Raw genomic sequence first — 72,089 nt, forward strand, 5'->3', positions numbered from 1 at the left:
AGAGGTGCTTTTAGTCAATGACTGAGCTTGGCAGAGGTACTAGAGCTGAGCTATTTCTGCCAAACATGGGACTCCTCTAAGGGCAACTGTTGCTCAGGGATACACCATTGGTTTGGCCAAGGCTTTCTCAGAATGACACTATAATCTGAAATCTTCTGATAATATGTTCTGAAGGCTTTCCCCATTTACCCCTGTTCTCATCCCCCAGGTGTTTTGGTTTGTTTTTCCCATAAATTTCTTATGTGTCTAATCCTGTTTGGGCATTTGATTTTTGGAAGACCTGAACTGACACAAGGAATCTTGAGAGTGGGGTTGTGGAGCAGGAATTCCTACTATCTATGTGCCCTCTCCCCCAAAATCCAAGGTGAGAATTTTTTTTAAAAAGTGCTTCTAGGTTATAGTTTCCATAGATATTTTTTAGAGGAAAACCCAAATCTTTTGAAAGAATCTTACCTTAAATTCAGTCTCAAATAAATTTCATACATAAATTTCATACGTAAAGTGCAATTTCATGCTTGAAAGTCATACCCTTAAATGGGAACAAATGAAGGCAATATTGTCCTATACAAAGATTCATCCCAATCAATAGTTTGACAATATATACGAATGGAAGAGAAGCAAGAATTACAGATAATTTTATCAGAACATAAAGGAAAATTTCTTGGATATTTTAGTTCATAACAACTGAACACAAAGATAAGATCCTTGTACTCTGATTTTGTCAAAAGAAATTACAAGGGATGATAGTGAGAAACAATAAATAATAAAATTAGTAAATTCTTCAATGCCTAGAAATGTTTAGAAAATATACCCCCTGGGAGTACTTACATTCTCCAAATGGTATTTTTAAAATCACTTAATAAAACTTCTCTTCTTTTAAAAATGAGTTATTATTTTATATTTGCAGAAGTTTTGACACTGATGTCTTTAGAAAAATCGAATACCCTTGAGACTAGTGTATCTAATTAATAAAATGTTCTTTACAAACAAAATAAATTCAGAAGAATTCATGCCACAATTATAATATTGAGATAAACATTTGCATCAAAGCAATCTGATTTCAGATGTTGCATCAAATAACAAGCTGAACACTCCACACTGTATTTATAGACCTTCCAAGAGACTACATTATGCATAATTTATTGTAACTTTGAGCTTGCTACTCATTATGTAGTGTTAGCAGCAAATACTGTAGGACACATGTAAGTATCAAAATAAATTATGGAAGGTGGGAGACCATGTCTTTTAAAGCTGAGAACGTCATCAGCTCTTTTTGTATTTCCTACAAAATAAGAATCAAAGCACTGTTCATTAGTTGCCAAATAATGGTAAATAAAAATACTCTCATGATAAATTCCTTCTAGAGTTTCTCACCACAAAGATGTTTGTTTCTCCAGGCAACTTGACAAATATTTTCGTAAGCTTGAAAGCGTGAAGTTCTTCTTAGGCTTCTCTCTTTCATTTTTGGGGGGATCTATCTGCTTTCTCCAGATGACTTCTGTTATGGACTTCAGGTGAAAACAGCAATTCAGGTCTAGGTTGTATTATGAGCACATGGATATTATATATCAGTAGACCCTTTAAGCTGCATCACCAGCAGCAGGTCCAGTTCAGAAAACTGTGGAGCGATTCTTTTCAGCTGGGGCAAATGTGGGGAAAAAAGGGCTTCCTCTGCTAGGAAGATGGAAGGACTGGCCTGAGGAATTTAAGAGGAGAAGGCAGGGGCAGCAGTCTCTTGGCAGCCCTAGGCCATCATATTGTGGGATCTCACTGAAGAGAAGAAACACAGGAGGAAGTACAGGAGATTAGGACTGTGTGAACTGCATGACATAAATATGGTGCTCTTTGCTCATAAGAAAGCACAGAAGCTGTTTCCTAGAGGGAGACCACTGTCAATTCAGACTCGGGTGCTAGGAATGCAGGGACCAAAGAGAGGTAGAAAGAGAAAATTTGAGGTTTTAGATATACAGAATAGATGGTAGGTGGAGAATGGGGTTTCAGAGAAGACTTTATGAGTGGTAGTGTCCAAAATGCAATTTCTAAAATTTGAAAGAAAACAGGAGTGTTTCAAGTACTCTCTGAGAGTGGCAGTGCAGCAGTGTGCACAAATGATAGATTTCCCATTTGCTACCCTTTCCCCTCACGATATGGAATTCTAGGGTCACAGTTAACCTCATTGGCTCTTTCTCCCAAGTGAAATTTAAGTTCACAGATGGGAGACTTGAGACAAGTGACATGGATTGACTGGCATCCTAGTGAAGCTGAAACCAAGAAGCTTTTTTTCTTTTCCTCTCTTCTGTTTTCTTTGTTATAGTTTATGGCTGGTTAAGAATCACATGGTTCTAGATTTCAGTATTTCCTGATTTGACTGCATTGGTTTTGTTTGGGGAATGCTATTTAAAAGTAATTGATTCTTACACTGTAAATTGCTGAAGCAGTGGTCATATTTATTCTGGAAGTGTGTTTTGTAATTTTTTTGTGAGTGTGAGGCTTGCAGTCATATTCTTTATGCACCATGCTGCATCACTGGCATTTACGAAAAGTAAATGAAATGTTTGGGGTCAGAGAAACTCAATTTTATAGGTGCTGAAGGAGCTGCATTAATTCCAGTGGAAGATTGGAGGGGATTTATTTTTAGCATATTTTTAGCTTGCTTAAGTCTGTCATTGTGATAGCTGGGACATGGGACACTGTTCTGCAGTGCATTATTAGTTTTATGGTAAGAGAATTCTTGGTCAAACAAATTTGAGAAAAACTGTCTTTAGCAGACTTACCCAATCTTTCTTTTCCTGTGGGACTTCTCAGTTCTTAATCTGTTAATGTGCATTTTTAAACACCAAGAGGAAAATATACAATTCAGTAATTCCATGATATTTTTGGTCACAGGATACTTTAATATGGCATATGAAGTAATATCTTTTCAACTGTTTCTTAGGAAGAGAGTTTGAGAAACACCAAGCTATGAAAAGGGACTTGGCTACTGGTTCCTGCTTAGTTCATACTCTGAGGCTTTGGACAAAAGTTTTATAGTAATAAGGAAGTCACATTTACCTGGCTTTGGGCTCTGTGTCTATATCCCTTGCAAGGGGGCTAGGGTAGTTTGGATGGAGGGAAGGGGAGGGAAAAGAAAGGTCTTGCTATGAAAGAATGTGATACAGGCATTCAGAAATCTTGCATCCTGGCCAAATACTTCTTTAGTTCCACCTCTGACACATCTTACTGAATCAGAGATCTGGGTTGAAACCAAAGATATACTAGCTATCAACTATGGGAATGATACTTAACCCCTTTAATCTTTAGTTTTCTCACCTGTAAAATTGGAGGAATATTACTAACTCATTAGATTATCCTAAGAATTACTAACAACCTACCTGGCACATAATAAGCACTCAGTAAGTATTCACTGAACAAATGCACCCTAGTGCCTGGCATATTATACTCAACAAAAAGAAATTTTTATGATTACTACTATCATTGTGAGGTCTGAATTCCAAATATAAATGCAGTTGGAATGGACATCAGTGTTGAGGAAGATATACTTACTAAACCTAAATTTTAGACATGCTTATGAATATTTTTTGAAGGGATCACTTATATGAGTCTAAATTATCATAGAGCTAATTCTAGACTTATAACATCTCATAAGGAAGTATTATGTGCCCAGAGTGGTGAGGAACAAAGTACCATGTAACCAGGGCAGCAGATGTCTTAGTATTGCTTGTGCTGGGGGAAAATATGGGTTCAAATATATATAATAAGTTCTCTGACCACATCAAACTATCCTACACACCAATGCCAGAGGATCTTCCCAAAGCTCAATATGTCAGTTTTCTGTTCAAAACCCTTAAAATTTGCCTACTAACTGGTTATATAATTCCTACCATCTCTTTAAAGGCCATTTCAGTTCCATGTATTCCATCATCCCATGATGAAAAGCCTTCTCCAATCAATGGTGACCATCCAAAACCACACCTTCCTCAGAGTTCTTGTACAATAGTATCTGCCTTTATCACTCATTTGATAATCAGTAAGCGCTCTCTTTTATCCATCCCCCCCCCCTTTTATACATATATGTCAGGTCTCCCTGACTAGATTGTAAACAGGGACTATGCTTTACTTATTTTGGCTTAAGGGTGAAATATTGCAGATAGTAATGCCACATCTCTTCAGACGGTAGTAAAGTCTTTCAGAAAACTAACAAAATTTAGCTTAATTTTCCACATAAATACAATGATCTGACACAAGCATAAGTATAAGAACAAAATGACATTTTTAAGAAGCTGAAATGTATTTTAGAATTTGGGAGAAATTGCAATCAGTTACCACTAGATGGAGGAAGTGATTTTCTTAGTCTCTGAGTGAATTTAAAGTTTTTCATTTGAAGAATTACAAATGCTTGCTTAGACCTCAGATGGTTATCGTTGGCAATTCATCAGATTATCAATATCTTTAAGAAGACCAGCTTTCTTCATAATTTTATAAAAAGTATTTTCTATCTTCCTTTCTCAAGCCCCCACCCCTAACAAAGGAAAAACAAAAATAGAGCAAACAGATATAATTACTAGGGTGAAACGAGATTGCCTAAATAAGTGATTTAAAATATACCTTTAGATTCTGGGAGAAATTTCATATGATTTCATTGCACATTAGCATAATTAATGTCTTTTTATAATAAGATAAATGTACTAATGTTTCTAGACCTTTGTAGACCTCAATGTCTTTCAGGGTAACATGCTCCTTGACTGTATTTATTGCTATTGTAGCGTGTTTGTAATATGACTGCATTTTAGACATCAAACACGACAACTTTTGCTTCAATTGACTTCTGTTTTGAAAAGCCTTTTTTCTTCCTTCAAGAGGGTAAACTTGCAACTTAGAAAAAAATGAAATCTATATAACTGTGAAAATCACTTTTCACTAAGGGCAAAATTGATATCATTGCAATTGGTTAGAAGTGAAACCATTCACCTTTCTTTCTTCCTTTTTTTTTTTTTTTGGTAAATGTTGTTACTTTTATATAACTCTAGTAGAAATGTTAGAATTATCATAAATGAGCTTTTACGCATGCTGTTATTTCATCTTCTGTAAAAAATTTCAATCATATTCTTAATGTTTCCGTTTCCAAGCCAACTGTTTAATGCGCAAGGCTTTATTTCAGACTGCAGCTCAGACTATTCATTTATGCTAACAGTAGAGCTTGAACAATACTGTAAATTAACGAAAATGTAATTTGGGGATTTGTCTTATAATTTACCATTTTCAAAAAGCACTCTCTGGAGAAATTAATAGCTTAAATATTACTGGAATAATGAGGATCAAGTTTGAGGAAAATATAGCTTGAAAGTCTATTACTGAAAATGATGGAAATAGGCATTTTTGTATTGCTATCTGAGCAAATATAATACCATACCATTTATCTCTAATTCTCCCTAGGAAAAAGAACAAGAAGCACTGAAAAAACAAAGAGTAAGGATTTAACTGGATCTGTTATTCTCCTGCTTTCCCTTGCCTACTATTTCTCTTATGATAAATATTAACAAAAATCAGCAAATTGAACTACAGAGTAAAAACAGAAGGCTGATATAGTCTTTGGGTCAACAGAGAGTTTCCACTTAGCATATCAAAAAATCTTGGGCCTATTATTCTGGGAAAAATATCCTCACATATAATCCAAATGTTCATTTTCAAATCTATTCATGTTCGATGAAGTGTGTGATTTTTCTATTCAAGTTAGAGAAAGCCAGATTGAGAATTTATCTAAATTCAGCTAATTACATTTGGTCAAGCATTGTCCTTGGCACAATTATTCTCCAGATCTAAATGTTTGTACTTTTAATCAGCTATGGCTACAGGGGTCATTGGCTGCAAAAATAGAAATTTTAATTACCTCAGGATACAGTGCTATCACTAGACCTTTATATTTTGTGTTGCTTTTTCCTGTCCAAATAAATGGTTGGGTTTATGCAACAAATGTGTCCTAAAGAGGTAAAACAGGGACAAACAACATGGAACAGGTCAGTGAGATTAATTTGTCTCTTAATTCCGCTCTGTAAAGTTTAGAACTTCATTTCTGAATGGTAGGTAGCTTTTGACAGCCATTTGAATTGTATCTCTTACGGCACAGTCATCATTTGGGCTGGGTAGTTTCACCACCACCCAATTAATTTTTAAATTATACCACAAGAAATTGACACATTGTCTTGATGCATTTATATCTGTGATCTTGGAGCTTTGATGCCTCACTTACCACCGCCCTCCCTCACTTGTGAGAAAGACTTCTCTCCTTTGTAAAGACAGGGATATGAAACAGAAAAGAAGCTGGCAGAATTTTTACACCTCCTTTTGTCAGTTTGGATGACTCACTAAGCTTGGTAGGCTGTATGCCCTGTATCAATACAATTACATAATCATTACCTGTAAGTTAAATCACTTCACACACCCACTGGCAAAAATATAACAATAAAGCTATTCTTATGATTTTTCCTCTTCAAAGTAATTATATATAGTTGAGGAACTAAACTAAATTCAAACTAATGTAATTTCAAACATTACCTTTCCCCTTATAAAACTTTTTGCTCCTCTTATCCTGCACTGTACTAAATTAAAAAAAAAAAAAACAACAACAAAACTAGTCATAGTGAAGAGATAAAATGAATTTCTCAGCTATTCAGTAGATATATTCAGGAAAAAAAAGGGAAACTGGTAGCATTTTCACACTGCCTAACAGGTAGTAGGTGCTCAAAAAGCACTCACTGAAACAGTGTTAAACATATACATTTCTTTCAAAATGACTTGAAAAATGCCAAGATTTTCAAGAATAAAAATTTGCTTAGGAGATCATTTTTCTACAATAAATGCAAGCACCAGTAAAATTTCCATGAATTAAGGGAAATGAGGATGACTTTGATTTTATAGTTAGTTAGCTTTGAAAATTAGTGTGCCTAAGTTCTGGGCATTTAAAGGATTTAGAGATAGGAGAGGAAGCCACATAACCTCCAAGGGCATGGGTCTGAATCCAACACAGGTTGTCACGGAAAGTTGGTATCATTTGACAACTGCTTTGTGAAATGAGCTGGTCTCAGTCCAGTGGACAGATGTCCATATCACAAAATGCTCTAATTGGCAGTCTGAGCAGAGGAGCCAAAAATTGAACGGGTCTGGAATCTGAACCCTTTTCTCACTCTCTAAAGGGGCAGACAGAGGTTCACTCATAAAGGAAGCTTAGAATTGCTGGTGGCAATCATATAGCTGCTTTATGGATAAACAGAGGACTTTGTGTTTCAAAGCTGTCAGTCTAATTTTTCAACATACTCTAGTACTTTTAATAAGGCCTTCCCAAGTTGATGCAAGTGTTCTTTACTTTTTGCTGCAAATTAATGATTATAATCTTGCATATTGTCAAGGAAAAACCAGAGATGGAGGTACTTAAGGCAGTAGAAACAGATTTTATTCAGGAACAATTGCAATATGGGAAAAGAGACCGCAACATAGAACTGGGCTCAATTCTAAAAACAATATGGGGAAGTAGAGATTTATAACCAAGGAGCAGGGTGGGGGTCAGTAGATGGAAAATTACTTAGAGGAAACATCAACGGTAAGGGAGAATTTTGGCTAAACCGATTTGATAGGATTCTTGCTGAAGGTAGGCCAGGGTGATCGATATCCCCTGGGGGAAGATGGCGGAATAAGGAATTTGATCAGATATTGAGGGTGGAGATTTCTGCAAAACTGACTAAACAGGGTTTTTGCTAAAATTGGGTGATATAAAGATAGACAGGGAGGTCCAAAGGTCTAGACCTACATAAGAAGAGAGTTCGGGGGAGCCTGACTAAAGTTTGGTCAAGGAGAGAGTCTTTGTCAATATACTAGCGCATTTCTCATATAAAATGTGTAATATTGTTGGATTGAATGACTATCACTAGTCAGCTAAAAATATCACACATGCCATGAAAACTGGCAAGTAAAATTCAATAAATGCTTGAACTTAGAATATTTTGCCTGTGGCTCAAAATATGCCCAATCTGCTATAGCTTTTCTGTGTACCACACTGAAGCAGATATTCACAAGGCCTGGGAAATCAGATGGACTGAATTACTGGACATATCCTTTTACAATTACTGACATAGCAATAGCCTTGATCAGGGTCTTTATATTGAATAATGACAAATGACTGCCTACTGATATGATTTTAGGAGCTATAAAATGCCTACTGTCTCCATTCACCTAAAATTCTAGGCTTGAAGTGTCATTCTTTTAGCTCTGGTTTTGATTTCTTTGGGAGAGGTCATTTTCCAAACTACAGAATACTCTTTTAGGTATTTCACTAACTGCCCACCGAACCCCACTAGTAAGTGTGTGTGTGTGTGTGTGTGTGTGTGTGTGTGTGATTCCACAGTCATACACATTTGGGAAAAACTTCGTTAAACAATGTTAAATAAGTTTATCTATGCAAAATTCACTGAGTCTTTAACATACAAATATGTCTTTTGACACTCAAAGAAGAGAGAGCATGCAGCATTTCATATAACACGACTAACAATGCTGGAAACTAGTGTTCCAAGGAACACAGACTAAGAAATGATCTTCTCAGTTACTTAGAGTTTGGTGTGCACTAATTGATAATTGTTACCTGTCCGCAGGATTTTCAAAGGAAAGGGGGGAAATAGGCAAAGTTTGTTAAACTGGAGTTACTGGAGACTGTTTTCCCAAATCTTGCTGACATCAGAACACCACTAAAAACAAAAACTTGTTCCTTTCCCCGCTACCCAGACAGGGGTCCATACGGCATTGTTCTGGATTCCCATCGTAACTTAAATGGAAACGTTCACAATGTTTGGAGCCCTTGATGTCCTGCAAATGAAGAAGGAGGATGTCCTCATATTCCTTGTAGCAGGAACCCACTTAGGTAGCACCAACCTTGACTTCCAACTGGAACAGTACATCTACAAAAGGAAAAGTGATGGCATCTGCATCATAAATCTGAAGAGAACCTGGGAGAAGCTTCTGTTGGCAGCTCATGCCATTGTTGCCATTGAAAACCCAGCTGATGTCAGTGTCACATCCTCCAGGAATACTGGCAAGTGAGCTGTGCTGAAGTTTGCTGCTGCCATTGGAGCCACTTCTATTGCTGGCCGCTTCACTCCTGGAACCTTCACTAACCAGAGCCAGGCAGCCTTCCGGGAGCCAAGACTTCTGGTGGTTACTGATCCCAGGGCTGACCACCAGCCTCTCACAGAGGCCTCTTATGTTAACCTGCCTACCATTGCTCTGTATAACACAGACTCTCCTCTGCGGTATGTGGACATTGCCATCCCGTGCAACAACAAGGGAGCTCACTCAGTGGGCCTGATGTGGTGGATGCTTGCCCGGGAAGTTCTGCGCATGCGTGGGACCATCTCCTGTGAACAACCATGGGAGGTCATGCCTGATCTCTACTTCTACAGAGATCCTGAAGAGATTGAAAAGGAAGAGCAGGTGGCAGCTGAGAAGGCTGTGACCAAGGAGGAATTGCAGGGTGAATGGACCGCTCTAGCTCCTGAGTTCACTGCTGCTCAACCTGAAGTGGCAGACTGGTCTGAAGGTGTGCAGGTGCCCTCTGTGCCTACTTAGCAGTTCCCCCACTGAAGACTGGAGTGCTCAGCCTGCCACTGAAGACTGGTCTGCAGCTCCCACTGCTCAGGCCACTGAATGGGTAGGAACAACCACTGAGTGGTCTTAAGCTGTTCTTCGACAAACTCTTAAAATGGAAATAGGTTGACGGAAAAAAAGCACTTTCTAAAAAATTTTTTAAAAATAAAACCTTCCTCAGAATGAAAATGGTTTGCTTTTTGAGAAGCTTAGTAGATTCTCAGTAGCGTGTTGCTCCTGGTAAACTATTTTCAGTTAATCATCAGGACAGTACAATTTCTTGCTATCAACTTTCTTTGAAATATTAATTAGATGAGTAAGCACTGTTTAGAGTCCTTCCGTGCCCTTTCTCTAAGCCTGCAATGTTTCCCCTCTGCTTGGAATTATCATGGAAGGCTTCCACCAGTAATATGTGGGTAGTGGAGGACAAATACGCTGGAAATGTATCGACTAGAACTGATCTTCGGAAAATTCTTCCAATCATCATATGTGAAAAGTTATAGGATTTGTTTCTCACTCCAATCAGACTCCAATCAAAACGGAGTTTTTCTCTTGTCAGGAATGTATTTGATAATGGAGCAGAGGCAGTTGCAAATGTACTACTCATTTTGTTCTTTATTAATAGGAATTGCATGAGATAGGACTTATTTCATGTTCCTGTTTTAGGGCACAAACTTGTAGCTGGACTATTATTCTTTCTACAGGGAATATTGTAAACTCATTGCCATTTGAAGAAGGAGTCGAAGAATATGAAGCCAAAGGATGGGGGGGTGGGAAATTATCATAGAGGTGTGTCACATAGTTAATTCACAAAAATATTACATTATTTTTCTGGTATTTGAGATGTATATAGCATTTGTAATCTTTAAAAAATTTTCAGTCTGTTTTGATTGCTTTTGTTAAAAGTAATTATTTACTCTTATACTTAATTTTGTACTATTTAGCTTTAGGCACCACAAACCCTGGATGTATCCCTTATATACTACTCATAAAATGACTTAAAGTAGTATTCTTTTGTATATTCTCATTATATAGCATGCTTTAGGTTAAAAAAATCAGAAAACAATTCTCTCCATCCATCTGTCTTTGTCTCTCTCCAGTTTAAAAGGAACGCTTAGTTAATGGTTAATTTTTAAAAAAGTTGTGATAGTTCCTCACAAAAACATGTGTTTGACTAGATGAAGAAAGGGAGCTAAAAATAGGACTAGAAATAAGGAAGATGATGAGAAGATGAAAAGAGAGAGAGTGAAACTTGAAAAGGAGAAGAAAGGTATGGCAAAAGAGAAATAAGAAAGGAACTAACAGAGAACAGAAAAAAGAAAAGCAAGAGAAGAAACGAGGATGGACATAATACCAGCTGGCTTTATAGTTACTGACAGCTGACTTCTATAAATTACAATCACTATAAGTAGGATACATAGGGTAATGATTTATTTTCCAGAGCTTTATTTCTTTCTGAGCTTTATCCTGTGTTTTTATTTATTTTTTAAAACATTATTATTACTTTATTTTTATATCCCTCTTAATACCAAGTGTACAATTTTCTTTTCAATTTTTAAAAAAATTTTATTTATTTTTTTGGCTGCATTGGGTCTTTGTTGCTGCGCGTGGGCTTTCTCTAGTTGCGGTGAGCCGGGGCTACTCTTTGTTGCGGTGCATGAGCTTCTCATTGCAGTGGCTTCTCTTGTTGCAGAACATGGGTTCTAAGTACGCGGGCTTCCGTAGTTGCAGCACATGGGCTCAGTAGCTGCGGCGTGTGGGCTCTAGGGTGTGTGGGCTTCAGCAGTTGTGGCACGCAGGCTCAAAAGCGCAGGCTCAGTAGTTGTGGCACACGGGCTTAGTTGCTCTGCAGCATGTGGGATCTTCCCGGACCAGGGATCGAACCCACGTTCCCTGCATTGGCAGGAGGATGCTTACCCACTGTGCCACCAGGGAAGCCCCTATCCTCTGAGTTTTTACACCACACATATTCTCCTCTCACATGATCTGATACTCATTCATACTAAAGCAATAGAGATCAAGTGTGTTATATAAGAACTTGGGAACTGCCATACTGGGTGAGATTTATGGTCCATCAACTCAGCATTTTGTGTAAACAGGGCCTCCAAGGTGTAGGAGAAAGTGTTTTCACACGTTTTTAGTAGATTTGAAACTGCTAGAAGTATTCTTTATCTCAAACAGTATGAAAAGAAAAAGTTAGGCCAAGAGAGTCTAAAGTTTTCTGTTTATCAAGGGAACCTAAGTAATACAGGACTGGTGAGAGAGTTCATTTACAGCTTAAGTGAGCAGACTTAATTTCCTAGAACAAAATAGTCTACAGATTAAGTGGAAAAAATATAATTTTATATTAAACATGTTTATTACATATTTTGTGATTAAAAATACTTATTGTATTGCAACAATTAAAAAAAACTATAACTCATGACCTGGTGAAATCTTTGCATCACTGAATCTCCTGACCTTTTATTTTTTCCAGTCTTATTGGTGGCAACATGATCTTTCCAATCACTAAAACTATAAACTCTGGAGTCCTCCCCAACTTCTGCCCCCTCAGCCACAACATCCAATTGGTTATCAACTCCTGACATTTCTACCTTCTCAATGTTTCTGGCATCATGTCCTTCTCTACAATTTCATGTCCACTGCTTCAGTTCAAGTTCTCATTATCACTCTTTGGTTTACTGCAATCACTTCCTAACTGATCTTGTTGCTTTGGGACAAATCATCTAATTCAGGGATTGGCAAACTATATAGCTCATGGGCCAAATCCAGTCTGTTACCCATTTTAAAAAAATATATTTTATTGGAACACAGCCATGCTTATTTATTTACCTGTTGTTTACTGTTGTTTTTATGCTACAGCAGCACAGCTGAGTAGTTGTGACAGAGACTGCATGGCCCATAAAGCCCAAAATATTTATGATCTGGCCCTCTATCGATAAAGTTTGCCAACCTCTGATATAATCCTTCTCCTCTCTGCAGCCAGAATGATATTTCAAAAACTCAGATATGATCATTACTCCTGCTTAAAATCTTGCACTGACTTCCCATAATCCACAGAATAAAATTCAGATATAATACTTGTATACCAAGTATAATTCATAAGGGTATTATTATTATTATTTTTTTTGGCCCTGTCTACTCTTCTAGTCTCATTTTCTGCTATTCTGCACTTCCTTACCATGTTCCGTTATGATAAAGTACTTGCAGTGCCCTGGATCTGTGATGTTTTTTCCTTCTTGCTTCTGGCAAGCACAGTCATCTTTCAAACTCATGTACAATTGTTGATCCTTAAGTAGACTTTCTAGATCACTCTAAGCCTAATTAAATCCTTCCTGTGAATTTATAATTTCTTCTTATATTTATCACCAGTAGCACTCATTTTAATTTGTTGCTATTTTAAATTACTTCTCTGTCTTTCCTAATAGACTAGGAGTCTTTGGAGGATCTGGATGGTGTCTTATTTATTCTAGTATCCCTTGTGCCTCACACAGTGCCTTAAATATAATAAACATTTGATGAATAACTGAATGAAGAAACTTTAGCTAAATCTTCCTTGAACAAACTTCAGTATGATCTGTGGAAAGGTGAACTTTTTCCCACAAAAACTGTAAAACACTACTGAATGTTTTTAAGCCAAAATTTGCTGAGGACTGTAAAAGTAAAGCAGAAAAACACAACACTTCTCCATAAATTTATGGAGTAGAAGAACAAAAACCAATTTTTTGAAATCAGAGGAATGAAAAAAAATTTTAATGAGAAAAACAAGGAAATGATTTTGTTACTGATTGTGACTATAAACATACTATTATTTAATGAATTAAATAATTAAATTATATTACTTTGTATGGAAACATTTAAGACCCCAAATAGCCAAAACGATCTTGAGAAAAAAAAAAAAACAGAGCTGGAGGTATCATGCACCCTGACTTCAGACTATACTACAAAGCTAGAGTCATCAAAACAGTATGGTATTGGCACAAAAACAGACACATACATCAGTGGAACAGAATAGAGAGCCCAGTCCAGAAGTAAACTCATGCACTTATGGTTAATTAATCTACAACAAAGGAGGCAAGAACATGCAATGGAGAAAAGACAGTCTCTTCAGCAAGAGGTGCTGGAAAAACTGGATGGCTACATGTAAAATAATGAGATTAGAACATTATCTCACACCTTAGAAAAATAAACTCAAAATGGATTAAAGACCTAAATGTAAGACCTGAAACCATAAAACTCCTAGAAAAAAACATAGGCAGAACACTCTATCACATAAATCTTAGCAATATTATTTTGGGTCTATCTCCTAAGGCAAAGGAAACAGAAACAAAAATAAACAAATGGGACCTAATTAAACTTCAAAGCATTGCACAGCAAAGGAAACCATCAACAAAATGAAAAGACAACCTACCGAATGGGGGAAAACATTTGCAAATGATACAACTCATAAGGGGTTAATATTCAAAAGGCATAAACAGCTCATATAATTCAATATCAAAAAAACAAACAACCTGATTGAAAAATGGAAAGAAGACCTGAATAGACAAACAAGACACACAAATGCCCAACAGGGGACTTCCCTGGTGGTCCAGTGGTTAAGAATCCATCTTCCAATGTAAGGGAAGCAGGTTCAATTCCTGGTCAGACAACTAAGATCCCACATGCCGTGGGGTAACTAAGCCTGCGCGCCACAACTAGAGAGAGGCCTGCATGCTGCAATGAAGAGCCTGCATGCTGCAATGAAAGATCCCGCGTGCCGCAATGAAGATCCCGTGTGCCGCAACTAAGACCTGACACAGCCAAATAAATAATAAAAAATAAATTGATTAATTAGAACAAAACAAAAAAACCCAAATGTCCAACAGGCACATGAAAAGATGCTCAACATTGCTAATCATCAGAGAAATGCAAATCAAACCACAAAGATATCACCTCATACCTGTCAGAATGGTTATCATCAAAAAGACCACAAATAACAAGAGTTGGTGAGGATGTGGAGAAAAGGGAACCCTCATACACTGATGGTGGGAATGTAAATTGGTGCAGCCCCTGCAGAAAACAGTGTGGAGATTCCTCAAAAAAAACAAAAACAGAACTAACATATGACCCAGCAATTCCACTCCTGGGTATATATCTGATGAAAATGAAAACACTAATTTGAAAAGATACATGCACCCCAATGTGCATAGCAGCATTATTTACAATAGCCAAGATATGGAAGCAACCCAAGTGTCCATCAACAGACGAATGGATAAAGAAGGTGTAGTTTATACATACAATGGAATACTACTCAGCTATAAAAAAGAATGAAATTGCACCATTTGCAACAACATGGATGAACTTAGAGGGTATTATGCTTAGTGAAATAAGTCAGACAGAGAAAGATAAAAACTGTAGGTTATCACTTATGTGTGGAATCTAAAAAATAAAACAAAAGAATATATATAACAAAACAGAAACAGACTAATAGATAAGAGAACTAGTGGTTACCATTGGGGAGAGGGAATGGGGGAGGGGCAAGGTAGGGGTAGGGGATTAGCAGATACAAAGTAATATGTATAAAATAAATAAGCAACAAGGATATATTGTACAGCATATGGAATATAGCCAATATTTTATAATAAGTTTAAATGGAGTATAACCTATAAAAATTTTGAATCACAATGTCATACATCTAATATAACATTGTAAATCAAGTATACCTTAATAAATTTTTTTAAATCAAGAAAGTATATTGCTAAAAGTTGAATTCATTGAAAGACTCAATTTGGCTTTATAACATAAAATGAGTGATTTTTTTACCTTCTAATAATGCTTTACCAGGTTTTACAGACTGAGCTGACTTCAGAGAAAAATGTTATGACTTGAGAGGCTTCACATTTCTTACGTGAAGATCACATTAAAGGCTCTGAATTCAAATAACCAACAGATATGATGAATATATCTATCAGAGCATATAAAGCACATCATACAGTAAATAGCCTTGCAAAAAGACAAATTATATATTAACTGAAAAAAACAGAATGTAAGAAAATATATTAGATGTAGGCTTTTAGAAATGGCAGAGTAACTCAGCCAGAATAACCTTCTTGCAGATAACAATTATAATATATACATAATATAATAAAACCCCCTAACTGTTTGAAAGCACTGGGGAACAACAAAGCACTCAGATACTAGAGGACATCTATCCTTGAAAGACAGAACTGCAATCAGTGAGATTTGTGAGTATTCACCTTTTTGCCTGAGAGTACATCCCAATCTGCACCAGGTTCTGGCTAACAGAAAGCTGCAATTTTACTGGCTTGGGATAAAAAAGAACAGAGTTCTAGGCTGGAAAATTCAGGGGGAAAATCCTGGAAGAGAGGGAGCTACAGAGAAAATGAATCTCAGAAACTGTGTATAAATTTCATCCAAATTCTTGTTTGACCACTAAACTGTACCTGCCTCAGAGAGACCCTGGTAAGCCTGGTGAAAAAGCAGCAGCTGGAAGATAAAAGACTTGGGAAGAGATTCTAGTTGCTGCCCATATAAAGGAAATATAGTTTGTATTTTAAGTCTAGCCAAGTTAACTACCTGTCAGAACAAAATTAATACTCTTCAGAGGAATATAACTGAATCCAGAGTCTTTACAACATGGCTGTCATAATGTCCAGTATACAATAAAAAACACAATATACACAAAGATATAGGAAAATGTGATCCGTGGTTGGGAAAAAAAGCGGTTATTAAAATCTAGTCCCAAAATGATTCAGATACTTAAAAAATAAAGATTTAAAAATTGCTATTATAAATAAATACAAATTTAAAGGAAAATATAATGAATTAACAATGGGAAATTTTAGCAGAGAGCTAGAAACCAAAAAACAAAAAAACTAAATTAAAAATTATAGAACTGAAAAATACATTAATCAAAATAAAAAATTCACTGGATAAGATTAACAGCATATTAGAGATAGCAGAAAAAAAACAGTAAGTAAACTTGACGATAGAGCAATAGAAGTTATTAATTTGGAAACAATTAGGGGAAAACAAAATATTAAAGGAAAATGAATAGAGTCTCGGAGAGAGTGGGACAGGATGAAGAGGTCTAGTATACGTGGAATTGAAGTCCCAGAAGGTGAGAATTGAAAATGAATCAGAAAAATCAATAACAAAAAAACACTTTGGAGACATAATGGTTGAAACTTACAAAATTAAAAAAAAAAAAAAACATGAACATGCAGATCCAAGAGACAACAAGCCCCATAAAGAATTATTACAAAGAAAACCATATCAAGGCACATCATAGTTAAACTGATGAACTCCAAAGATAAAGAGAAAATCTTGAAAGTAGCCAGAGAAAAACAATATATTATATTCAGGGAAACAACATGAAGCATTTTTTACCACAATAAGCATTCTTATTTCATTACCTTCTTATCTGTAACAACTGAGGTGAGCTGACAATAGAACAACATCTTAAAAGCACTGAAATAAGAAAAAAAAAAAGCTCAGCCAAGAATTCTAAATCTAGAGAAACTATCCACCAAAAATGAAGGTGAAATAAAGACATTTGAAGATAAACAAAAACAGAGAGAATTTGCTACCATAAGACTGCATTATAAGAACTGCTAAAGGAAGTTCATTAGGTTGAAGGAAAATGACACAATTGTAACTTGTATGTTCAGGAACAGATGAAGAGTATTAGAAATGATAAATATTTGACTATATATAAAAGGCTATATGTATTTTCTTTTTAAAAAAAGACATTAAAAGCAAAAATTATAATATTGCTTTCTGTATTATTGCCTTTTATAACAACTATAGCACAAAGGATAAGAGGGCAAATGGAAATATACTGTTGTAAGATTCCCATATTTTACATGAAATAGTATAATATTGACTCTAAATAGGATGTGGTGAGTTAAAGATGCATATTCCTAGAAATAAAGAGTTATATCTGGAAAACAAATAGCAGAATGATACATCTAAGTTCAAGCATATGAATAACTATACTAAATATTGTTGGATTCGGGTCTAGCATTAAATATCATTATTGGGCTAAATACTCCAATTAAAAAGCTAAGATTGTCAGACTGGTTAAAAAAAGCAACATCTTATTATATACTGTCTATAAGAGATAAGCCTTTAGAAAAAGACAGAAATAAATTGCAAGGAAAGGATGGAAAAAATACATACCAGGCAACCTATAAGCATAAAACATATGTTGGGTAAAAACAGTGATAGAAATAGTATTCAATGGAATACTACACAGCAATGAAAATGAAAAATTTCTATGTACAACAATATGGATATCCCTCACAAAAAATACTGAACGAAAAGCCAGTCACATGAAAAAATGATGTTTGTTGTCAGTATGGTGATTATTTTTGGGAAGAGGGTGGGAATAGGGCTGGATGAGAGCACAAGGGGACTTCTGAAATGCTGAATAAACTTCTCATTTCTTGATCTGGATGCTGTTCATATGGATGTTTACCTTGTGGTAAATCATGGAACTGACACTTGTGATTTGTATACTCTTCTCTATGCATGTTATACTTCAATAATAATATTTATTTATAAAAATGGGCTAGGATCAACCTATATAAACCTAGAGAGGTACTATATAATCAATGAATCATTTCACTAATAAAAGCATATGAGTAAAGAAAGAGTATATTTTAAGGCAAATATGTAAAAGCAATGTTCAACTATAAAAATTAAGTTTTTGAAAATCTCCATAGTGAAACTTAATTATAGGTTATGCCATAGAATCATTTGTAAATGTTTCTGAATTTCATTTTTAAAAATATTTTTAAAAAGACAGTACCATAAATAAGGAAATCAATTTCATTTTACACATCTTGAATTTGTAATAATGTTTTATTACCACCCTTGCTCTTCGAGATCGCCTTCCTTCTATGTTCTTTTACAAAATACGTGTAAATTAGTCCTATGTTGAAGATAATATGCATAATAAGAAGCATTAAATTTTTCTGTGCTTAATGCCTTTGTGGTATTATGACTCAGAACTGTCAACTCCCACTTCTAGGGTCATGTTTTTGGTTGACACCAAAAGAGATCCATAGTTATTTGGATGTTTGAGATGGAAAAATCTTTGGGCAATTATTATTTAATTAACTCAGCTTAGCTGGTTATTTTTTAAACCTCTTCCTCAATATACAAGGTTATCTGATGGTTGGCTTAATGATATCTTGCCAAAGCACATGCCTTCAGCTCTTCCTTCAGCCTCAGTTCCCTTGAGCTAACAGATGCAGGAATACAGTTCTAATTTCTGAGTTTCTTTTCTTCCAGCTTTAGATAGCTAAGAATTCATTGCTAAATCATCTACTAATTCTTAGCCAATTTATTTAATTTTCCTTTTGAGTTCCAAATCCTTCTTTTTCTGATGTTCCCATTAGGAATGACTCCAGTTTGAACATATACTGAAATTTCTATGGTTTCCAGAAAGGTATACTGAAATAAACCCAGATATTCTAGAATTCCACATAAGGGTTACTTGTAGTAGGCACTGGTACCACATACCATACTAATTAGTATCTCTGGCTTTTAGAATTCTAGGCTATTTCCTCCATTTCTTTTTACTATTAATCATTTCCAATTTAGCATGCCAATTATCTTTATTTTTTAAATTTTTAAATTATTTTTTTCATTATCTGAATTGTTTAAATTTCTGAGATTAAATAGCAAGTTTGAACAGTGAGAGATACTGTGTTATACAAATCTGTTTGACTCCTGATTCTCTAATAGTACCAGTAGCAAGAGTTTGGAGAGCAGGCGGTTTACCTGAAAATATATTTGTAGCTATTTGATCCCGAGTTTGAATGACGAATGATGTCTGTATTTGAAAAGAATAGTAAACAAAGGCCTCACTTTTTTCTCTCTGGAAACTTCTGTAAGCAAACAGGCCTTTCCAACAGCTTCTGTTTGCTTTTTTTTTTTTTTTTATCGGAGTATAATTGCTTTACAATGTTGTGTGTCAATTATCTTTATAATCAGACCAAAAAAATCCCTAAAACATACTCAGCAACCAGTTGTGATGTGCTGGAACTGCTTTTCCTGGAGCAGAGGAGCAGATTATGTGCATCTCTTCTCAACTTCCTGTTCAGTGATCTCATGTTGGTAGCTTGAAATCAGCCTTAGTGGGCGTATTTACATCATGAAAATTGGCAACATTAAAAATCAGGGCCTGGGACTTCCCTGGCAGTCCAGTGATTGAGACTCCGCATTTCCACTGCAGGGGACGCGGGTTTGATCCCTGGTCGAGGAACTGAGATCCCAGCATGCCGAGCAGCTTGGCCAAAATATTAAAAAAAAATAAAAAAATAAAAAAATCAGGGCTTTAGCTTTAGAGAGTCTACTTACCAGTACAGGCAACCAGCATCTCCATATGAGCTGAAAGGGTAGTCAGTTGGTTCTGTAAACAACAACTAGAAAGTCCATAGAGACTCAAGAGTTGGGGCAGGGCTGCCTTTATACATCACTCATTTTGGTAAAACTCAATCTCAAGTGACCTTGGTGAATGGCTCACTGGAAATGAAAACATTAAAATGCTGGCTGATTGGGTGGCAAATTCTGGCATGAGAAGAGCAATTGCAGCTCTCAATTCTTTGGCTCACTATAAACAAAGCCACAAAGAGACCTGAGGATTATTTTGTTCCTTACCTAAGAAATCTTACTAGTTTTAGTGAGGGTTAAACCAGGAAAGGTAAGTTTATGTTTTAGCTTTATTTGCAATTTGAGTTACATATTAGTGTTTCGAATCACTAGGATGTGTGATGAAATTAATTACCTATAGCCTCCTTCTTTGACAACTTTTCAGATAATAGAATGCTGGGTTTTTGGTTTTAATTTTACTTTTCCTGAAGGCAGAAGGTAAATTACATGGTATTTTCGTAGTTTCTTTCAGGCTTTTGTGCCTATAAAAACTTTTTTTTGGTGGACATATTTTTGTAAGAATTACATTCACTTAAAAATAGTGAGAGAAATGGTATTTTCTTCTCACTGAGTTACTGGGTCTTACCATGTAGTGCTTTTCTCACCATGGTAGTGTCAGGGAAAGAGAAACTATTGCTGAGGATGCATTATTACTATTCACAGCAATATTTAAAGACACAAAAATAGAAATGTTGATACTCAGCTTTAATGCACTAATCAAAGCGATTGGAAATTGCTTAAGTGGACCAATTTTAATTCTAAATGCAGACTTCTAACTCAATACCAAGCAAGAAATGTGCCAGAACCTAATGATTAGAATGTTGTGCTTGAAAATGATTTTACTTGGAATTTAATTTGGTTAGATTAAACAGACATTTGTGATGTATTTTTTCACGTGGGGGACACTGTTTTGAATTTAGACACATAGTGCTGACTCTCAAGGAGGTCAAAGACCAGCTGAAGGTGCTGTCATGTAAACAAAAAAGCCACCATTGTTAGAGACCTACCCAAATCCCAACAATACTAGATTCATGATATTTTATAAAGTGTGCCTATTTGCCTAAGCTCTCAGAACCCTGAAAAAACAGGTGGCCTGGTTGTCTGCCATTATCATAAAATGATTACTACACTTGAAAATATTTTTATATGCCAAAATCATCAGTCAATTCAGGAAAAACAATCCAGTTATACTGTAAAACAAGAAATATTACAGAAATTGGTTGTTTTGTAAAATTCAAAGAAAACAATGAATTGACTTATTTTAATAAAATGGTTGTTAGAGTTTGTTAGAGTATTTGCATAACTGCTTTTCTGATTCTGCACTGGCTGTTTGAGATAACGAGTAAAGTGAGCCTTCAGGGTACTGAAGATACTGCCATTGTGGTAGAAAAGACAGCAAAATAGACATGTCATCCTGTGCAGGTAAAGGCAAAATGAGTGGCTCATGGACGTGATGAGCACAACCTATTTGAAATTATCTAGACAGGAGGAGTCATGGTTAGACTCTGCTTCCACATCATTTTAGTTCAGAGAAGCTGAGACTATAGTATCTTTTAAAGTGTTTTCTTTAGATAGGGGTTATTATATTCAAAATAGTTTTTCCGAATATACTAAGAGTTTTATATGATCTGTACAGTAATTAACAGCACCTTAGTCTGCTAAGTAAGCAAGAGAGTAAAGAAACCATTTAAAAAAGGAAACAGAGAGCTTCCCCGCTGGCGCAGTGGTTGAGAATCTGCCTGCCAATGCAGGGGACACGGGTTCGAGCCCTGGTCTGGGAAGATCCCACATGCCGCAGAGCAATTAGGCCCGTGAGCCACAATTACTGAGCCTGCGCGTCTGGAGCCTGTGCTCCGCAACAAGAGAGGCCGTGATAGTGAGAGGCCCGCGCACCGCGATGAAGAGTGGCCCCCGCTTGCCACAACTAGAGAAGGCCCTTGCACAGAAACGAAGACCCAACACAGCCATAAATAAATAAATAAATTAATAAAAAAAAAAAGGAAAAAAAAAAAAGAAACGAAGACCCAACACAGCCATAAATAAATAAATAAATAAAATTAAAAAAAAAAAAAGGAAACAGAGACATGAAAGGAGAAATAATTTTCATAAGAAAGCAGAGCATCATCTAAAAAGTAAATTGTGATCTATCTTGGTCAGAACTTTCAATGGCCTGCACACTGTGAGTAATCTCTGATTTCAAAGATCTTTCCCTTCTGATGATTCTCTGATCTTTGCAGAAGCTCCTTAGCATGCTAATTTTTTTTAAAAAGTAAGGTTTTATGCAATAAACCAGTTCTGTTTCTGTTGAAAAATGAGATGTGGATAAACCAAATCAACAGAGACACTCAAATCTCATTTTAGATACTACTTTTATCTTTCACCCTGACACCTTTGAGTAATGTGGACGGAGGAATTCACCCCTTGAAAGTTTCAGGTTTCCTCTTCCACTTCTTCCTGATCTATTCTCGATTGTAAAAAATTAATAGGGAGCAAAGTGAACAAAAACTGTGCCCTAAGGGAGACATCAAGAACCAAAACAATTAAAAAAAAAAAAAAAGAACCAGAGCAATCAACAAATCTGTCAGTCTTACCCTAAAATTTAAAGAGTTGTCTTTAACAATTGAGAGAATAAACAGAAAATCCTAAGTCTATAGAAGCATATTTCTCCCCATGCTAGAATATCAGCAACAGCTAGGTCTAAAGTGAAATTACCTACTCACGACAAGAAAGTATTACTGATACAACACCCAAGAGGGTTCTGGGGGTAGTGTCTCTGTAGCATTTCACATCCAAGAAGGTATCAGTTTCAACATCTATTTCAGAAAATCTTTTGGTGGCTTATTGTGTGGGTGTGCTATAGATGTAAAGATATAAATTAAGTTCTTTCTCAGTTCAATTAATTAGTTTTATAGGGAGAACTCAGTTATTTAAAAGGAAGGGGGTTTTTTTTGGTGTTTATGCAGGTGATATTTATTAACAAATAGACTGTGTGCATAAAGAATATGTTTGTATGCATGCAAAGTGGTATTTTATTGAAGAACGCAAGGTAGGTTGTCATGGAGATTAAAAGCCTTGAAGTGTTATTCACTGGTGCTAGTTATGGTTGCTGGGCACTAGGATATTAGGTTCTGGCACCCTGAATCTTTCATCGTTGTAAAAGTAATTACACTTTTATCTTCACTGTAAGGGCTATTCAAGTAGGATAAATAAATACAGACACACGAACAAGTGTAACTTAAAGGTAAATATAGCAACCCTATAACCCATCCCAGTGTAAAATTATGTAGCTGTAGTTACTATACCATCAAAATGCTTGATTTTCATTGCAGGGTCATTGAAGCTGTGTATAAGATGAAATTACAAAATGCACAAAATCTGCACTTACATTAAAAGGCAAAAGAAGAATGAAAGCTATTGACCGTTAGTATGGTCACTGGTAAACATAAAGCTTTCCTTTAGAAGCAGAGGAAACAAATGAAAAGCTTGTAATATGTTTTGCTAGCATTTTCTTGAAATACTGTATTTATATGAGATTTCCAACCTCACTCTGAGCACTATGTAAAGCACAAAGTGATTTTTCTGGTGTTCTTTTCTCTTCAACGATTAGATGAAATGAGCCTGACAAGTTTACCTCGGTGAGAAACTATGTATTTTCTGTATAAAGAGAACACTTATGCCTGGCAGAATCAGTATGGACATTTTCTTAACCAATAAATCAATAGAGAGAGTTGCAATATAGCAAACTGCACAACATACACAATATAACATTGAAATTTGCAGCAGTAAGTAATGTGGTTTTCAAAACTGCCTTAAGTGATGATTAACTAGAATTATATATATTTATATTTAAACTGACACCACCGAATTCTTTTAAGTCTTGACAGATATGTGGAATATTTAAATGTAGTAATTGCAGTTGCCAAACCTCCTGGGATTAACCTGCTATAGAGATAGTGACATCTTAGGCAGAGAAAAATGATTTATACTGTGGGGGGAAAAACTAAAGATGGAGTAATTCCATGTGTGTTTTATATAACTCTTTGGAAAAAGAAGTTTATTGTAACTAATGAATTGGTAATATTCTGTAATAACCCACCGTATGAACAGTTACATAATTTATATAAATAGGCATATAAGAATTTACATGCTGTAGGCATATAATTTAGTTTTTCAACATTGATTTTTAGGTTTCACAATACAGTACACTTCACAAAATGTAAAACAGAATGAGAAGTAGATCAGCACTGTATTACCGTTAATGGTAGGAATCTTGGATTTTTGTTTAAAGGCGGGCTCCGTATTACTTTATCTCCCATTAATGGGGAATGATGTAACACAGTACTTCTCAGTTCATTTTAGGAAATATCTGTTAAGTGCCTGTATGCTTCAAGCACATGTTTCAGTGAATTTCACTGAAGTCAAGGAGCAGAATCATTAATAAAGGGAGATAATGTTGATATGTTTTCATCAAATTAAACAATTTAAAAATAAGGTCGGGACTTCCCTAGTGGCGCAGTGGTTGGGAGTCCGCCTGCCAATGCAGGGGACATGGGTTTGAGCCCTGGTCCAGGAGGGTCCCACATGCCGCGGAGCAACTGAGCTCCTGCACCACGGCTGCTGAGCCCGCGTGCCACAACTACTGAGCCCTCGAGCCACAACTACTGAAGCCTGCACGCCTGGAGCCCGTGTTCCGCAACAAGAGGGGTCACTGCAATGAGAAGCCCACGTGCTGCGACGAGGGGTGGCCCCCGCCCGCCGCAGCTAGAGAGAGCCCGCGTGCAGCAACAAATACCCAATGCAGCCAAAAATAAATACATTAATTAATTTTACAAAAAGTTGGTGAAAAAAATAAAAGGTCACAGTGTTACCATATTATCTGTAAATAGCAAATGTATTAATCATAAAGACTGTCTGTTGCCCCCTGGGGAAGTTCTTTGAGCTGTATCCATATAACACAACCAAATAGTCTGCAACTCCAATTTCAGAACCAATTTTAATGACCTTGAAAAGATATAAATCTTTTAAAGTAAGACTGGAGGGAGAAGATCTCAGCAGACCTCTATTTGGGTGGATACTTTCAAAGTCTAAGCCTTCTAGGATTCTGCACATCAGATTGTATCTCAAAGCTTTAAAGCACTTTCAAAAGTGGCAAATGTACATCCATAACATACCTGAGATAGTGGGATAATCTGTTTCATATTAGGGTAGATTGAGGTAGATATTTAGTAGAAGTGTATGTTGCAGTTGTATAACAGAGAGAGAAGCTACTGGAATGAGAACCGCAAATTTTAATTACAACTGTCTACAAGCCAACTAAATGCTTTAAAATAACTTGTTCATTGCTTTGGTGGAACAATGCTGGGCCACTGTGAAACAAATTTTTCTAGTGTGGTTGCCATCACTGCCATTGGAGAAAAGGGGCATTTCTCCATTCAACAACTCGAGGTCTGCCTTTCCCGATTACTCTGTTCCCAGAGTCCCTACACTGGTAGAAGTCTAGTGGGTCTTTCCTAAGAGCAATATTTTCTTTATGGAACTTATAGCTGAGTGGGGGAAGACCAGCACTGAACAAGCTACTGCAAGTGTGAGAAGATATACAAAAGTTAAGTCCAGGATGCACTGAGAGTATATATCTGCTCGAAAGAACTGTAGATGGAGTATTTGACACCATTAAAATGACTCCAAAATGGATTTATCTCTAATCTCAGACTCTTTTCAGAGTTAGAGACCTATATTGCTAATTACATGCTTACAGTTTCAACCTAGATGAAATTAGCTCCTCTAACTCAACATGTCTAAATTCACTATCTCCTTATCCAAACAACACCTCTTTCTAATCTTTCTACTTATTTCAGTGGCCCTGTCCTTTCCCCAGCCCACTTATATCTGAGTCATCAGAAGACCTAAGATCCATAGTTCATTCTTCTTTTGTTTTTCATATCCATTCTGTTGCCATGCAGCAAAGATTCTATTTTGAAAATGTCTCTCCTGCTTGATGATTTTTTTCCATTCCTTTACTCACCAGGCACTGGGCTTTCAAGTAAATTACAAATCATCAATTCATTCAATGAATAGTCACTTGTTTATTCAACAAATGTTTAAGAGCCTATTATAGACTATGCTCTGTGCTGGGAATACAATAACAAGCAAAACACCTATAGTCCTACTTTCATGGAGTTTACAGAGTCATAGATGAGGTAGATATTAAATAAATAATCTTACAGTATACATATTAGCTACAAAAGATAAATGCTATAAAGGGAAAGTATGGGGTGCCGTGCAAAAGGATAATAGGTGTACCTGATATACTCTGGTGGGGCAAGTCCTCTCTGAGACTTAAGGGATGAGTAGCAGTTAGCCAAAGGAGGAGTAGGAGGGAAAGCATTCTGAGTAGAGGGAAGAAGTCTTGCAAAGTTTCTGTTTCTAGAGAGAGTGTGGGGTCTTTGAAGCTGAAAAGGAAGGCAGAAACCAGATTGTGCAGGGTATCATCAGGCTTTTTAAGAAGTTTGGATTTTATTCTAAGTGAGATGGGGAGCCACTGAAGTATTTTCAGTAAGGGACTGGAGATAGAGAGAGGTATTTGAGATACATATAGAAAGTAGAAAGAGCAGAATTTGTTGAAAGATTGCATATGAAGAAGTAGATGAGAGGCTAGGTTTCTGACAAGGGTAATGGGGTAGATGGAAGTGTCACTTGGTGAGAGAGGGAACTTGGGTTTGGAAGGCAGAATAATGAGTTCAGTTTTGGACATGTTAAGTTTGAGGAAAACAGGGCTATCTAAGTTACTGTTTAGGAGGTAACTGGATATAGGGACATGTACCTGCACTCATCTGAGAAGTGTTGAAACAGAATAACTACATAGCAAGGTAGATTATAGTTAATGTCACATTAAATTGATGGCTCAGGGAAAATCTCATGGAGAAAGAGAAAAAAACATTTGAGAGGGCCTTGAAAGAGTCATAGAATTTTGACAAACGCTCCTTGGTTGTCCACATGAGAAGGATGCACTCTAATGTTGACAGGATGTTCTAAATTTTGAGGTTGGTGTTTGCTGACTGGAGTAAGATGGTAGGGCGTGCATTGACCCTTTCTTTGAGGGGCCCTTAAGAGACAGTTTCTATAGGGCTGGTCACTTTCTTCCAATTTCTCATCCTGGAGGCTATAAAGTTTGCTGCCAATGTTCTGGGAGTCAAGTGGGGGAGGGGAGTTATGGGTTTTACAATTTTGTGTGTGGACTTTTAGTTAATTTCTCTGATTTAATTATGGTACCTCTGCCCTTAGCAGTTTCTGATGACCCAAGACTGGAGTTCTTTAGCTTTAACTTCCCCAGAGAATAATTTCTGCCAGGGTGGGAGAGAGGAACTCATCTTGCTCCTTGGGGAGGGGATCTGGGAATCTCATTGTTACTTATCCTTCAACAAATTCTCCAGTCCTTAGCCTTATACTGTACCACTTGCAAAGTTCCAGGTGCTTCTAATTCTCAAGCCTATCAGGGGTTCTGAGGGAGAGTCAGAACCAACTTGCTGCTTATGGGCTTCCTCCTCCAAGCTTAAGTTTATGCTGTCTTTGGCCTGCTAAATCAGTATCATCATCCATTTTCTTTCTAGCTTCCGAACTCTTGTCTATCTCTTTTCTTTGTCTTTGCATGCTGTTTTCCTTCACTGTCTGCTATGTTCTCAACATTTGTGTCCCTCTCCCTATTCATATGTTGAAATCCTGATGCACAGTGTGATGGTATTAGGAGGTGGGAACTCTGGGAGATGCTTAGGTCATTAGGGTAGAGCCCTCATGACTGGGATTAGTGCTCTTACAAGAGAGACCTCACAGAGCTCCCTTGCCCCTTCAGTCATGCAAGGAAACAAGAAGTCTGCAACCCAGAATAGGGCCCTCACTTGACCATGCTAGCAACCTGTTCTCAGACTTCCACTCTCCAGAACTGAGAAATAAATTTCTGTTGTTTATAAGCTACCTAGCATGGTATTTTGTTATAGCAGCCCAAATGGACTAAGACTGTCATTTAGGAGGGAGTTGGAATAAGCTTCAGTTTAACTTCTCATGTGTAACAGTTAATGCAGTTTCTAAAATGTGACAAACTATAATGATAGTAAGTACTGGAAGATAACAGCTTAATAAAGTGTATACTTTAATTTCCTCCTGTTACAACACAATTCTGGTTGTAAAGAACTACTCCATAAACTCAAACAGTATTTTGAGCTTCAATTATTTTACAATTGTTTTAGTGTTATTAGTGCTTTAGAAACCTTCAGGCATCCTTTTTCTCTCTTAAGTCCATTTGCATCAGATAATCACTACATTAATGAAAGCATATTTACATAAAACTGTTTTTAGAGAATGGGCTTGCTTTGGTTTAAAAAAAAAACACTAGGGACTTCCCTGGTAGCGCAGTGGTTGAGAATCCGTCTGCCGGTGCAGGGGACACGGGTTCCAACCCTGGTCTGGGAAGATCCCACATGCCGCGGAGCAACTAAGCCCGTGCACCACAACTACTGAGCCTGTGCTCTTAGCCTGTGAGCCGCAACTTCTGAGCCTGTGTGCCACACTACTGAAGCCCGTGCACCTGGAGCCTGTGTTCCGCAACAAAAGAAGCCACCGCAATGAGAAGCCTGCGCTCCGCCACAAAGAGTAGTCCCCGCTCGCTGCAATTAGAGAAAGCCCGTGCACAGCAACAAAGACCCAATGTAGCCAAAAATAAATAAATAAATAAATAAATTTTAAAAGCTAAAGCTTTTAGAAACAAAAGGCACAAGGACAAAACAGCTACATTTAATTAACATTAAAGTTGTGAAGTCAACTGATGAAAAATAATGCAATTGGGAATTTAGGCTGGTACTTAGACTTAAGTCTATACTTAGACTTAAGTGTAACCACCCTGTGCTTGGGAACGGGACTTGGAATGATGACATCAGGTAATGTAGGTGGTGGAATAGTCTAAGAATGACTTCTCAAGATCCCAAGTTAATGGCAGCTTTAGGAAAATAATTGAAGGGGTGCAGCCAAGATGGCAGAGTAGGAAGACCCTGAGCTCACCTCCTCCTATAGGCACACCAAAATTACAACTATTTACAGAGCAACTAATTGATGAGAAAGACTGGAATCTAGCAGAAAAGATCTTCTACAACTAAAGATATAAAGAAGGAACCACAATGAGATGGATAGGAGGGTCAGAGACACAGTACAGTCAAGACCCATATCCTGAGGCAGGTGATCCACAAACGGGAGGATAATTACAATTGCAGATGTTCTTCCCAAGGAACAAGAGGTCCAAACCCCACATCGGGCTCCCCAGCTCAGGGGTCCTGCACTGAAAAGATGATCCTCCAGAACACATGGCGCTTACTTTCAGGAGAGCCAGAGGGCTATGGGAAAGAGAGACTCCACTCTTTATTTTCTTTTTTAAAATATTCATTTGTTTATTTATTTATTTGGCTGCATCGGGTCTTAGTTGAGGCACATGGGATCTTTGCTGCAGCGTGTGGGATCTTTCACTGTGGCGTGCAGGCTCTTTGTTGTGGCACGCAGTCTTCTCTCTTGTTGTGGCACACAGGCTCCAGAGCACATGGGCTCTCTAGTTGTGGCGCATGGGCTCTAGAGCGTGCAGGCTTAGTTGCTCCCTGGCATGTGGGATCTTAGTTCCACGACCAGGGATTGAACCCACATCCCCTGCATTGGAAGGCGGATTCTTAACCACTGGACAACCAAGGAAGTCCCTAGAGTCTCCACTCTTAAAGAGCATACACAAAATCTCACATGCTTCAGGACCCAGGGCAGAAGTAGTAATTTGAAAAGAGCCTGGGTCAGACTCACTTGCTGATCTTGGAGAGCCTCCTGGAGAGGCAGGAGGTAACTGGAACTCACGCTAGGGACACAGATACTGGTGGCAGCTGTTTTGGGGAGTTTGTTCTATCATGAGGACACTGGTGCTGGAAAGCACCATTTTGGAATCATCCCTCTAGCTTATTAGTGCCAACACCCGGCCCTGCTCACCAGCCTGTTGCACCAGTACTAGGATGCCTCAGGCCAATCCAAGCAACTAGCTGGGTGGGGACACAGCCCCACCTACCAGCAGGCTGGCTGCCTTAACACCCCCTGAGCCCACAGCACCCTGGGACACAGTCCTGCCTACTAAAGGGACCATGACCCACCTGTACACACCAGTGTGCTGGCACTAGCCCCGGGACCCCAGGGCCTTGCAGCCAGAGATGGCAGGACCCAGCTCCATCCACCAGTGGGTGGGCAGTAGCCCAGGCACCAGCCTTACCCACCAGTGGGCAGGCACTAGCCCCAGGAACCCTTGGGCCCACCAGCAGGCTGACACCAGCTCTGAGACACTTTGGACCCCTCAGCCAGCCACCCCAAGATCCAGCCCCACTGATAAGTGGGCTGACACCAGCTTTGGGACATCCCAGGTCCCACAGCCAGCCATGTCAGGAACAAGCCCTGCCCATCAGCAGGCTGACACTAGATCCAGGACCCTTGCCCCCACAACCACCCACCCTAGAACTTGGCCCCACTTACTAGTGGGCCAACGCTAGTCCTGGGACCCCTCTGGGCTCTACAGCCAGCCACCCCATGACTTGGACCCACCCATCAGCAGCCATCAGCTGTCTCACAAGGCAAGGCCTGACAAGCAACCAGACCAGGGGCCAGCCATGCATACCAGACCACTCACAGTATTCAGCCTGCCACAACAGAAGGATCCATGCAGCTCACATAGGGGGCATCCCTAGAGCATACAGCTTTGATGATCAGAGGATATTGTGCTGCTGGGACACACAGGAAATCTTCTACAAAAAGCCACTTCTCCAAGGATGGGAAATATAACTAAATTACTAAATACATAGGAATAAAAACAGCAAATTAGGAGACAAAGAAATATGTTTAAAATGAAGGAACAAGATAAAACCTCAGAAGAAGAACTAAGTGAAGTGGAAATAAGCAATCTACACAATAAAGAGTTCAAGGTAATGATCATAAAGATGTTCAAATAACTTGGGAGAATATCGGATGAACAGAGTGAGAAGTTAGAAGATTTTAACAAAGAGTTAGAAAATATAAAGAAGAGCCAAACAGAGATGAAGAATACAATAACTGAAATTAAAAAAATACACTAGAAGGAATCAACAGTAGATTAGATGATACAAAGGAATGGATCACCAAGCTAGAAGGCAGAGTAATGAAAATCACTTTCGTTGAACAGAAAAAAGAAAAAAGAGTTAAAAAAAATGAGGACAGTTTAAGAGACCTCTGGGACAGCATCAAGAGTACTAACATTTGCATTACAGGGGCACCATAAGAAGAAGAGAGAGAGAAAGAAGCAGAGAACATATTTAAAGACAAAGGAAATGCAAATGGAAACAAGAAGAAAGCCAGAGTAGCAATATTTATATCAGACAAAATAGACTTTAAAACAAAGACAGTAACAAGAGACAAAGAAGGACACTACATAATGATCATGTGATCAATCCAAGAAGAAGATACGACAGTTGTATATATATATATGTGCACCTAACAGAGGAGCACCTAAATACATAACGCAAGTATTAAGAGATATTTGAGAGAGATATAAAGAGAGAAATTGACAGCAGCACGATAATAGTAGGGGACTTTAACACTCCACTTACATCAATGGACAGGTCATCTAGAGAGAAAATCAATAGGAAACACAATCCCTAATGACACATTAGAATAGATGGACTTAATAGATATATATTTATAGAACATTTCATCTAAAAGCAGAAGAATACACATTCAAGTGCACGTGAAACATTCTCCAGAACAGACCACATTCTAGACCACAAAACAGGTACCAATAAATTTAAGAAAATTGAAATCATATTGAGTGCCTCTTCTGACCATAATGCCATAACGTTACAGATCAACCACAAGGACAAAACTACAGAAACCACAAACATGCAGAGGCTAAACAATATGCTACCAAACGATGGATCACTGAAGAAATCAAAGAATAAATCAAAAAATACCTGGAGACAAATGAAAATGAAAACATGACGATCCAAAATCTATGGGACACAGCAAAAGCAGTTCTAAGAGGGAAGTTTATAGTGATATGTGCTTACCTAAGGAAACAAGAAAAATCTCAAATAAACAACGTAACTTTACACCTAAAGGAATTAGAAAAAAAAGAACAAACAAAACCCACAGTTAGTAGAAGAAAAGAAATTATAAAGATCAGAACAGAAATAAGTGATACAGACAAAAAAAAAAAAGAGAAAAAATCAATGAAACTAAGAGATGGCTCTTTAAAAAGATAAACAAAATTGATAAACCTTTAGCCAGATTCATCAAAAAAAATAAAAAAAAGAGAGAGAGAGCCCAAATCAACAAAATCAGAAATGAAAAAGGAGATGTTATAACCAACACCACAGAAATACAAAGGATCATAAGAAATTACTGCAAACAACTGTTTGTCAATAAAATGGAAAACCTAGAAGAAATGGACAACTTTCTAAAAATGTACAATCTCCCAAAACTAAGCCAGGAAGAAACAGAAACAATTACCAGTAATGAAATAGAATCATAATAAAAAAGCTCCCAACAAACAAAAGTTCAGGACCAGATGACTTCAGAGGTGAATTCTACCAAACATTTAGAGAAGAGTTAACGACTATCCTTCTCAAACTATGCCAAAAAATTGCAGAGGAAGGAACACTTCCAAACTCATTCCATGAGGCCAGCATTACCTTGATACCAAAACCAGACAAAGATATCACAAAAAAGAAAATTATAGGCCAGTATCACTGATGAACACACATGCAAAAATCCTCAACAAAATATTAGCAAACCAAATCTAACAATACATTAAAATGATCATACACCATGATCAGATGGGATTTACCCCAGGGATACAAGGATGGTTCAGTATTTGCAGATCAATCAATGTGATACACCACATTGGGTATACACCAAAGTGGGTATAGAGGGAACATACCTCACCATAATAAAGGCCACATATAACAAGCCCAGAGCTAACATCATACACAAGGGTGAAAAGCTAAAAGATTTTCCTCTAAGATCAGGAAGAAGACAAGGGGTCAGGAATAAGACAAGGATGTCCACTAATATTGGAAGTCTTAGCCACCACAATCAAACAAGAAAAAGAAATAAAAGGAACCCAAATTGGACAGGAAGAAGTAAAACTGTCACTGCAGATGACATGATACTACAAATAGAAAATCCTAAGGACATCATCAAAAAACTACTAGAGCTCATCAATTAATCTCATACAGTTTCAGGAAACAAAGTTAATATACAGAAGTCTGTTGCATTTTTATATACTAAAAGCAAACCATCAGAAAGGGAAATTAAGAAAACAATCCCATTTAGAGCCACATCAAAAAAAAAAAAAAATTCCTAGGAGTAAATCTAACTACGGAGGTAAAAGACCTATATTCAGAAAACTATAAGACACTGATGAAAGAAACCAAAGGGGACACACACAGATGGAAAAGTATACCATATTCATGGATTGGAAGAATTAATACTGTTAAAATAACCATACTATCCAAAGCAATCTACAAATTCAATGCAAAAACTATCAAAATACCAATGGTAGTCTTGACAGAATTAGAAGAAATAATTCTAAAATTTATATGGAAACATAAAAGACCCCAAATAGCCAAAATAGTCTAGAGAAAGAACAAATCTGGAGGAATCATGCTCCCTGATTTCAAACTATATTACAAAACTACAGTAATCAAAACAGTATGGTACTGGCACAAAAACAGAAACATAGATCAACAGAACAGAATGGAGAGCCCAGAAATGAACCCACACTTATGGTCAGTTAATCTACAACAACAGAGGCAAGAATATACAATGGGGAAATGACAGCCTCTTCAATAAATGGTATTGGGAAAAACTGGACAGCTACATGCAAAAGAATCAAACTGGACTACGCTCTCACACATGCATAAAAATAAATTCAAAATGGATTAAAGACTTACATTTTAATCCATTATATATATATATACCACATCTTCTTTACCCATTCATCTGTCGATGGACATTTAGGTTGCTTTCATGTCTCGGCTATTGTAAATAGAGCACTAAATTTTTAAGCACCAATTCTGTTTGGCATATTGAAGATACTGGTGGATACAATGGTGAGCAAAAGGAAATACAGTCTATGATGTCAGGTAACTTTTAGTCAAGGAGAGGAGACAGACATTAATGAACTAAACCTATGAATCAAATCAACTGAGATAAATGTCCTGAAGAAAAAAAAAGTTTTGTTGGCAGGTGTGTAATGAAAGAGTCTTACCTGCACTGGAGGGCCAGGGAACACTTCCAGAAGAAAATGACAGTTCAGCGGAGATCTTAAGATCTCAAGATCTTAAGAATGCCAAATTAATTAAGCTAAAAGGGTACTGGGATGGTGGGAACAGTATTTACCAGCACAGAAAGAGGAAGCACAAGGTATTTGAGAAACAGAGGAGACAAGGCCAGTGTGGTCAGGGCTTAAAGAGGACCATGATTAGGCTGGAGAAGTAAAAAGGATCAGATTATAGAATAATGGGAAGAATGAAATATTGGGAGTGGGAATGAAGGAGTAATATAAAAAGAAATTTTTCCTCAAATAGCAATACTTTCATGAGAGATATTAAAACTGACTGTTTCATCATAGCTGTTCTAACTGGGTGAAGCTGAAAAGGCCATGAACTTGGGCTTCCCCGGTGGTGCAGTGGTTGAGAATCTGCCTGCTAATGCAGGGGACATGGGTTCGAGCCCTGGTCTGGGAAGATCCCACATGCCGCGGAGCAGCTAGGCCTGTGAGCCACAACTACTGAGCCTGCGCGTCTGGAGCCTGTGCTACGCAACAAGAGAGGCCACGATAGTGAGAGGCCCGCGCCCCGCGATGAAGAGTGGCCCCCACTTGCCGCAACTAGAGAAAGCCCTCACACAGAAACGAAGACCCAACACAGCCATAAATAAATAAATAAATAAATAAATAAATAAATAAAGGCCATGAACTTGAGTGAGCTCCCCTAGGGTATCAGACCCTTTCTGGACTTAACCGAAGACTCTTTCCTGATTAATAAACAATGAATGGAACTCATTTGTTTTAACCAACTACCTAAAGACCTATAGACTCATTTTATTCAATCCAGAGAGCTAGTTTTCAATGCTTAATTAGTATGAACATCATGAGTTCTTTATGGTGCTTCTGATTCCACTCCACCTCCCAGTGGATTTCTTAACTTGAAGGTCTTTCTTTGCCTGGAAAGGAAATACTTAGCTTTTAATTTCTTAGCCTAAATGTTTATTTTAAACACAATTTTTGACAGCAAGAGTAGGGGAGGTGGGTTATATCAGACTTGAATCAGAAAAAAATCCTCTTTGATTGCACTTCGGAGAATAGGTTGAAGAATGAACCAGTGGATCCCAGGAGACAATTTAGATTACTGCAGTAGTCCAAGCCAGAGATGGTAACAGCTTGCTCTAGAATGGGGGCAGTGGAGAGAGGCAGTAATGGAAGATTTGAGACAGATCCCAGAGGCAAACCCACAGGACTTGAGGATGGATTGGATATGGGGCTGAAGGAGGGAGTCACAGATGACTTCTATCCTTGAAGGGAAGATGTCAGTCCCTAAGATGGGGAACCCTGAAAGAGGCCCAGATTGGAGTGTGGAAAGAGAAGGTTAGGAGTTCAGTGTTGCTTTATCATCATCCAAATTATTTGTATGGGAATCAGAAGCTCTTTAAAGAAAGATTCCTGAACAGAATTAGGTTTTTATCTGTATCCTATTTCAGAGACATTACACGTACAGTTTTTCCTACTTAACACTCTTGATTTGTTACATGTCTCTCTGGATTTTCCTTATGCAATCCTACTGGCATTTTCCACTGATAAAAATTATAGTCATTTCAAATCACATTTTAAAGAAATTATGTATAAGAGTGTTGTGTGGTTTTCCTATGGATCATTTATGCAGAGTGGAGCACAAATTGAGAGTTCAATCCAAAAAATAAAACAAAAAAGCAAAGGCTTCCTTACATTGGTGCATTGCAGTGTGTGAATATTGGTTTAGATGAATGTAATCGTAGAAATCAAATATGGGCATGGGGAAACATTACCTGTTGCTCACTTAGCATTGATTTGTAGTGGCAGCAGGTTTAGATAAAATCTGTGATCAATGGACTGTTACAACTAAACGGTCTCTCTCATTTCCAAGGAAGAAGAAACCCTGATTCTTTTCTAAAAATAAAGTTTCCTTCTCTTATAAAAGCAATATGCTTTCAATATAGAAAATACGGAAAACATATTTTGATTCTCGGGTCTTTTTTTCAGACAGATGTCAGCAAGACTTTTCTCTTTTTCCCCTCCCTCCCTTCCTTCTGTTGACTGAAAAAAAAAAGCACAACCTAAAAGTTGAGAATTATGTGTTATTCGGCAAACTTACTGAGAATGTAAGTTTGCGATACAGCCTCTCAGATAGCTCTGAGGGACTGTTCCAAAGAGGTAAGGGAGGAACAAGGATATATAGGAGTTTTTGCAAAAAAAAAGATAAAACGGGTAGTCAAACATCAAAAGATTACTGCTAATGAAAGAAAATCAGACATCTCAAGTTAATGAATTTAAGCATTTTTCTATGTATGGGAAGATGCAAGAGTCTGGGCTTATTGAAAGTATTCCTTTGATATGCACCTTAACTACCTAGGGCCAGTATCCTGTTTTTCTCCATCCTGAGTTCCCCTCAGGGTGCACCTTCAGGGGTGGCTGCAGTGATTTATGGCTATATGGCCACAACATCCTTTGTTTACTGAAATGGCAGGTGACATTCTTTGTCTTTCCTTCCTCCCTCCCTCCTTTCCTTCCCTTTTCTTCCTCCCTCCCTTCCTTCCTCCCTTCCTCCCTCCCTCCCTCCCTCCCTCCCCTCCTTCCTTCCTTCCTCCCTCCCTCCCTCCCTTCACTCCAAGATATAGAGGGAGTGGGAAGCAAAAGTAATCTAAACAGAATTTCTCAATCCTGTCTGTGACCCACAATTCTAGTAGTTTTAAAATTTTATCTCCCAACTAAATTATTCATAACACCACAGTGTGACTAGATAAAAAGTAAAATAATGTGCTATGTCTGTATTCCCTAAAATGGAATTGATCTTTAAGGAGCTAATGTTGGTCATATTTTTGGCAAACCTCTAGTGTTCACTTTTAAGGCACTGGTGCAGCTTTTTAAGAAAAATAACTTCTTGTTTCTGTTTTATATTATTTATAACCTTATCTTTTTATATTATTTTATAACCTTATCTTTTTAAGTCTATTTATTATCTTTATTTTATATTCTTGTTATGTCTGTTTCAATATCTCTGCTTTGTTGACTTTTATTATAGTGGTTGATCTCCTTAGGTGTCTAGATATTCTGGCCTTTGAGCTGAAGGGGAGCAGAATATGACACTCCAAAATATGCCTCTTCGGCATAAGAACTATTCTGAGCTGATTATTTTGAGAAATTGAAGACACAGGAGAATCTCTGAAAACAGAGTCAAGTTACTCTTTTGTAAGGGAAATTTTTATTAGAAGGGGGTCTGTGCCGGGAAGAGAGCAGAGGTCACCCTTCATTTGAGAGATTCATCTGCAAGGCAGGGCAAACTTTTTTATCAAACATTTCCTCTTCTCATCTTCCTGTGAATTCCCTTCCTCCCCTTTGAATCCCTAGACCCCTATCCCTTTTCTTAGCTCAGGATGGTGTGTGCTCCAATGCCTGGCTGACTTTTGGGGTCTCATATCTTTGTGAGGATCCCATACGTAATTTAAATTGTTTTTCTCCTGTTAATTTGACTGTTGTGTTTCTTTATGATTGGTTCTAACCAGCTGAAGCTGATTAAGGACCATAAACACTGAGTGTCACTCTCCTCCCCCCATGACTAGGTCTGACTGAAGACACTTTCCTAATAAACAGTGAGGCTTATTTAATCAATTGTATTGAAGGGGAGCAGAATATGCCACCCCAAAATATGCTTCTTTGGCATAAGGATTATTTTAAGCTGATTATTTTTAAGAAACAGCAGACATAGGAAAGTTCTGAAAACAGAGTAGAAGTTGCCCTTTTGTGAGGGAAATTTATATTTATAAGGAAATCCCTATTTGTAAGAATATCTTCCTACCAGGAAGAAGAGGATGACTACATTTCCAGAAACTCTTATCAATGGGGAAGGCAGAGACTTAAATATGCATACCAACCACTCCCTTGTTTACTGTGCTTTTCTTGGTAACCTCCCATAACTAGCCTCCCTCCCCCTCCACCCCCGCCCCCAACATCTTCTTTTGTCTTTAGTTGAAGAAGGTATTTAAGGTGGTGGTTTGGGCCATTTCAGGGAGCTATTCAGTTTTCCTGGGTGTCTACATACAGAGGTATACATGGCATTAAACTTCTGTGGGCTTTTCTCCTGTTAATCTCTCTTTTATTTTGGAGGGATGTCTCAGCCAAGAAATTAGAAGGGTAGAGGAAAAGTTGTTTTTCCTCCCCTACAGTTTACAGACTCAGAGATTCTTTTCAATCCTTAATTAGCTTAACAGCCATAAACTGTCTTCCCTCTCCCCTTCCTAGCATTTAAAACCCCTGACTTTTCTCCCTTACTAGAGTACTCAGTGAGTTTCCTCTAGGATACATGTCCCTCTTCCTGGCTGAGTTTGATACTTAATTCTAACCTTTCCTTTCAGAGTCTCCTTGCCACTTTCTGCCACAGGCTCTCATCACCTTTCCTTACTCTGTTGACAACTACCTTCAGTCTATCCTAGGATTTCTCATGGCTTCATTTTCTTCCTCTTATTTTTACTATAAGAATAGTTTTCCTATTCTTCTGGCTTCTTTAGTTTTTCCAGGGTTGACTGGTGACTAGCTCACTTCTCAAGAGGAACTGGAAGCTCTTGGTCCAAATATCAAAGAAAATATTTCCTCCTTACTTTCCAAGAAAATTTTTGTGAATAAGCATCTTCTAAAGAAAAGTGGGCAACATAAAAGGAAATGTCTATTTTCACATACTGTCTACTTTAGGATCTTGAAGCACTATTGTTATGTTACCTGTAGTGTTTAGTTCATTGTGGCTGTTTATGTATTCATCCATTTACTTTCCTGTAATAATTACATGAGCTGACTCATGAGTGAGAAGCCTCTACATCACATTTAAAAATAATTTTGCTCAGCATCTAAAATTACTACTTCTAGAATACAATATCCATATTACCTGGGGGACAATTGGTAAACATGTTGATTTAATTCTATGGGGTACTCTTTTTTTAAATGAGGAATTTTCAATTCTAGCTTTAAATTGAATTATATCTACCTTGTTTATGCCTGAACATTAGCAATCTAATGCTTAGGCATGGCTCAGGATCTTCTTCTGCTGCGTCATCATACTTCTATTTTACTAAAACAAACTACAAAGCTTTAAGGTACTTGAATGTTAGCTCCCCTCAAATATAACCAAAATAGCCTATTAATAAAACACAGCTGAGTTTATTGTAGGAAGGGCGATCACTCCCTTGACAGAGTCTTAGTAGTGTCTTGAAAGACAGAGAGAAAAGGTGAGATGTTCTCCCCAGTCACACTTTTAATAAGTGGCAGACATGGAAGTCAGACCTCCATCTGGCTGATTCTCAGCCCCCATCATTAACTGCTGAATTACACAGTAAATTTTGTCCTAACTGTGGTGGATAATTTCATGAAAAAATGTTGTAAGGTTCAAATTGAGAATATCTGGTGCCACCAAGGGACCTTCTTGAGAGTTACACCAGCACTCTTCAATGGACTCACCCTTACTTTGCTTACAGGACTGAATTAGAGTCCAATCTATTTTTACACGAAATGCTTTTGAGAGTCTCCAAAAAGTCTTCTCTAACATCTACAGATTTTCTAAACTTCTTGGGTTACCTATGAAGTTGAGAAGTTTAGAGTCCTTAAGTTACCCTCAGGGTCTTTCCATTCTACATTTTCCATCCTGTGCATCTGAGGTTTTCACAAATATATGAACCACTTGTTATAGATCTAGGAGCTAGGAAGTATATATTCCCAAAACTATACTAAATTCCTCTGTATATTTCTCTCCATCTAGACTAGGCTTTGGAAAGTCTTTGACAATGGCTCTCCATTTAAAATATTAGCAGAATGTATAATCAACCTTGAGGGATTTTCCTGTTCCGAGGGAGGTTTAGTTTTAAGAGGTAATTGAGATTTGGGTGTTACTGGCTGACCAGACAGGAAGGGAAGTAGGTCAGAAAGAGAGATAGGGACAGAATGATATATGCAGGAGCACAGGATGAAGGAAGACCAGTGGGATAAAAGTCATCACTTCAAGTTGAGATTTGGAATGTCTTGAGGACAGCTAGTTTTAATTTTTTCAAATTTTTCTTTTGCCTTGGCCAAGGAATCTCTTAATAAATTCTGGAAATAAATTCTGGAGTCTAAATTCCTTCGGAATCCTTCCTTATACCAATAAAAACATGGAGACCTTTGGCACTTTGGTATTTTGCTGCCTTTTGGTTCTATGAGGCCCTTCAAACGAACAATTTTATTCATATCTAAAGGTCACCAAGTGGTCACTGTAAATTCTTTACTGGTGAAACTATATTACTTAAAAACATAAGTAGAAGAATTTGAGATGTAGCACAAATACATATGAGAAGGAGGAGTCCAGCTCAGAGCAGGTGAGAACATAGATTAAGACTGAGACTAATCCATGAGAGTTTGGGAACAGTCAAAATTGCTGCTCACGTACTATGTGAATTAGATTCCCAGGCTAATGGCCAGGCCGTCTCCAACTGTGAGATAATAGAAAATATATATTGGTCTCTGCCTCTGGTTCCTCATACAGAACTCCTGAAGTCCTTCTAATTTCCTAAATGATAAAAACACTAAGAGCAGCTCTTGTTCTAATATTGTTATTTGACCTCTGTTCCTGACACAGAGCTCCTGAAACCCTTGTCATTTCCTGGGTGATAGGAGTGCCTTTTGTTCTAATGATGTGACTCTGGGTGGGCTCCTGGATGGCTCCTGGATGAGGTATGGTCACTGAAAAGACCAAGCCATGATTAGAAGCTTAGAATTTTCCGCCCTGCACCCATTCTCTTGAGACAGGATAAGGGCTGAAAATGGAGTTAGTGATTGATCATGTCTATGTGATGAAGCTGCCATAAATACCAAAAGTATGGGGTTTGGAGAGCTTCCAGGTTGGTGAACACATCCACACAGGGAGGGTGACACCCCCACCCCCTCAGGGACAGATGCTCTTGCACTTGGACCCTCCCAGACCTTGCCCTATGTATCTCTTCATCTGGCTGTTCATCTGTATCTGTTATCAAATCCCTTAATAAAATGATAAACATAAGTAAGTGTTTCCCTGAGTTCTGTGAGCCACTCTAGCAAATTAATCCAACCCAAGGAGGGGGTCTTTGAAACCTCTGATCTATAGCCAGTTGGTCAGAAGCACAGATGACAACCTGGGCTTGTGACTGGTATCTGAAGTGTATATGTGAGTGTATGGGGCGGGGGCAGTCTTATAGGACTGAGCCCTTACTTAACCTGTGGGATCTGACACTATCCAAGTGGACAGTGTCAGAATTGAGTTAAATTGTAGGATACCCAGCTGGTGTCACAGAGAATTGCTTGGTGTGGGGAAAAACCTTCACATATTTGTTGACCAGAAGTGTCAGAAGTGAGTGTTCTGTGTGAGTAGTAAAGGAAACACGCAGGAAAGAAAGACACAGTAGAGAAGAACTGGATTTTTTCCCTACACAGGAAGGCAGAAAAAGCTGAATTTTTCCTTTACCTCAAATGAAAACTCAACTTATATATAGCTCCTGGTGGATGGAAAGGTTTGGAGAGGAAATCTCTCCCAGAACCAGAATCTCAGGGACAACTCAAGACTCAGGAAAGTTTCCATGATGTCTTGATAATTGACTGAGGGGAGAGTTTGTGCAAAGGACTTCAGTCTGAGAGGAAATCTTCTGAAATTCTCCATTCCCAGTGTAGCTCAATGAATCATCTTATCATGGACCTATGCCCTTCCACTTCTCTATGAACTTCCTCTCACAGATGTACAACATAAAAATGCTAAAGACAGATAAAGATAAATAGTAATTATTGTTAGTAATTAGGTTTCCACTGAAGACAAAAGTTTTGCAAATCCTATCAGATAATCAAAGAATTCCTAAAAAAAATTTCATATTCCAAGGGGTCAAAATAAACTCATCATTTGGGGAAATTAAAAAGAAAAAGAGAAACCGAAACTTAAATCCAATGTGGACTTAACCGCAACACTATTGTCATGGAGACTTCAGAGGAAGAGGCTCAAAGGGGCTTTGAGGAGCACTCTATTTACTTGTGGAGGGTTGCAGATCTTTATCTTAATGAAACTTCCAAGATTGTTGAATACTGGTTCCCTCAAATACCATCAAAATAGTCTATCGATGAAGCAAAGCCAGTATTCGAGATCGCTATCTTGACAGAGTCTTAGGACCATCTCTGAGTGGGAGAGTAACAATGGCATATTTATGAAGTTTTATGGATGTGATTTAAGATAGATTTTAATGCGTGATTAGGAATGGCAAAATTCATGATATAATAGTTTCAAATTAGTAAATACAGCAAGGTAGGGATTTCAAAACAAATGTTGGAAAGTCTATTGTCTTGAGAAGGGGTTATTTATTCTAATGACAGTAAGCTAGGGGTCAGATAAATGGAATTTTGGTAAGTTCCTAAAACTTACTTAAATAGAGCAATTTTCATCTTCTTGTGCAAGAACTTCCTACAATAGTAAATTTACGTTAATGCACACAGTGAAATAGTAACATCATGTTGTAAACAGTAAGTTGTTTCATTTGTCAATATTTGCCCCCCAACATACATGCACATTTTTTTTTTTCCTGTTGAAACTTTGGAAATTTAGGTTCAGGAGCCATATGAAATGTTGCTTCAGTTTGCAAAGTTCTTTCTGTTTGCAGTGACACTTTTTTGCTTAGTTGACTTAGAATTTGCTTTATTCTGTTGTCAGTTGGGATTTATTTTGTAAAATGAAATTAAAATGCCAACAGAGAATTTAAAGTGCATAATGGCCTATAAAAATGAGAACATTTAGCCACAATCAACATAACTTTTTCCATTTTAAATCATGGTCAAAATTGGAAAGGAAATTTAAAAGTATGATTTCTTTTTTTCTCCCAGCAGGCATTATTAAATATAGAAAGCTTAAAATTTCAGAAACAGTCTATGTTAACATGATTTAAATAAAATATTCTGTTAAGATCATTTAAAAAATAGAAATCTGGGGTAATCTTGGTGCTATATTTTCATTGTACACTTTAAAAAATGTACTTTTGCCAAATTCAAAATCAGTTAAAAAATTACAGAGCACACTTATTTTTTGCTTCCAGATGATTTGTTCAAAATAACATCTTTTGATTTTAAAAGCAATGAAATTCTTATTATAACATTTTAGAAAATTTAGCAAAGTACAAATAAGAAAGGCAAATATGTAAAAAAAAAAAAAAAGCTACTTTCTAGAGATAGCCACTGTATTAGTTTTCTGTGCTGCATAATAAATTATCACAAATGTAGCAGTTTAAAACAACAACACACATTTGTTTTCTCACAGTTTCTGTAGGTCAGAAGTCCTGGCACAGCATAGCTGGGTTTTCTGCTTCAGGGGCTCACTAGGCAGTCAAAGTGTTGGCTGGGTTGTGTTCACATCCGGAGGCTCATCTAGGGAAAAAATCTGGTTCCAGACTCATTCAGGTTGTTAGCAGAATTCACTTCTTTGCAGGTGTATGACTGAGGGCCCTGGCTTCTTACTGACTGTTGGCTGGAGGCTCTGTTCAGGCCCCAGAAACTGCCTGTAGTTCCGAAAGGCTGCCCACTGTTCCTTGCTACATGGCAGCTTGAATTTTCAAAGCCAGCAGGACAATCTTTCTTTCCAGTCTGCTAAAATAGAATCTTATACAATGTAACATCATCATAAAAGTGGCATCACATCCATCACCTTTGCCATATTCTATTGGTTAGAAGCAAGTCATCAGTTCTGCTTGCACTCAAGGATAGGGGATATACGAGGGCATCACTCATTCGGGGTCAGTTTATGGTGTCCATCACAGCCACTTTATTTTTGGGTGGATATATCCTTCTGTGCTTTTTTCTATGATTGCATACATAAAGTACATTACAAATACAGTATAAATTGATTTTTTCATTTTGCCAATATTGTTTAAAAGCCTGTTTTTAATCTACTACATGTATATATAGTACATATACATTCATATGTACTATAATTTCTTATAGTGCCATAATTTATAATAAAAATTTATCATAACTTATAGCAGTAAAATTTGTAATAGAAAAACATTACATCAAAGCTAAATGCCCAGGACTTCCCTGGTGGTTCAGTGGTTAAGACTCCGTGCTTCCAATGCAGGGGGCGAGAGTTCAATTCCTGATTGGGAATTAAGATCCCACATGCTGCACGGCGCAGCCAAAAAAACACACACAAAAAACAAAAAAAACCCTAAATGCCCAATAAGAGGAGAATGCTTACATAATTTTTAATTTCAAATCTCTTCTTGTTGTATATTAAGAGTATTTCTATTTTTAACTATTATAAATAATTCTTCAGAAACGTTTGCATATTTAGAAAAACAAGTCTTTAGGATAGACCTGTAGCAGTGAAATTTAGGTCAAATGGCAAGAACATCTTAAATCCTTTGAATTTATAATCCCAAATTACCCACCAGAATGGCAGTACCAATTTAAACTTCTCCCTTCCTCCAATCTGGTAAGTGGAAAAACAGTACCTAGTTTTAATTTTCCTTCCTTTCCCTGTAACTGAGCAGGACATTTGCCATATGACTTATTCTCTATTTACACTTACTCTTTTAAAATTATCTGTTAATTTGCTTGTTTTTCTACTAATTTGTAATTATTATTTTTTATGAAGAAAAGATATTAAGGGATGTGGGAAGCATTAAAAGTTTGTTTTTTGCAAATGACAAATGCATTAAAATAGACTTCAAATTATTTAGATAATATCAAACAATACTGGCACCTTTTAACACTGGCCACTGAAACACTAAAAAGTACAAAAGTTCACAACATATTGTAAGGAAAATCCATCAAGAATCTGCTCTGTTATCTTGGAGGTACCAGACATACCATATGCTGTGTCTAGGTGTTGCTATGGCAACTACTTAAAAAATTTAAGAACAGGGTAAATTGTTGCCTAAAATCTTCATAACTTACTGAGTCAATTAAGATCTTGTCAGAGTACTACATTCCTTTTACTACCTGGTAATGCTTTATTTCTTGTAGTTCTCTAGCATTGAAAGTCTCTGGGTCAGAGCAGAATGTGTTTTATTTCTGGCTAGTTAAAATCCTGGAAAAGAAGCTGTTCATTTGGGACTTTTTTCTCATCAGCCAGTGAATGATTATAAGGGAGACACTAGACATTGCCTCACTGAATAAGGGCAGATTTGACCACGTAAGCATCAAATTGAGAGAACATTTTAAAGCCCTGGCCTCCAATAAGGAAATGGAAATGAAGAGACTTAGCCACAGTCTTTTGGAGTTGGCTGGACTGGGATTAGACCTAAGTTTCTTGCCTCCCGTTGTAACATCACACTAGTTTTTCCATTGCTCAGTCACTTTTTAGAAAATTAAATAATGTTTTTGTTAAGGTAATACATTAACCCACCCACCAATGCCCCCAAAGGGGACTCAAAGGTTTATCAAAAAATTATCAGTTTCTGACCCTTCCCCATCTTCTGCCAATCTCAATTTTCCAAAATTTGATATTGTCTACTGATGTCTTATCATGGTAATGGAGGTTTTAAATCTTTAATACTCTCCTCTGCCCCTTTTCTTTTCCCTCATACTCTCCAACTAATTGTATAATGCTGTTTAGTTAATTCAGTAATCAAATTTATGAAATCATGATCTTTCTTATAAAATTACTGCTGACAGAAACAAGTCAGCAATATTTTCCTGGAATTAATAATTGTCTCCTTTAAAATTTTCTAATTTTCTATGTATTCATCACTATCTTTTTTGGTCATATACTTATCAATTAAAAACCAATATACTGAAACACAATTCTAAACACTAGAACTGTTCAAGCTCCTGCCCTGAGACATCCTTCCTGAAGCCATCTTTCCTCTTGTTTCCACCTGGACTTGTTGCTTTCTAGGCTGCTGCATAGCTGTCAACCTGGACTTGCCTTCATTGCTCTCATGTGTTGGAGTCTCTGCTTTCTGAAATCCACGTCTTCCTCTTTCTCTCTCGTGTTGCTGAAGGATATCCTCCAGTGGCTTCCTGGAAAACAGTGTACAGGAGGCAAAAATTTAAAATTCTTGCATGTTTGAATTGTCTTTAATTTAATCTTACATTTGATTACCAGATTGGGTATACAATTTTTAGTTGAAAATAATTTTCTTTCAGAATTTTGAAGGCATTGCTACACTACCTTCTAGCATTCATATTGTTACTGAACAACCTTTTTTTTATCCTGGTGTTTTGAAATTTTACAGTAATAAACACTGGTGAGAGTCTTTCTTCATTCATTATATGGGCCCTTTTTCTCTAGAGATTCATGTTCTTCAGTTCCAGGAAAGCTTCTTGTGTTACCTCTTTGAGAATTTCCTCCCCTTGGTTTTCTCTGTTCCCTCTGGAATAACTTCTGGGAGATTCACTCAATTTTATCTTCCTATCCTATTATTACAAATTTGGCTTAATTCCTAAAAAATTCCTTAATTATTCTCTTCCTTTTCATGGATTCCTACTCCCATTTCTTGGATGTACAATCTTCTCTTGTTTTCGTAAATAGATTGATTATACTTTCTTAAAGCTTTTCTTTCTCTTCTTTGTGTGCATTGTCCCTATTTGCTTCAAATTCCTATGGTATCATTATAAACTCCAAATATGCTTTTTGAAAATAAAAAATATAGAATTATGAGATTTGAGTTCATATATTCTTATTTAATATTATGACAGAAAAATGCTTAACTACTGAAATATGTTCAAGAAACTTCTTCATAAAGAAAGTTAACAGTGATTATGCGTTTTATGTTTTTATTTCCTACAATACATAGATGTAAATAAACCTTTTCATGTGCTAATAAGATTCTATACACTTTGGCAGGAGTCTTATAGAAGTAGGAAAACTATTGCATCAGAAATTGGTTAGCCAGTTTTCTAGTAACTTGCAAATGGTACTCTCTGCCCACTATCCAGTTTTTTAAAAATCTTCATTTCTTAGGTCTCTTTCTAAAGTGTCCTATTCAAAGCCTGTGCTGAGAATTTTTACTGTTTCTTCCCCTACTTATTTCCAAAGGTCAACCTCTCTTTCTAACATATTATATAATATCTTATGAAAAGGTCAGGCCAAACCGGTTATATAAATCTTCATATAATTGAATATGAAAAGAAATATTTCTTATAGGAATCATTATAATAAAACATTATTAAGGTACTCTTAAATATAAAAATGCCTGTCTTCAGTAAGTCTGGGGAATGAACAGATTGTGTCATATTACACAAAAAGGGGGGAAAATATACTCTACACTACAAATTTTATTCTTTTTGGTTCAATGAAATTCTGGGGAAAAAGTATTTTAAAATAGTTATGTGCTATAATAGTAATCAAAGAAAGAATAGATTTAGAGTAGGGGCAATCACCTGCAATTTTTTTTTCTAGTACTTGGATTTAACAGTGTGAGTCCCACCTTTAACAGGATTAAATATAACAACAAATATTTTGAAACTGACTATATAGTCCTTTGATCTTCATTTTTAAACTTTCTGGAAAGTAGAGACCAATTTCCTTTTTCTTTCATTAGTTGTTTTGGTAGGGCTACAATTGGCTCCACTGTAAATATGTGATGTTAAGGTGTGATTATTGTGATACAATAAGAAATATACATTTTGGTCTTCACTCGTAGATCATGGCCAGAGCTCTTAAAGCCTTTGTAATTTCCTAAGCAATAAAGGTGTTTGCTCTGATATTTTGTTTTTTGACAGAGGTTCCTGACACAGTGCTCCTAAATCCCTTGGAATTTCCTGGATGATAGGAACGTCTTTTGTTCTAATGAGGTGACACTTGGTGGGCTCCTGGATAGCTCCTGGATGGCGGCTGGTCACTAGAAAGACCAGTCATGATTAGAACCTCTATCTGCCATCTTCTAGGGAAGGAAAGGGGCTAGAGATTGAGTTAATAATTGATCACATGTATTAGATGAAGCCTCCATAAAAGTCCCTAAAGTATGGGGTTTGGAGAGCTTCTGGGTTGGTGGACACATGGAGGTGCTGGGGGTGGTGTTCCTGGAGAGGGCATGGAAGCTCTGTGTATCTTCCCACAAACCTTGCCCTATGCGTTGCTTCTATCTGGGATTCCCGAGTCATATTTTTATAACAAACTGGTAATCTAGTAAGTAAACTATTTTCCTGAGTTCTGTGAGCCATTTTAGCAAATTATCAAACCAAAGGAGAGTGTTATGGAAGCCCAATTTATAACCAACCAGTCAGTAAGAAGTACATGTAACAACCTTAGACTTGCAATTGGCATCTGAAGTGGGGGCAGTCTTGTGGGACTGAGACGTTAACTTGTGGAATCAGATGTTAACTCCAGGTTGATTGTGTCAGAACTGAATTGAATTTTAGGACACCCAGTTGGTATCTGCAGAGAAATGGAGAATTGCTTGGTGTGGGAAACCAAACAGTGTGTAGAGTAATAGAGGAAAACAGTGCATTTTCCTTTCATGAGGGCTTTATTAAAAAAACAAAATTCAACTGAGTACATTTTAAAGACTTTATTGGCTTTACTCAATCATTCATCAACCTGGCAGCATCCAATCTAGCAGGGAGAAAGGAGCTCTGAGGAACTGTACAAAATGAAGACTTTTAGGCAGAAGGGAGAAGGAATAAGGAAGTTATACTGGGTAAAAGAGCAGGTTGGTTTTTGCAAGGTTATTTTCTTTTGGGGGCTGGCAGGAATCTATCAGGCAGATTACCTAACTGATCAGGCAATTCCTGATTGACTGGTTTAAGATTCTATTTCTGGGAGAGCTGAAACTGTAATTAAGTCTTGGTTTTTGGTGATGGGGAGCTTAGCATAAGTGACTCCATTTTGGACCTGTTGTTTGTTTTTAACAGTTTGCTCTTATTTTCAACTCTATTAAAAAACTGAATCAAGTACTGCAGCAAGTTAAAAATGTTCTGCAAAGGCAAGGCATTTAACATATTTTTTAAGGGCTCTGTGCTAGTCTAATGGGTGGGAGGCAAGTCTTCTTGGGCATCCTGTGGGGCCAAGATCAGTGGTAATTTCCCACAGAGATGACTGGGTGTGGTTGGCCAGGTAATGTGAAATTGCACATGCCTCAACCTGGGCCTGGGACCCCTAAGGTTATAGGCAAGTTTATTATTTGTTTTGTTTTTCCTTGATTTCAGAGCATCTGTTAATATAGTTCTTATTCCTGAAAAAAGTGGGGAAAAAAGGATGCCATATGATTAAGTAGAAAGTCATCCTTCATCCTGAACCACCTCTTCCTATGCTTCTTCCATGCCTCTTCCCTTTTACCATCTTCTTTTGAAATGATACTTTTTCCATATAATCAAACCTATAAAAATGATCACAGTCTAGGGTGGAATAATCAGGTTCAATGATCACAGAAAAGCACTGTAAGATACTTTTAGCAGGAAGTTACAAAAACCAAACCAAACCAAACCAAAGCCAAAACAGCAACAAAAAAACCCAACCAGACAAAAGCAAAAAACCCTGACTCAAAACAGGTTATTGTATGATTAGCAGCTCACAAACGTCATTAAGGACCCAAGTCCCTTTTATCTCCCTGCTCTGTCCTCACCACTGGCTTCCTGAGAAGGCTGGTGTCCTGGAAAACTAGAACTAGACAGTAGTTAAAGCAGTAAAAGCAGATTTTAATCAGGAGCTATTGCCATAGGGCAAAAGAGACCTCAGTAAAGAATTGGGCTCAAACCTTGAATTGACAAGAGTGGAAATTCATAGCCAAGGAGCAACGCTTTCATTACTTGATTTTACTGTTTTGTATGATACCTCAATGTATTTATTATGGTACATGTTCTTTTTGTGATAGGTATACTTATGAATATTTTAGATTTACTTTTATGTTTGTGTCTGTGTAACCCTTTTCAAAAGAATTCCATGAAGCAATAATATTTTGTATTACGGTGAAAGGTTTTTACAATAAATACGTTGATAGAGGGATTTTTTTTTATTAGAGTATAACTGCTTTACAATGTTGTGTTAGTTTCTGCTGTACAATGAAGGGAATCAGCTATATGTATACATATATCCCCTCCCTATTGGATCTCCCTCCCATCCACCCCCATCCCACCCATCTAGGTCATCACAGAGCACCGAGCTGAGCTCCTTGTATTCCCACCCTCCCCTTCCCCCGCTGTGTCCACATGTCTGTTCTCTACGTCTGCATCTCTATTCCTGCCCTGCAAATAGGTTCATCTGTATGATTTTTCTAGATTCCACATACATGCATTAATATACAATATTTGTTTCTTGAGACTCTTTCTTAGGTGTGAGGAATGCTTTTCCAGAAACTTCCAACCTACTTCTCTCATATCTCTATAGCTGGATTGGATCAGGTGCCCATCCCCAGTCAATAACTGAAATGAGAAATGGGTTACCAAAATAGCCTTAGACACCACAATGACCACCACTAGAAGCAAGCTTTCTGTCTAACTTTGAATTAGAAATCCTGTAACTTTTTATACTGAATTCAAAATTCTCTTTCGGTTGTTAGATTTAGTAAAATTCCACAATTACATATTTGATAATAATGTGAATTTAGATATAACACAATTGACAATTGGATCCTGTCCTCTCCATAGCCCCCTTCTCAAGTTGAGTGGCCTAAATTCTTATCTTCTGAGGAGGGAGGAGGGATGTAAGGTGTAGGGAAAGGCAAGATTGGGTGGAGATATCCAGGCAGTACTTCTTGGGAAGTGGAGACAAAACCACTACATGTTCAGTATTCTTTCTGACAGAATACAGTAAGAACCAGGGTGGATTTGGAATACACGGTCATGTTTCTAGGAACTTCTCGTTGGCCGTGTAGGCAGTAAGCACTCCTGGTCATTTCATTTATCTCACAATAATGCAAAGTGCATTTTACACGATTAAATTTCTAGATTTCACTTATTACGAATTTTACTGCAATGGTCTCTAGTCTTCATATTCGTAGTGTGGTACAGTGGAAAGAAAACTGCTAAAGCATAGTTGTTTCCTCTAACTTGGGAACATTATCGGTTCTTTCTATATGTCTCGGAAATTCTGAACCGAGGGAAAAGGAAGTAGTAGGACAGAAGAAAGAGAACAAAGAGAAAGGCACAAAGGTACAGAGGCTATGGGACATTGCTCCAGGGAGGTTATCACAGAGAAAAGAGACTTTCTTTTAGACATTCTTAATTGACCATGGCTAAAATATTTATAGCAAGAAAATTTTCTACCAAGTGATGAAAAGCTGTTTAGGTATGGGCATGATATACTAGCTTGTATAAGCAGTTAAACAGAAAAGTAACTGGGTAACAATGGCATTGACTAGAGTGACATCATTGGTTGATTTATAACAAAATGTTCTTAATTTTCTCCATATTTATTTTCAATCTTGATGAAATATGTGAGTTTTACACTGTTGCAGAATAAATAGAACAGAACTTATGATACATAATTTATGTAGCTGATTTCAAGTGTGTGTGTGTTTTACGGTTTTAAAAATAATTCTTTTAAAAATAGCTCCACTGAGATATAATTTATATGCCATAAAATTTTACCCATTGTAAATACACAATTCAATATTTTTTTTAGCAAATATGTAGAATTTGGGGTAAATTTTACTATGAATCAGTTCTAGAACATTTTTCATACACCCCAAAAGTTTCCTCAATATCATTTATGGTCAATCCTTCCCAGCCTCAGGTAGCTGTTCATCTGCTCTCTATAAATTTGCCTTTTCTGGAAATTTCATATGAATAGAATGATATAATAGCCTTTTGCGTTTGGCTTATTTCACTTAGCATACTGTTTTAGGTGTTCATCCAGGTTGTAGTACGTATCAGAAGTTCACTTCTTTTTATTGCTCAATAGTATTTAATCGTATGAATATACCTACCACATTTGGTTTTACCATTCACCAGCTAACAGGCACTTGTATTTGCTTCCAGATTTTGGTTATTATAAATAATGCTGCTGTGAACATTTGTGTAAAAGTTTTTGTGTAGTCATATGCTTTCATTTCTTTGGGGTATATATCTAGGAGTGGCATTGCTAGGTCATTTGGTAATTCTAGGCTTGACCTTTTAAGAAACTGCCAAACTGTTTTCCAAATGGCTATACCATTTTACACTCTTACCAGCAATGTATGAGGTTCCAGTTTTTCAATATCCTTGCCAACATCTAGTATTGTCACCCTTTTTGATGAGTCATTTTAATGTGTGGACATGGTATTTCACTGTGGTTTTAATTTGTATTTCCCTAATGATTAATAATATTGAGAATGTTTTTGTTGGCTTATTAATTAGCCATTTGTATATTTTCTTTGGTAAAATGTTTACTAGAATCTTTTGACTATTTTTAATTGGGTTAATTTACTTTTATTTTTTCTTTTATGTATCATGCTTTTGATATGATATCTAGGGAATCCTTCCCTAATCCAAGGTTTTCTTCTATGGTTTCTTCTAGAAGTTTGATAACTTTAGCTCTTACAATTATGTCTGTGATCTGTTTTTAGTTACTTTTTGTATACAGTATAAAGTAAGGGTCTAAACTCATTTTGTTACAGATGTATATCCAATTGTCCCAGCAACATGTGTTGAAAAAAATCATAGTGTTCCTACTAAATCAACTGACCATAAATATAAGGGTTTATTTCTGGACTCTGAATTCTTTTCCATTGATTTCCATATCTGTCTTTACACTTACCACGGTGTGTTCGTTATTCTAGGTTTATGGTAAGTTTTGAAATTGGGTGGTGTAAGTTCCGCAAATTAGTTGTTTTTAAAAATTGTTTTAACTATTTTAGGTCCTTTGCATTTTCATGTAAATTTTAGGATCAGCTTAGTTCCACAGAAATGACTCCTGGGATCTTGTTTGGGATTGCATTGAATCTATAGATCAATTTGGGAAAAACTGCCATCTTAGCAATATTTATTGAGGCTTCCAGTCCATGAACATGGAATATGATTCCAATTCTTTAGCTCTTTAATTTCTCTCAGTGTTTTGTAGTTTTCAGAGCACAGTTCTCCCAGTTCTCTTGTTATTTTTTTTCCGCAAGTATGTATTTTCATTAATTTTATTGAGAATGGAATTGTTTCTTAATTTCCTTCCAGATTTTTTTTTTTTGCTAAGAAAACAATCAGCAGTAAAATAATTTTTGTATATTGATCTTCTATCTTGTGACCTTGTTTATTTATTAGTTCTAATATTTTTTTTAATTGTTGTTTTGTTTGTTTTGATAGATTCCTTAGGATCATGCCATCTGTGAATAAAAAGTTTTACTTCTTTCTTTTCAATCTGTATTCTTTCAATTGCTTTCTCTTGCCTGACTGTACTACATAGAACCTACTGTAGGATGCTGAATAGGAGTGGTGAGAGTGAATATCTTGCCTAGTTCTTGATTTGGGGGAAAAGCATTCAGTCTTTTACCATTGAATATGAGGTTAGCTGTAAGTTTCTCATAGATGCTCTTTGTCAAGATGAGGAAGTTCCTTTTTATTCCTCACTTGTTGAGAGTTTTTATTGTAAATGGGTGTTGGGTTGTCAAATACTCTTCTGGTGTCTATGAGGTAATCATGTGTTTTTTGTCATTTATTAATACTGTATATCTATCAATTGATTTTTGGATATTAAACCAACTTTGCATTCCTGGGATAAATTCCACTTGGTCACAGTGTATAATCCTTTTTATCTGTTCTTAGATTTGGTTTACTAATATATTGGTAAGAACTTTTGCATCATTATTCATGAGGGATATTAGCCTGTAGTTTTCTTTTCTTGGATGTCATTGTTTGGCTTTAGGATGCTTGATGTTGTCCACAGGTCTCTGATACTTTGACTATTTTTCTTTAATTTTCTTTTAAAAAAATTTTTCAGAATGGATATATTATATTGATCTATCTTCAAGTTCACTGATTATTACTTCTGTTATCTCATAACTGTTGTTAAGTCAACCAAGGAATTTTCATTTTGTTTATTGCACTTTTTAATTTTTAGAATTTCTGTTTGGTTCTTTCTAATAGATTCTGTTTCTTTATTGATAATCCCTTTTTGTTGAATAATTGCCATCATACTTTCCTTGAGATCTTTAAACATAGTTTGCATCAGTTTTTTGAACATATTTAAAATAGCTTCATTGAAGTCTTTATCTGCTAACTCTAACATCTGAGTCCAATCAAGGACAGTTTCCATTAGCTGCCTCCCCCCTCCCCCAACCTCAAACATAGGTCAAATTTTCTGCTTTTTGGATGGTTTGTATTTTTTTTCAAACTGGATATTTTAAATAATATACTGTAGCAACCCTGAAGTTTGATTTTATTTTTTTTTTGAGTTTTTTTATTGTTGATTTTATTTTGTTTTGTTTTTATAAGTAACTTGTCTGGATTTTATCTACAGAATCTGTCACTCCTGTGGTATGTGATATGTAGCTACTGATATTTACTCAGTTAAAAAAGTCTTATTTTTATTTTTTAGCCTCTGTGCCTGAATAATTTACTTGTCAGCTAATGTTTGGTCAGAGGTTGTGCTCAAACACCTTGAGCCTTTATGGCTTTTACGCTCTGCTTGTGAATCTGTGTTTGGTTTGGGTAGTACATTGACAGTCCAAGCAGTTATCAAGTCTGCTCCAGATTTTACTTTTTATTGAGTCCTCTCAGGTTTCCACTGCCATTGCATGCAGCCTTCCAGACAGCAACCTGGGGCTAGAAGAGTTGAAGGCTTTTGTCACTGCTATAGGGCATGGATTTTCCATCTTCAGTTCCAAATTAAACCAGCCTTCTCTTCTCACTTCCCCCATACCAGCAGCAAAGCTGCTTTTTAACCACCAGCCCTGCCCAGGCAGAACTAACGAATGGGCAGAGCTGGCAATGGTGGAGGAGATAAAAGAAGCCTCAGGCAAGAACACCACTGTCTCCCACAGTTCTTAGTTTGTTTGTTTTTTTTCTGAATATATACTTCTCTTTTGTTTGTCTTTGGTTAATTTCTAGAGCACTGAAATGCTTGTTTCTGACAATGTTGTCCAGTTTAATAGTTGTCCTGGGGGAAAGGATTTGTTGGCCTCTTTACTCCTCTGTGGCTGGAGCTTCCATTATGTGTTTTTGATAGGTTTGGCATGTTTTGAACAATGATTAATGTTTGTACATGACAGTGGAATGAGGAGTCAATAGGCACGTGTGTCTCTGATTCTCTGACTTGTATTATTGAGGGATGCATACAGAGAGCAACTCCTCTTCTCCAAGTCTCTATTGCATTGGATAAGGGGGTTTTTATGTCTCATTCTTTTTTAAAAAGTTTGCTTCAGTTTTTAAAACATTTTTTGAACATATTCCTAGTAACTTAAGATAGATATAAAACCTTTCTCATGAGCACTAAAATGTTTTCACAAGTGAAAAATCATTCTCAAGACTTTGGCTCCAAGATTAGCTAGCCTTAGGGTTCATAAGAATCCACCCCCTTCCACGCCCCCAACCAAAATCAATGGATGAGAATGAATAATACCCTGGGAGGAAAACTTTTCCTCTATCAATTTAGGTCCTAGTGTTTGGGGCCTATGAATTAATTGACAACAGACAGATTAACCAAAGAAAAGTTTATTACACATGCAGGAGTACTCTATATAGAGAGCACCTCCCTGAATAGTTAGGATTAAAGGTTTATATACCAGCTTAATAAGGTGGCAGGTGGAGGAGGGAGCTAGGGCTTCAGATGATGGAAGGCTCTGATGATGTTTGTTTACACATTTTTTTAGGGGACTGTCCTGCTGCCCAAGGTCAGGTACCCTCCAGACTGGAGACCTCTCAGGGGTGGGGAGGCAGTCTGTGGTAGCTGACACTTGTAAACTCTACAAAGCTTTTTTAATCAGAAAAGGGAGGTTCAGATAAGATATCCTTTTGCATCTGCTGTAGCTCAGATGTTTTCACTTTGATACCATTTTGGTGGGTTTTTGGTCCCTTCAATCCACTTAATGGTCTTATTCAGTTGTTCTTTTTAACAAATAAGACATTGCAGGTGGTAGGAGGATCCTAAGAGTGGCTAATATGGAAAAAAGAGTAGAGAAACATAGATTTGACTTTAGAACCTACTTAGGATGGTATTTGATACAGCTCACTTCATTTCTGTTTGATTATAACTCCTTTAAATCCCCTGGAAGTGTTCAGATGTCATAATGAAGAGTTTGGCTTTTATTTGATGATACTACAGAGGCAAATGTTTTTATCAAGACAGTGGCATGATCAGAGTTATTCTTCAGAAAGGTAATTCTTAGAGTAATAATGTGTGGAGGGTATGAAAATAAAGGCTAGAGATTAGGAAGGCCAATAAAAGTCATCTGCAATAATACAGGACAGATAGTTCACAAATTTTAGCGCACATCAAAATCACCTGGGGGTCTTGTTAAAACAGATTGCTGGCCTCACTACCAGAGTTTCAGATTAAATAGGTCTGGGAAGGGGGTGCTTGAGAATTTTTATTTCTAACACGTTTCCAGGTGACCCTGATGCTGTTGGTTCACTTTGAGGACCATTGGTCCAGGCAAAGGAAATAAACACTTGAAGCAGAATGGTGGCGACAGGATGGAAAGCCATCAGAATGGAAGGCTTCCCATGTCACAGTAATTTATAGGATATGGAGAATCAAGTTGATAGTCCAAGATGACAGAATTCAGATCAGACGTGGACGTTTGGTAGTTTTATTAATAGAGGTAGTTGTAGAAGGTTATTTGGAGAGGTAGGTTGATGAGTTTATTTTGAACATAACTGAATTTGAAATGCTAGAAAGACACTTTGCTGAGGATTATCAGCAAACATTTGGAAATGTGGCTTCTTATCTGTGAGAGGCTGGGGTCAGAAATGGAAGTTTTGAAGCTGTCACAATAGAAGTGAGTTTGAGGCTGTGGAAATGGTTGAAGCTGCAGTGGGACTTTAAGGCCCAAGCCAAGAACAGAATTGTGGATTCTTACCTTCTGGAAGTGGGAGAAACAGGAAACAGGAGGGGCCAGGAGAGTGCAGTGTTATAGTGTGGAAAGGAAGAGAAAGGGTAAACAAAGAGCCAGCAGGGTCCAAGCCTGCAGAAAAAGATGAGTGCCTTTCAGTGTCACTAGATTCTGTGATGAGGAGGTAATTGGTGACTTTTAAAAGAGAAATTTCAGCAAAATGGGAAGACAGAGGCAAGATTATAAAAGTTTAAGCAATCCTGAAAACTCAATGGGAGTTCAAACACGCCACTCCTGAACAGACAGAATTAACTCCACATTTTTAGGGAATTTGAAAAACTAGTATTTGGGTTTGGTGAAGCCAGAAAAGAGTTGTGATTAGAAGCAAGGCAAGGACCAATGAATAGTAAGCAAGAAATGGAGCAGTGGTTTACTAAACACAAACCCCACTGAGTGCACAGAAAGAAGAAAAATGTGGGTAAAAAATTTAAAAAGGGGAAAGAAAAGGGACCAAAATGTGTCTTTGAGGGATATATTTAGGGATGTGCTATCAGGGACATTAATGTCCTATCTGGTTACTTAATCACCTACTGATGAAAAGATGGAATTTTAACGTTGCCAGGATTTACTTTTATATACAGTTGATTCTTTCTTAATAACACCAAAAATTAATAGCACTTACTCTCATCTTCAAGTGCAGTTCATAGGAATCTAAAGTGTGCAGTGAGATAATTATTACTGAGATACTCGATTTTCGCAGCACCATAAGTATAGTAATATGATCTGAGTTTGCAAATGCCACTATCTTCTGAAAGGGCTGTGGGCTCGGGACCAATGAGAACGATGGGGATTATCCACATAACCCAATGAAAGAGGAGTGCAGACACAGTTCTTATAAAAATAAACATAGAAAGGTACTTTTGTCATCATTTGTACTCCCTTCACCTCTTTTAGGTCATTGGAAGTATTAGTTAGAAACATATGTACTTTCACACTAGACCTTGTGTTTTTATTTCCAAGCACAGGGGAAATTTCTTTAGCTGAATTCCTTGCTCAGCGTACATTAAAGAACTGATGTTCACAGTATAGCTGATAGCTAGTGGAAATGAAATAATCTGTATTGACACATTTGGAAGTTTCACATCTTTTTTCTACTTAACATGCTAACGTGATAATTGCCAGACTGATGATTTTTCCAGTGACACATCTCCTTTTGTCAATATTTAGACCTGTGTATAGAAAGCTTATCTAACACACCTGGCTAATTTTCACTTCATTTAAAAATAAATGAAACATGTTTAGCCTGCTGGGTTAGAAGGGAAAAAAAGCGGTTTTATAAGTAATTTTCTCAAAACACCTTTGTGATAAGAAAATAAATATAAAAAGATTTTCTTCACTAGCTGTATTTAATCAGATTTAAGATCTTAGCTGGAGTATGTGTTAAGATCATCTTATGAATTTTGAGGCTTCTTTTTTTTTCCTTCAGGAAAATTCTTTGGAAACTCAAAAAAAAATCACTTGAAATATTCAGAGTGACCTCTGATTTGGGTATTGCAGCTTTGAAAGGCCATCCTAGAGTTTGGTTTATTTGTTATTGTTTTGGGATGCTCCACTTGTAATCAATCGCCAGTGCATCACAACATCCATAACTCAGAAGAGTCTTGGTCTTAGTTTAGTGACTTAGAAGATTAAAACTTATTGTGGGGAAGCTCTCCTATGATAAACTCAAGGTGACCCATCCTCTCCAAGATTCCTGGTGAGTCATCTAAGAAGAGAAGAGCATAAAAGAAATGTAACTCAAATTACCTCGTTTCCTGACTAGGTGGGTGGTCCTTGTTTTACTTCTTTTTTTCTTCAGTTTGGAAAACAGGAGTTTCAGTTTAGCATAAGAATCCCTTTGGCAGCAAATGCTGATGTCCCCCCAGGTCTCTGTCTGTCTGATAAAGCGGAGGGTGCTAAGGACCGGGAAATGCTTATTTCAAAAAGCTAAGGCGAATGGAGATCTTAAGCTGTTTTCTGATTGGCTTGTCATCATCATGCTTTTGAGGGTTTTATTGTTCCTCTCACTCCCGCTTCTTCCCTTTTCATAAAATATAATTGCTGTTTAAAAATGTTAGCCTGGCTTTCTTTTGAAAGTAGAATTGTACTGACAGTAACTGGGTTAACTGTTTTGCTAGATTTTTCTGGTTTCCAAAGAATGCTTCAAAAGTGTGGAAATAAAGCTCTTTTTTTTTTTCTTTTTTATGGCTAACAACTTCCCAGCCTTCTAATTTGCTGTCCCGTTGCAGTGGAGTTCATTATCTTTGTATTACAGTTTAGCCATTCTGTTGTTTCCATCCTTTCATTCTCCCCTGAATTCTTGCTGAAAACGGCAATAAAAGTAACACAGCTGAGGCTTGCATACAAACTGAAGACATAATGAGAACAGTACTTTCATAGGAATTCTACCCCACATCATGAGTTTCATTTTAAATATTCAGAATGAAAAGCATACTTCAAGTATACTACAGTATTTTCCCCTTCCTTCTCTGACCTTCTCTCTTTCCAAATTCAATTATACAATAAAGCACATTTAAAAAAAAATAAATTTATTTACTTATTTATTTATGGCTGCGTTGGGTCTTTGTTGCTGCACGTGGGCTTTCTCTAGTTGCAGCGAGCTGGGGCTACTCTTTGTCACGGTGTGCGGGCTTCTCATTGCGGTGGCTTCTCTTATTGTGGAGCATGGGCTCTAGGCACGTGGGCTTCAGTAGTTGTGGCATGTGGGCTCAACAGTTGTGGCTCATGGGCTCTAGAGCACAGGCTCAGTAGTTGTGGTGCACAGGCTTCAGTAGTTGTGGCTCGTGGGCTGTAGAGTGCAGGCTCAGTAGCTGTTGTGCATGGGCTTAGTTGCTCCACAGCATGTGGGATCTTCCCGGACCAGGGCTTGAACCCATGTCCCCTGCATTGGCAGGGGGATTCTTAATCACTGTGCCACCAGGGAAGTCCCTAGCACATCATTTTTATCTTCACTTGCCTGTAGAAGAAACAAAGTCATGCAAAGTCTCTGAAGATTTGGAGTAATGGCCCAAGAAATCACTAAATATGATATTTTTTGTTGCACCGAAGAGCAATATATTGCAACACCAAAGTTTTAAGTAACAGAATAAAGCTGGAATTGTAAGTTAAAGCTGAGTGGCTAGACTTTACTAGTTATTCTGGAAAGTCAACTAGAAAAATGACCATTAATTGTGTAATTTGCTATTACAATGCAAATGCAATACCTAACTAAGTGCAGCCCATAGAATGAAGACTATATAGTGAAATATCCCTAGTCATTTGATTTAAAGTATCCCATGAGAAGAGATCCTCTAAAATAGTGCCTACTATTCTTTTTGTGACCTCATTACAATGGTTCCAGATAATTAAAAGTAATATACACCTAAATCAATAGTTCTAGTAACCAGTCAACTACCTGGGGCTTACATTCTTTAATAGAAATAGAAGCCCCTGGCATTTCTAATTTCTAAGACCTGGCTTTCTATTAGCTATTTTGGCAAAATAAGGTTGGCAATAAAGCTACAGGCAGGGACTGTCTAGAGTTAATTTTTGATTAGAATATCACAGGTCATGTAATTAGAGAATGAAAATGAAGTAAATACAAGCATTCCTAGAAATGAGTACTGAATACAAAGAATGGCATAATTTGAATGAATTAAATGGCATCAAATACAGTGTTTTTCATACTTTTATAGAATACAATATAGTTTTTTTTTTTTTTTTGGCTGTGCCACGCGGCTTGCGGGATCTTAGTTCCTCAACCTGGGGTTGAACCCGGAACCCCTGGCAATGAGAGTGCTGGCAGTGAGAGTGCTGAGTCCTAACCGCTGGACAGCCAGGGAATTCCCACAATAAAGTTCTTTTCTTCTTTAGAAATTATCAATCTCCTTCTGTAGGCAGAACTATGTGGCAACCCAAATTATCATTACAAAGTTGCTTGGTGGGTAGAGTATCAATTGAATAACATTTAATGGCAGCAGGAAGACATCCTGAGCCATCCTTCTTAGGGGAGGGTTGGCTTTATCAGTGGGACCAGAATACTTGAAGTCCTTTGAGTACTGTTCTGTCTTGGAAAAAAAGCTTGGAAAAGCTATGTTTGGCTGCTTGATCTTTTTTTCTAGTCCCCTCAATTCCCTCCAATCCAAATGTTTATTGTTTAGATGAGTTGCATCATTTAATTGATACGTTCTGGTTCTTTCAGTTCACTTTACATGGTTATATTTTGGTCTAGTTCATGTACATCTTATAGCTTAATCCTCTAGTCCCTTAATTATGTATTACAGTATCACCTGGGGACTGTTTATTTTTAACATCTTTATTGGAGTATAATTGCTTTACAATGGTGTGTTAGTTTCTGCTGTATCACAAAATGAATCAGCTATACATATACATATGTTCCCATATCTCTTCCCTCTTGCATCTCCCTCCCTCCCACCCTCCCTATCCTACACCTCTAGGTGGTCACAAAGCACCAAGCTGATCTCCCTGTGCTATGTGGCTGCTTCCCACTAGCATCTATTTTACGTTTGGTAGTGTATATATGTCCATGCCACTCTCTCACTTCATCCCAGCTTACCCTTCCCCCGCTGTGTCCTCAAGTCCATTCTCTACGTCTGCGTCTTTATTCCTGTCCTGCCCCTACGTTCATCAGAACCGTTTTTTTTTTTTAGATTCCATATATGTGTTTTAGCATACGGTATTTGTTTTTCTCTTTCTGACTTCCTTCACTCTGTATGACAGGCTCTAGGTCCTTCCACCTCACTACAAATAACTCAATTTCGTTTCTTTTTATGACTGAGTAATATTCCATTGTATATATGTGTCACATCTTCTTTTCCATTCATCTGTCGATGGACACTGAGGTTGCTTCCGTGTCCTGGCTATTGTAAATAGTGCTGCAATGAACATTGTGGTACATGACTCTTTTTGAATTATGCTTTTCTCAGGGTATATGCCCAGTAGTGGGATTGCTGGGTTGTATGATAGTTCTATTTTTAGTTTTTTAAGGAACCTCCATACTGCTCTCCATAGTGGCTGTATCAGTTTACATTCCCACCAACAGTGCAAGAGGGTTCCCTTTTCTCCAAACCCTCTCCAGCATTTACTGTTTGTAGATTTTTTAATGATGGCCATTCTGACTGGTGTGAGGTGATACCTCATTGTAGTTTTGATCTGCATTTCTCTCATGATTAGTGATGTTGAGCATCCTTTCATGTGTTTGTTGGCAATCTGTATATCTTCTTTGGAGAAATGTCTATTTAGGTCTTCTGCACCTGGGGACTTTTAAATGTAGATTCCTGGATCCCAAAGAGATACATCTTTCCAGTGGATTGGGGTGGGGACCAGGACAGATGACTCTGCTGCAGGAGATACTAGAATAACACTTCAAAAAACCCTGCTAAAGAGTATTTTTAAATTTAATATTTGAATAGATAATATGCTTCAAAAATAATAATAACTCTGGCTCCACAACTCCTTCATCTCCCACCCCTCAAAAGGTAACTATGGTTCACTGAGAAGCAGACACCAAACTGGGATTAGATGTGCAGGTTTGATAATCTGTGGAAGGAGGGAGAAGGAAAGAAGACTGGGTAAGACGAGGTTCAGACAGTTCCAAGAAAGACTGGCCATGCCAATATGGAGTTTCCTGTAAAAGGAGCTGCCTGGCTGGCTGGGCGGTCTTGACTTAGTACCCCAGCTGTGCCCAGTCATTGTCTGGGGGCAGCATGTGAGAAGTCAGCCTTGGCATGACCCGAGTGGTAGAGCCAGAGGGTGTGAAGTTAGGACCATAAGTCAATTATGCTCCCTGCAGCAGCACGTCTTAGTGACAGAGTTACCGGCTGCTATACACTGTTATTAGTTTTTTTGTGAATCTTTTCAAAGTATCTTTTTGCACATATGAGTTAATACAAGAAGAGTCCTATTTTTCCTTTTTCTTACACATAAGTTAGCATTTTGTACTTTGTCACTTTTTTCACTTGCTTTTTTCATTTAAATCTTGAAGATCTTTCTATATTGGTACATACAGCGTGTCCTAATTCTTCTTTTACAGTTGGGAAGTGTTCTGTTGTATGGCTGTACCATAATCTTTTATTTTTTTAACCAGTCCTCACTGATGGACAGTTAAGTTGTTTCCATTCTAAACAATGCTGTTGTGATTAAACTTGTAGAGACATCATTTTGCACATACGCACATATACCTGTAGGATAAATTCCAGAAAGGAATTGCTGGGTCAAAGGACATATGCAAGTAATTGTGATAGGTGTTGCCAAATTGCTCTCCATAGAGCATAAAACCCATAACCAGGGTTTTACATATTTATATTTCTGATGTCTAGAGTGCCTATTTCTCCACAGCATTGACAACTGAATGTGTTATCAAATGTCTGCAGTTTTTCCAATATAAGTGAAAAGTGGTATCTCAGTGTTGTTTTACTTAGCACTTGTCATTTTATAAAGCATAGGTTTGAAGATAAAGTTTTTTTTAATTGAGGTAAAATCAGTACATTTTATGTTTAGTACATTATATTACATTATAATTCAACATCTTTATAATACTACAAAGTAATCACCACCAAAGGTCTAGTTACCATCTATCACCATACAATTGACCCCCTTCACCCATTTTGCCCCACGCCCCCCAACCGTCTTTCCTTCTGGTAACCGCCAATCTGTTTTTGTATCTATAAGTTTGTTTTTGTTTTGTTTTGTTTTAGATTCCACATATAAGTGAAATCATATATTTATCTTTCCCAATCTGACATTTCACTTAACATAATACCTTCAAGGTCCATCCATCTTGTTGCAAATGGCAAGATCTCATTCTTTTTTATGGCTGTGATATATATATATATATATATATCATGTCTTCTTTATCCATTCATCCATCATTTAGGTTGTTTCCATATTTTGGCTATTGTAAATGATGCTGCAATGAACATAGGAATGCACATATCTTTTCAAATTAGCATTTTTGTATTCTTTGGATAAATACTTAGAAGTGGAATAGCTTGATCATATGGTAGTTCTATTCTTAATTTTTGGAGGCATCTTCATACTGTTTTTCATACTGCTTGTGCCAATTTACATTCTCACCAACAGTGTACAAAGGGTGCCCTTTTCTTCACATCCTCTCCAACACTTTTTATTTATTGTGTTTTTGAAAATAGCCATTCTAACAGGTTTGAGGTGATATCTCATTTGTGGCTTTGATTTGCATTTCCCTAATAATCAGTGAGGTTGAGCATCTTTTCATGTTCCTGTTGGCCATCTTCATGTCTTCTTTGGAAAAATGTCTATGCAGATCCTCTGCCCATTTCTTAATTGGGATATTGTTTTGTTGTTGAGTTGTATGAGTTCCTAATATATTTTGGATATTAACTCCTAATCAGATACATGATTTGCAAATATCTTCTCCCATTCAGTAGGTTGCCTTTTGGTTTTGATGATGGTTTCTCTCATTGTGCAGCTTTTTAGTTTGATGTAGTCCCATTTGTTTATTTTTGCTTTTGTTTCCCTTGCCTTTGGAGTTAGAGCCACAAAAACATCATTAACACTGATCTCAAGAAGCTCACTGCCTATGTTTTCTTCTAGGAATTTTATGGTTTCAAGCTCTTATATTAAAATCTTTAATCCATTTTGAGTTAACTTTTATATATGGTGTAAGATAGTGGTCTAGTTTCATTCTTTTGCATGTGACTGTTCAGTTTTCCCAACACCATTTATTGAAGAGACTGTATCTTTTCTCCATTGTATGTTCTTGGCTAATTTGTTGTAAATTAATTGTCCATATATGTGTGGTTTTATTTCTAAGGTCTCAGTTCTGTTCTACTGATCTGACTGGTTTTATGCCAATACCTTACTGATTTGATTACTATAGCTTTGTAGTATAGTTTGAAATCAGTGAGTGGATTCCTCTACTTTGTTCTTCTTTCTCAAGATTGCTTTGGCTATTTGGGATCTTTTGTGGGTCCATACATATTTTAGAATCATTTGTTCTAGTTCTGTGAAAAATGCCATTGGAATTTTGATAGGGATTGCACTGAATCTGTAGATTGCTTTGGGTAGTATGGACATTTTAACAATATTAATTCTTCCAATCTATGAGTATGTAATATCTTTCCATTTATTTGTGTCCTCACCAGTTTCTTTCATCAGTGTCTTAGAGTTTTCAGTGTACAGGTCTTTCACACCTCCTTGGTTAAACTTATCCCTAGGTATTTTAATCTTTCTGAAGCATTGTAAATGGGATTGTTTTCTTAATTTCTCTTTCTGATAGTTTGTTATTAGCATATAGAAATGTCAAAGATTTCTGTATATTGATTTTGTATCCTGCAACTTTACTGAATTCATTTATGAGTTCCATAGATTTTTTTTTTTTTTTGGTGGAGTCTTTAGGGTTTTCCACCTATAGTATCATGTCACCTGCAAATAGTGACATTTTACTTCTTCCTTTCCAATTTGGATGCTTTTTATTTCTATTTCTTGTCCAACTGCTGTGGCTAGGACTTCCAATACTATCTTGAATAAAGGTGGTGAGAGTGGGCATCCTTGTCTCATTCCTGATCTTAGAGGAAAAGCTTTCAGCTTTTCACCATTGAGTATGATGTTAGCTGTGAGTTTGTCATGTATGGCCTTTATTACATTGAGGTATGTTCCCTCTATACCCACTTTGTTGAGAGTTTTTATCATAAATGGATGTAATTTTGTCAAATGCCTTTTCTGCATCTATTGAGATGATCATATGATTTTTATCCTTAATTTTGGTAAAATGGTGTATCACACTGATTGATTTGTGGATGTTGACCCATTCCTGCATCCCTGGGATAGATCCCACTTGATCAGGGTGTGTGATCCTTTTAATGTATTGTTAAATTCAGTTTGCTAATGTTTTGTTGAAGATTTTTGCATCTGTGTTCATCAAGGATATTGGCCTGTAATTTTCTTTTTTTTGTGGTATCCTTGTCTGCTATTGGTATCACAGTAATGCTGGCCATGTAAAATGAGTTTGGAAGCTTTCCCTCCTCTTCAATTTTTGGAAGAGTTTGAGGATAGGTATTAAATCTTCTTTAAATGTTCAGTGGAATTCACCATTGAAGATGACTGGCCCCGGACTTTTGTTTTGGGGAGGTTTTTGTAATTTCTCTTTCATTTCTGACTATTTATTTGAGCCCTCTCTCTTTTATCTTGGTTAGCCTAGCTAAAGGTTTGTCAATTTTGTTTTTCTTTTCAAAGAACCAGCTCTTACTTTCTTGATCTTTTCTATTTTTTTTTTAGTCTCTATTTCATTTATTTCCACTCTTATCTTTATTATTTCCTTCCTTCTATTAACTTTGGGCTTTGTTTGTTCTTCTTTTTCTATATCTTTTAGGTATAAAGTTTGATCATTTATTTGAGATTTTTCTTGTTTCTTGATGTAGGCCTGTATTGCTATAAAATTCCCTCTTAGAACCGCTTTTGCTGCAGCCTATAGATTTTGTTGTGCCGTATTTCTGTTTTAATTGTCTATAGATAGTTTTTGAATTTCTCCTTTGACTTCTTCATTGGTTGTTCAGTAGCATGTTGTTTAATCTCCACATTTTCGTGTTTTTCCAGTTTTTTTCTTGTAATTGATTTCTAGTTTCATACCATTTTGTGATTGGAAAAGATCTTCTTAAATTTACTGAGGCTTGTTTTGTGGTCTAGCATGTGATCTATCCTGGAGAATATTCCATGTGCACTTGAGAAGAATGTGTACTCTGCTGCTTTTGGATGGAATGTTCTGAATATATCTATTAATAGTCAAACTGGTCTAATGTGTCACTTAAGGCTGATGTCTCCTTATTGATGTTCTGTCTGAATGATCTATCCATTGATGTCTAAGTGGAGTGTTAAAGTCCCCTACTATTATTGCATTGCTGTCAATTTCTCCCTTTAGGTCTGTTAATATTTGCTTTACATATTTTGGTGCTCCTGTGTTGGGTGCATATATATTTATAAATGTTATATCTTGCTGGATTTACCCCTTTATCATTATATAATATCCTTCTCTTTTATTACAGGTTTTGTTTTAAAGTCTATTTCGTCTGATATGAGTATAGCCAAACCAGTTTTCTTTTTGTTACCATTTGCATTGAATATCTTTCGCTATCCCTTCACTCTCAGTCTGTGTGTGTCCTTACTTCTGAAGTGAGTCTCTTGTAGGTAGTGTATATATGGGTTATCTATTCAGCCGCTCTAAATCTTTCAATAAGAATTTAGTCCATTTACATTTAAAGTAACTATTGATAGATATATACTTTTAGTCGTTTTATTAATTGTTTTCTGGCTGTTTTTGTAGTTCTTCTCTGTTCCTTTCTTCTCTTTCCCTCTTCCTTTGTGGTGTGATGGTTTCTTTAGTGTATGTTTAGGTTCCTTTCTCATTTTCTTTTGTGTATTTATCATAAGTTATAAGTTTTTGCTTTGTGGTTACTGTGAGGTTCACATATAACATCCTATGTATATAACAGTCCGTTTTAAGTCGATAACAGCTTAAATTGGAACACATTCCAGAACTTTACATTTTTACTCCCCCAACATGTTTTCTATTTTTTATGTCACCTTTTATATCTTTAAGTTTATGTATCTCTTAACTAATTATTATAGCTTTAGTTAATCTTACTACTTTTGTCTTTTAACCTTCTTACTTTCCATATAAGTGATCTATTACCTTTAGTATATATTATATTTACCTTTTCAGTGGGATTTTTACTTTGGTATGTTTTCTTGTTACTAATTAGTGCCATTTCTTTTCAGGTTAAAGAAGTTCCTTTAACATTTCTTATAAGGCTGGTTTAGTGGTAATGAACTCCTTTATCTTCTGCTTATCTGTAAAAGTCTTAATCTCTCCTTCATTTCTGAATGATAACCTTGCTGGGTAGAGAATTCTTGGTTGGAAGTTTTTTCCTTTTAGCACTTTGAATATGTCATGCCACTTCCTTTTGGCCTATAAAGTTTCTGCTGAAAAATCTGCTAATAGTCTTATGGGTTTCCCTAATATGTAACAGGTTGTTTTCCTCTTGCTGCTTTTCAGATTCTCTCTTTAACTTTTAACATTTTAATTATACTGTGTCTTGGTGTGGAACTCTTTGGGTTCATCATTTTTTGGAAATCTCTGGGCTTCCGGGGACTGTTTTGTTCCACAAGTTAGGGAATTATTCAGCTATTATTTCTTCAAATAAGTTTTCTGGCCCTTTCTCTCTCTCTTCTCTTTCTGGGGCCCCTATAATGTGAATGCTATTCCATTTGATATTGTCCCAAAGGTCCCTTAAAGTATGTTCTCTTTTTAAAATTCTTTTTTCTTTTTGCTGCTCTGTCTGGGTGAATTCCATTGCTTTGTTTTCCAGCTCACTAATCCATCTTCTGCTTCAGCCAGTCTGTTGTTGAACATCTCTAGTGTATTTTCCAGTTCAGTTATTGTATTCTTTGTACTCTGTAACTTCTGTCTGGTACTTTCATGTATTTTCTGTCTCTTGGTTGAAGTTCTCACTGTGTTCATACACTCTTCTCCTGAGTTCAGTGAGCGTCTTTATGACCATTAATTTAAACTATCAATTATATTGCTTATGTCCATTTCATTAAGGTCTTTTTCTGAGGTTTTTGTCTTTTTTTGGAACATATCCCTAATTTTTCTGACTCTCTGTTTGTTTCTATATATTAGGCAAATTGGCTACCTGTTCCAGTTTTGAAAAAGTGGCTTTGTGTACAAGATGTCCTGTGGGGTCTAGAAATGCAATCCACCCCTTGCCATCAGAGCTGGGAGTTCAAGAGGCATCTCCTGTGTGGGTTGCATGTACCCACTTGCTGTGGTGCAGGGGTGGGTGGGGCTCTCACCGGTCCAGCTGTGGCACACAGCTGTAGCAGAAGGGTAGGTGGGGCTCTCAGTGGGACAGCACTGGCAGGTGAGAGGGAGAGTTCCAAAATGGCACCCACTAACACTGGCATTAGCAAAGTAAAGTGAGATCACAAATGATGCCCGCCAGTGTCTCCACTCCCAGAGAGAGTCCCATCAGGTTCCAGAGTCTCTCTGGAAGATGCTTTAAGATTAGTAAGTGGGTCTCCTTCACAAATGGTGTAGGCACTTTTTCAACTGGTAGGTTTTTTTTTTTTTTTTTTTTTTGGTGTGGCTGTGTTGCACAGATTGCAGGATATTAGTTCCCCAACCAGGGATTGAACCTGGGCCATAGCAGTTAAAGTACCAAGTCCTAACCATTGGACCGCCAGGGGATTCCCATCTAACTGGTGTTTTTGTGCTGGGTTTCAGGGCAAGTGAGTCTGCCCATAAGCCCTTTAAAAGTGTGTTCTATGTTCCCTACAGTTCTATGATTTTTCTTGGATGTAATCCCCGTTGGTTTTCAAAGCCAGGTGTTTTGGGGGCTCGTCTTTCCTCTGCAAGATGAGAGTTTGGGTGCCTGATGTGGGACACAAATCTCTTGCTCCTTAGGGAAAAGTACTGTATTTTTGAAATCCCTCCCAATTGTGGATGGCCTGCACCTGGGTTGGGTTTTTTTTTTTTTTTGGTGAGACCAAGTCTCTGTCTCTCCTACCTGTCTCGATGCTGCCCTTCTATCCCTTGTTTGGGAGGCTCTGTTCATCCAGTTTTCAGAGGAAACTATTCCATATATAGTTACAGATTTGTTGTGTCAGTGGGAGGAGGTGCATTTGAGTTCAAAATCTTCTTATGCAACCATCTTCCTCTTTTCCTGAAGATAATTTAAGAGTTATTTGTATTTCTTTTTCTGTGAGCTGGCTGTTCGTATAATTTGCCTGTTTTTCTGTTGGATTGTTTGCCTTTTTCTTATTGATTTATGTGAGTTAAAAAAAAAATATGATTAGCCCTTTATCTATGATGTAAGTTGTGAATACTTTCCCAAATTTGTTAGTTGTCTTTCTACTTTCTGTAGAGTTATACATGTGGGAGGAACATACACACACAGTATGTACATACTTTTAAGAGTTTTAAATTTATCATTTATTTTGGGGAGGGGCTGCTGGATTTTGAGTCGTAGCTAGAAAGGCCTTCCCTACTTTAAGGATATAAAAGAATTCTTCTAGGCTTTTTTCTAGTACAAATGTGATTTCAACTTTTACAGTGAAATCTTGAAGTCATTTGGTTTAAATTCTGAGGTATGAATCCAGCATAGTATTTCCCCTAGATTTATTCCAACTCCATTTATTTAATGAGCCATCTTTTACCCACAGATTTGAGGTGTTATTTTTGCTATGTTTTAAATCATGCTAAATTCCCGTATGTATCTGGATCTATTTCTATTAGTCCCATTATTACACCTATTTATTTGTGTACTGGTATCATATCTTTTAAATTATTGAGGCTTTATAATATGATTTAATATTTGGTAAGACTAATCCTCATAGCTCTTCCCTTTCATTGGTTTCCTGACCATTCTTGTTTATTTTTTCCAAATGAACTTAGAGGTATTTCAGGACTCAAACAACACAGAGAAATAAGAAAAAACTTGATGATGCTTTGTTCAGATTCTAATAAATTTGTAAATTAACTTATGAAGAATGACAACTTTATCACATTGAATCTTTGTGTTAATGAACATGATATCATCTTCTTTTATGTTCTAGTTGATTATCTTATTTCTCTCTTTTCCAAGTTCTTGAGATATTTCACTGTAGTTCTCAAATACAGAAAAAGATAACTGACCATTGAACATGTTAAAATATAATATTAAAAAAGGCTAAATCATGACTCTCTTGTATATGTAGGATGAAAACATGTCAAAGATTTTATTCATCTCGTAAATTAATGAGGGAACCAGTAAGGTGTTACATTTGTACCAAGCTTTGAGAAGCTAGGTACCTATAGGAAATCTTGCTGGGTTAGACACAAAATTATTTAATGTCCAATGATCCTTCATAAACCTTTGTGGTCATCTGTTCTGCTGGACAGAACTTATGTGCATATTTACTGAACAAAACACCTACAGGTTAACTTCTGCCCTCACAGAGTTGCAAAATAAACCAGGCAATATAAAATCAAGCCTAGCCTTGCACTGAAAGAACACCCATCTCTTTAGCCTATTTCCAAGTTTTGAATAATTTTTTTTCTCACAAACATATCACTAAATACAACTGTTGGATTTTAAAATTAAAAATTCATTTATTTGACTTTATTATTATGCATTATTCCTGTTTTGCAGTCAGCACGGTTGGTTCTTTCTCTTTGATGACTCATTTTTCTTATGATAAAACCCGAGTGATACTTCCTGGACAAAGAAATTAAGAAAGACACTGCATCTATTCAACAAGTATTTATTATGTTGAGCACTGTCCTAGGTTTTTGTATATCAGTGAAAAAAACAGAGAAAGCTCTCTATCTTCATGGGCCTTACAGTCTGTCTGGGTAACAATAAACGTAATAAATAAAGTATATAGTATCTAGGAGGTGACAAAAGAGAAAAGAGAGCAGAGTAAAGGGCATCAGGGGTGTGAGGAGAGGTATTGCGAGTTGCAGTTTTAAACAGGTTGGTGAGTGTAGGCTTCATTGAGAAGGTGATATTTCCTCAAAGGCTTGAAGGAGATGAGGGAGTCAGCCCAATAGGCAAGAGCAGTTTTCGCAGAACACACAGCAGTACCAAAGCCCAAATGAGAGAATTTGCCAAGGCTGTTTGAAGAACATCTAGTAGACCAATATGACTGGAATGGAGTTAGTCAGAGAGGAGGTTAGAGGCCTTTTCACTTAGAGCCTTGGAGCCCATGTTAGAACTTTGTATTTTATTTAGAGTAAGATG

The 72,089-nt window shown here is 37.0% G+C and overlaps 1 pseudogene across 1 annotated transcript; it reads left to right on the plus strand.

Annotated features, from left to right (window-relative positions):
* Positions 1-8,814: 8,814 nt before the first annotated feature.
* On the plus strand, positions 8,815-35,069 carry LOC309625076 (small ribosomal subunit protein uS2 pseudogene; annotated as a pseudogene). The gene is made up of 2 exons (XR_014249430.1): positions 8,815-20,338; positions 34,733-35,069. The product of XR_014249430.1 is annotated as a small ribosomal subunit protein uS2 pseudogene (transcript).
* The last annotated feature ends 37,020 nt before the right edge of the window (positions 35,070-72,089 follow it).

This window comes from Balaenoptera borealis (genome assembly GCF_965194805.1).
Source record: "Balaenoptera borealis genome assembly, chromosome: 3".
Taxonomy (NCBI): domain Eukaryota; kingdom Metazoa; phylum Chordata; class Mammalia; order Artiodactyla; family Balaenopteridae; genus Balaenoptera; species Balaenoptera borealis.